This window comes from Amphiura filiformis, chromosome 10, assembly GCF_039555335.1.
Source record: "Amphiura filiformis chromosome 10, Afil_fr2py, whole genome shotgun sequence".
Lineage (NCBI taxonomy): Eukaryota > Metazoa > Echinodermata > Ophiuroidea > Amphilepidida > Amphiuridae > Amphiura > Amphiura filiformis.
Genome location: NC_092637.1, coordinates 54,053,005 through 54,123,172, shown reverse-complemented (window position 1 = coordinate 54,123,172; position 70,168 = coordinate 54,053,005). Strand labels below are relative to the sequence as shown.

At 36.7% G+C, this 70,168-nt stretch overlaps 1 protein-coding gene across 1 annotated transcript; it reads right to left on the bottom strand.

Moving 5' to 3' along the window:
* Positions 1-30,989: 30,989 nt before the first annotated feature.
* On the bottom strand, positions 30,990-69,479 carry LOC140161970 (uncharacterized). Its single transcript, XM_072185262.1, has 17 exons — positions 69,336-69,479; positions 68,435-68,560; positions 66,927-67,056; positions 65,109-65,233; positions 64,041-64,188; positions 59,644-59,825; positions 58,520-58,691; positions 54,382-54,506; positions 48,970-49,012; positions 45,866-45,984; positions 45,304-45,429; positions 43,052-43,181; positions 41,101-41,204; positions 37,878-38,025; positions 34,946-35,127; positions 33,953-34,124; positions 30,990-31,127 (listed from the first exon to the last, which is right to left on the bottom strand). The coding sequence occupies exons 1-17, from the start codon at positions 69,477-69,479 to the stop codon at positions 30,994-30,996; spliced, it is 2,310 nt and encodes a 769-aa protein (XP_072041363.1). The 3' UTR covers positions 30,990-30,993.
* Positions 69,480-70,168: the final 689 nt, after the last annotated feature.

Below are 70,168 nucleotides of genomic sequence, written 5' to 3'. Positions count from 1 at the left end.
CAAATTCTACGATCAACTCATCACTAAACGGCAACAAGGAAGTCATCATCAAGACTAAATATCTAGAAACACCACAACATAGTGAAGTGATCAAGAGTCCCTGAACAAGACCCTTTCTTACTTTAACTCTCTCAACGCGGGTGTCCATTGCAGACGACAAGTTTCAATTTTTTTCAAAAATTTCTGAACTGTACATTTTCATGACCATATTTGGAATCAGCATGAAAAATGCATTACAATGAGTACAAACAAGCTAAGTATTGGCTCAGAGGCTCTTGAGGTAGCTCGTGATATTTAAACAAAAATATCTCAAAACTTTCTATGTTGGAGCATATAGCTAGCACGCAGAGCATCAAAGTAATGAAGTAATAAAGTAAAGATGTACAAGAAATATTGTCTTACCGTTTCGGGCTTGCTTGTCCACTGAATTCGTTCCAGGTAGAAAGTGACTAGAAGCTGAGCTGCAGGGTGTTTTATACTTTTTGACAACAATTGAAAAGTAATGGTATCTAATAAACATGATAAGGTAATCAGCGATTGTTGACTTGAACTTCAACTTGACCATCTGCATCCAATCCCACGCGATGGTCAGACCATTTCTGACCCATTCCGATAAAACGTGGACAATTTTACTTTCTAAGATTTTTCTGTAGCCTCCAAACGGAACATGTCAACATTTCATTTTCTGAGAATTTGATGTAGCTAGTTGCAAAACCTGGAATATGAAAACATTTTACTTTTTGATGTAGCTGCAAAACCCGAAATATGATAAAACTTACTTTCTAAGATTTTGATGTAGCCTCCAAACCTTGAAATTTCAAAGTTTTACTTTCTGAGATTTTAATATACCTGAAAAACCCTGAACATGTCAAAAATTTACTTTTTGATATATGAGTGTAGCTAAAACTCAGTCGAAACATGTGAAAATTTTACTTTGTAATTTACTTTACAACGATCCATGCATTAATACCAACATGCACATTATTTAAAATATATACAGGGTGTCCCAAAAAACAGAGGCCCCTCATTGCGCCCTCTTTTTCTCCTATTTTAGACAGGTTGATCAAGTATATGTTGGTATGTAAAGAAGCCTTTACCCGTTATCTTTAATAAACCGAAACAATTATTTCAATCGGCTCATAACTTTTGAAGATATGCTCTTTTAAAGAAATGTATCCGTTTTTCACTCTGTCCACGGAGGATGTTTGGCTAATTCAAAGATTGAAAAGTGCATATACCATGCATGAATATAAAACATTCCTCGATGATAACTTTATAAAATAACAACTTTATTTTAGAGAATGGGCTTTACCGGTGGGCTTATGAGTTATAGATTTTGTTAAGTGTCATTAATATGGGCGAAATTGATGTGGGATGGGACTTCTTTTGCTATACTTGCAATTACTTATGTGTTTCTCGATTATTTTATGCCTTTTTGTTTTATTGTGTTTCTTTAGTTTATTGTTTCTTGCTTTCTTTTTATTGACAACATAAGTCATTTCTCTTTTTGGAATAAAAGGTAGCCCTGAAAAGGCTTGTTTAGCTTGTCTTTGGTTCTTTTGAAGTGAGTTTACTGTGCTGCTCCGCCCTCTACCTGGTTGACTCCTTGACGAATACAGGTTTCAGCCCTAGTCCTCATTGCATCAATTACGTTCCGTACAAACCTTGTGCGCCGGATACTTGCGAATACAGCAGTAATACGTTTGCAAAGAACTTGCATTTTGCCACAAATGAAGTAATCAAGTGATGTGTTGTTTTTGCAGAGACTTTTGTTACTCTTGGCTATCCCTGCCAGAGGCTCTGTGTCTTGTTCTCCTGTTTTTGCACACCGATGGAGTCTTGGATTCCTCATCATGGACTGGAGTCTTGCCTTTTATTAACTCCTATATGAAAATAACTGAGGTTAATTGCTGGTCAATTGAAAATGTTATATACTTTTAATATTGTGCAATCATTGTATGTGTTTTACTGTATGTTTAATGTTTTTTATCTGGCAAATAAAATGAAATGAAAAATGAAATGAAATGAAATGTGAGGTCTGGTGATCTTGCAGGCCACTCCACAGCATGACCCATCCCAACCACTCTGTTTGCTATCCGTGGACAGAGTGAAAAACGGGTACTTTTCTTTAAAAGGGCATATCTTCAAAAGTTGTGAACTGATTGAAATAATTGTTTTGGTTTATTAAAGCTAACAATTAAAGGTTTCTTTACATACCAAAATATATTTGATCAACTTTTCAAAAATAGGCGAAAACGAGGGCGCAATGAGGGGCCTCTTTTGGGGGGACACCCTGTACGAAAAAGAGATCTCATTTTGCTGTGTAATTTGTGGCAGAAATCATTTTAAAACTTATTTCGCCCTATACTGGAAATGCCCTTTTGACCTTTGACTCCAATTATTTATACACAACCCCTAAGCACTGTCTATACCAAATGTGTAAGTAATATCATTGTTGCCTTGTTACCTGTATGGGAGAAGGAAACCAGGACTGCCGCGCACACTGTACTGTACTTGCGGTATGTCCAGCACCTCCTGGGAGATACTGAAGGGACGCTGCAGCAAAACAAAACTGTTTCGCTTGCCCAAGATCGCAACAGTTGGAGAAAGCCGACTGATGATGATAATACATGTATAACAAAATAAAGTCTGCACAAAAAGTAACTCAGCTGTTATAAATACGCCTATAGCTTCAGAGCTAATAATTGTTTTCACAATATTTCAACATAGAGAAGGATGATTTATTTACGCGAATTTTGATACCCCATTTGTCAAATGTCGTCCAACATAACAACGCAGTAGTGCTTTTAAAGGAAAAATACCCGAATTTAAAAGTTGCTGTTGACAGCGATCAATGGTTATTATGCCAGCACTGTATAGCACGTAAAGCACGTCATTATCTTCGCGCTTTACTTCAAATCAATACAAATAGCTGCAACTTTTAAATTCGGGTATCTTTGTTTCAAAACACTTCTGTATTGTTAATACTGAACAAAACTGGACAAAGTGGGTATCAGAATGCGCGTAAAGAAATTATCCTTCTTTTTATGTTGAAATATTGTGAAAACAATTATTAGTTCTAAAGCTACAGGCGTATTTATAACAGCTGAGTTACTTTTTGTGCAGACTGATGGACTATGGCAACTATTCTTTGTTTAAATGTATCTTGCAAGGGGAATAATTTTAGAAAAGTGACATAAGTTGAGTTTCATAATTAAAAACAGACGACGGGTTTCAGATATTTTCATGACCATATTTGGAATCAGCATGAAAAAAGCATTTACATGAGTACAAACAAGCCTAGTATTGGTTCAGTGGTTCTTAAGATAGCTCTTAATATTTTTGAGAAAAAAGTTCAAAACTTAGGTCTTCAGTTATGTTCCGGGTTTTGTGGTAACGGGCCTGATTTTATCAATGATTATGAGTCGACAATAATTTGGCTCTTTCATTTAAAATACACGTTCCCCCTGTAAGCTTTGCAGTACAACTGGTCATTTTGTAAAATAAACATGCGTGTCCAAGCTTCAAAATTCTGCTACCTTAATTTGGTGATAAGCATTTTGACAGGTTAGCTGTGTTGGCATGAGTACTTTATGGCACGAATGATCTTTAATCACTGCTTTATATGATATAAATGTATGTAGGGCATTAATTTAGAAGTCATGTTGGCCAGCTAAAGATTGTAGTTTGGATAATTATGAAAACACCTTAATTCTGAATGCACATTGGTTTAGGGGTACTACACCCTGGCCAATTTTGTGCCTATTTTTGCATTTTTCTCAAAATTATAGCGCATTGGTGACAAGTAAGATATGTATATTATAGGGGCAAGGACTACAACTACTGCACTGAAAAATTCAGCAACTCAAGGCAAGTAGTTATTGATTTATTGATCAAATATTGTTTTTCCCTCATTTTTGACTGTAACTCCACAACTGTTGTCTGTGTTGAAATAAAATCTCCAGTGTAGTAGTTGTAGTCCTTGCCCCTATAATATGCATATGTTACTTGTAACCAATACGCTATAATTTTTGAGAAAAATGCAAAAATAGGCAACAAATTGGGCAGGGGTGTAGTACCCCCTTAACACCCAAGCTCTGTGAATTTCATAACTTTACACATGTTGTCTATGAACAAGACTGAATGGCAATTATGAGTGCATTTCATTGTCATGTTTTTAAGTTAGATCCATTGTTTATACTAGTGCTAGTACAGTGCCTCATTTCAAATATATAGTTTTAGTTTTGGTTTTGGTTTTGGTCACGTGGTTTCCTATTGTCCTGCCTAACCACTTGAATCATAAGATATCGAACTCATTGTTTCTACCTTTTGTTTAAAACCGAACATTTGTGTCAGTCAGTTTCGGTTTTGGTTTCAGTTTCTTATAAGTGGTGTGGATCGTAAAATTATTTGATTTGAAGTTACCTCCTCTAAGTATACAAACGAAATGTTTAAATTTCGCAGTGCAATATTCACGAGCAGAGAAGTCGAACAAAGCAGTCTACATTTGAAAGCATTGATTTAGTTTGAAAGCATTGACTTGAGACTACGAATTAGCCTAAGCTGATTTCACTGTGAAAATATATAGACCATCGAAATATTTCCACAGACATTACAATAGCCACTTGACAGATTATGACTTCATTGATATAAACACTATTATGCACAACTCTATTTATGTGCATGTCGCATGACGGAAGATCAATATCATAGAAAGCTGGTTTAAACTAACTTTTATTCATTTTATTTATTGGAGAATAGAGAGAGAGATAGAAGAGATCGCCAGGGAAAGAGGGTAGGGTTGTGTGTGTGAGGGGGGAGGGGGTAAGGGTAAGGGAGAAAGAGAAACAGAGGGGAGAGAGCATTGGAAGTGGGAAGGGAAGGAGGGGAGAGGGGGGCTCAAGAGTGGAGTGGAATAATAGGGAAGAGTCGATATCAAGTGTGGGGAGGGGGGAGGGAGGAGGTTATATATAGGTGGCGGAGGGAACATAGGTAAGAGGTATGGGTTGTGCTTTCCGGGGAATAATCTAATTCATAATCAAATCATCTACATCATCATGCATCGTTTATATTTCAGACAAATAAACAAAAACACCCCCCCACCCCTCAATATATGCACATGATTTCTACACGTAGGCCTAGGTCTCGTATATATCCATACTTTATGTCTCAACGATGTCTATGCATAACTTATCAAACGAATCTCGGAACTCGGATGTAATTTTATGGTGTCATGGAAATATGCCACCTACGGCAAAAGTCGCCCGCGTTGATCGATATCGATAATGAAAATGTTAGCACAATAGGCTATTATATACGTATGGTTATAGGCCATTATACTTTTGATATACCCTCTTGTGTCCTCCCAGTACAATAGTGTTATGATTGCATACCAGTTCATCTCCACATTTTAATCCCTTGATTTTTGGTTTCTGAACAATAGAGAAACTAAAACTATATATTTGAAATGAGGGAGTGTACCTGTGCATATGTCTTATTTTGACTTACAATGGTATTGCTTGCTACGGAACAGTGTATTGTGTAACCAAGGATGTGTGTAACTGCTGGTTCAAGTCCCTGCATAATTATAATGAGGCCATATGAATGGTATGTTACAGGTGTAGCAATGTATGTTTTGTACTTATAGTAAAAGACTTCATAGTTGAAAATAGACCAAAGATTGTTTTATGTTGATGTTGTTTTGGTAAAACCAATTAAACCATGCATAATGCTGTTCAGACCTTTCATAAATATTCATTGCATGGAAAGTTCATAATGTTAGTTGTGTATTCAAGATAACGACCTGGGATGTGTATGAAAATTAATTGCTGGTAAGCTCAACGACCTTTTAAAGAAAAGCGATTGTATGGAAATAATGTTACAAAGAGTAAGATTCCATGTGTGTATCTTCAAGTGCTGTAAGTGTTAACCATGTCCTGATGGGTCATCTTTTGAGTGTGTAATTTGTATTCTGGTATTATGTTCTTGATACATTACAGGCCATAAAGCTAGGACTAAGACTCCGAGTAAAGTTGACTACAACTACGTGTAAAGCCAGGAGTAATGTCAGGAGTTAAACCAGGAGTAAGGTCAAGTGAAGGGGTACAGGGCGTTAGTCCGACACACCGCTAGTCCGACACGCCGCTAGTCCGACACGCCGCTAGTCCGACAACACAAATTCCCTATACTTAAAGGTGCGTCAGTTCGAAAATGAAAAGCACGGCGCTAGTCCGAAAAAAAGCATGCGCTAGTCCGAAAATGAAAACTACTGCAACAGTCCGACACGCCGCTAGTCCGAAATTTAATTATGAAAACCACGCCGCTAGTCCAACAAGAATTCGGACTAGCGGCGTGGTTTACAGAAATTTTGGAAAAACACGCCGCTAGTCCGAATCTGAAAAGCACTTTTTCAGTCCGACACGCCACTAGTCCGAATCTGAAATACACTGCGCTAGTCCGAATCTGGAAAACACGGCTCTAGTCCGAAACTGAAAACCATAGCGCTAGTCCGAAACTGCAAAGCAAAGTCCTTGTCCGAAATTGAAAACCACAGCGCTAGTCCGATTCTAAAAAACACGGCTCTAATCCGAAACTGAAAACCATAGCGCTAGTCCGAAACTGAAAAGCAATGCGCTAGTCCGAAATTGAAAACCACTGCGCTAGTCCGAATCTGTAAACCACTGCGCTAGTCCGAATCTGTGAAACACTGCGCTAGTCCGAATATTCGGACCAGCGCCGTGTTTCAGATTCGGACCAGCGCAGTGGTTCTCATTTCGGACTAGCGCAGTGGTTTTCAATTTCGAACTAGCGACTAGTGGTTTTCAATTTCGGACTAGAGAAACACTGCGCTAGTCCGAATATTCGGACTAGCGCAGTGTTTCACAGATTCGGACTAGCGTAGTGGTTCACAATTTCGGACTAGCGCAGTGGTTTTCAATTTCGGACTAGCGCCATGCTATTTAGACTTAAGGGATGGGTTCTTTAAAGTAGCGTTCTCCGAAAAGTTTTTCGATAAATTCATTAATTTCTCAAAAAGTAAAAATGTCGCTCGCGTAAATACTGATATTTTAAACAGTATCCGTTTTTTAAACAAAACAACTGTCCACATTAGTTCCCAAGACTTTGATGATAACATAGATACCACATCAGACTGCATGTGACGAACAGATTTTAAACTAGAATTGACAGAACCAGCGTAGGCCCTATGAAAATGCTGTTTCGAAATAAATCGCGTTGTGATAAAAAGAGGGAATTTTGGACATCCTTTTGGCTGTTTTTTATACCAAGGAAATGCGTGACCTACACCAAACTTCTCATGTAGCCTTGACTTAATGTCCGTGGCTGTTTGATATTATTGAATTTAGACGATTTTAACTATTTACTTACATTTAACCCGATGTTTGGCCAGAGAATGTTGTATTATATTCCAAAGATGGCGACAGCTACAGACTCACTTTAAACCAGTAAAAAGGACACGTTTCTGCTCAGATGTTTCAGAGTTTGAGACCCTATATTCACGGTTTTCCTACTAGCATTCAAACCTATGACAAATTTGGCTGGTTTGCGATATGCGATTTTTCATCCTGATGTGGTAGTGATGTCAGTACAGTGAGCATTTAATTGGGCACAGCCAAATAATTAACAGCTGCTTCAACGCGCTGACGTTGACTGCCATAAGGGTGAAAAATGGTAGGCCTACATGTATCTTACTATAAATAGGGGAATGTTGTATGTTTGTGGGTGTGTCCACGCAAAAGCTCTGTCAGTTTCTATCCAAATGTCGCCAAATTCACACGGGAGATCGAGGAATATACGGGAACGTGTTTAAACTTTATTTGGTTGAAGACGGTCAAGAATTGACCTTAAAATCAGTAAAAAGGTGAGTTTTTCGGGCAAATTTGATTACGGCCTATGCCAACCACGCGTCCAAATGTCTAGCGGAAATCGCGCCGCAGGTAGCGAGTCGGCGTACACGCCACTTGACGCGAACGCAAGGTTGCGCATAGTCAACTTGCGTACACGTGGTTTATATGGTTTGTGGTACGTGGTTTACATGGTTATACGGGGCATGGTTTATGGTACGGGACATGGGATAACGGGATTATAATTCTTCCTGTTATAGTGAACCATGAACGCTCCCATTTACTCATCTAGCGGGGACCCGCGCGAAGCGCGGGTATCCCGCTAGTGACTATAAAACCTCAAACTCGCCCCTCGATAAAGGTTGGCAAATGAAGGAGGCGGCAGTTTAGTGAATATGCGAGTGCAAGCGCCGCCCTAACCGTGGAAGGTTTCCGCATACCGAATATAGGTTTATATTATGGCCTCTAGGCCTCATGGTTTATTTTTCGAAAAGAAAGCATAATCAATTGAGAAGGGAATGGATATTGCCATAATAATATCAAAGTTAATACTTGTCGTCCATAACAAGAAGGAATGCATCACGATTGTATAATATCCAGCTTTGGTATTTCATTTGATTACACTAAACATGAAGCTTTATCTTTACTAGATTTATGAAATGAACGTTTGCAGACCAGGCCTTCTACATGTAGTGAGCATCACATTAGATTGTGTTTAAAAGAAATATTTATAAAATAAATAAATAACATTAATCCATATAAGATTTATATAGCGCACCAGAGGATACAAAGCGCTGTAATTTTGCTGCTACTAGTGAATTATCAGAATCAGATATCATCAACTATGCCGATTGTAGCCGATTAGATTGTAACATCCACTTATTATCTCAGCAGTTCTCCAAAGTCCATTGGATGAAGAAAGATGTGAGCGTTATGAATTAATAAGTGTCGCCTCCTAGAAATATCCTAGATAACCAGCTTGGGTGATAAAATATTATCTAGAACCACGCATCTGTTTTTCAAGGTCTCCCTTTCATCTTTCTGACCTCAAAGAAAGGATTAAAATTATTGAATAGAGTCCATGACCTGATGCAACGCATTATTAATGAGTAGCTATTAGGGACAGTCATGCTGTTATGGTTGAGCGAGCAACGTATGACCACTACACAGGTCAATGGCCTGATTGCGATCTGGCGGGTTTTTTAAAAGCACGGTCCCTGAACTACGGTGTACCATGAGGGACATGCAAACTTAAAATAAGCCCGTGCCCGATGAAAATGCAGAGGCCTTTTACCACTACCATTGGTTAATTTAGTCCCGGTATTTTGATCCAGCTCATGAGTTAGATAATAGAAAGGATGGAATTACAACTTTTCAAATTCGTGATCGTGTTCAAGTTTGAGATGAAAAAAAAGAAGGAACATTTTTTCAACGGGGCGTCTCGCAGATACTCACACTCAGAATGGGTTTGCCGAGATAAATGCGCACAAAGCGCGTGGCAATTTGGCACTTTAATACTAAATGTTCCAAAATTGGCTGCATTTTGGGTCTAAAATAGACCAAAAGGAAGATGTAAATCGTCAATTTTATCACAACATTTCTGTCGATTGAGCAGGGTAGGGGACTGACTTGCCACCCTGCCAGTCAGTGGCGTAGATTTCTTTTTAACTTTGGGGGACTGGGGTTGGAAAATATTTCTTGAAGTAATAGTGAAGCACCTAATGATGACAAAATCAGTTTATGGTACACATGCGCGCGAACTAAACTAAACTGGTGACGTATGGTACAAAAGTGGAATAAATTCGCACGAAGCACGCTGAAATTGGAACTTCTTTAATTCTGTGGTTTATACTTAGATTAATTATACGTGGGGACGATCAATAAGTTCCCCAAACTATGGTGTATCTCGCTCATGTATGACTTTGATGACTATTACTTACGATAAATACAAATTTGTACTTTTGTCTTTCAAAACAAATATGCATTAGCGATTTTGAATACTTGATTATGTAATGACATTAGCATAAACACGAGAATAATTCTCGAGAATAATCTGGCGCGATTTTGCATCTTTGTAGACCGATAACATAGGGTTGATGCTATACTCTTTTTTTTTCTATACCATTTTTATTAAAGTTAAGGAATCATGTTGAATATCTCCGATTTTGAGCAGGGTTTTTTCACCCATTGTTCTTTGCATAATAGCAAGATTAATCGAAGACCAAAAATAACAAATGGTATCTGGTTCGAATGAGTAACTACTGATTATTAAAAAGGGAGGTCCCAGTGGTGAAATAACAAACATTTCTTTCTTAATGGACCCTTTGTTTTCAAAAAGTCATGTTTTTGTAATCAAAGTAGCACACCAAAGAGAGGCTCTGGATTGAATAAGAAATTGAATTTCGAAAGGTTTGTTTAATTTTACCATGAGACTCAGTATAGCAATTCACTCACACTGATACTGTTCCGAAAACTTGGTATAATTCATATTCTTAGCGCTTTTTTGATGAAATTTTATCTTTTTCATACATCAAAGTCATGCATGAGCGGAAATAAATAATAGTTGCGTGAAATTATTGACCGTCCCTCGTATGCCAAATTGAGGTTAGTTTGGTCAGAAACCCACTTACAGGTGCCGACCTACTTACAACGCGCCTGGCCAATTATTGTAGGCCCCATATCTTTCTATATATATGCTGGCTGCTCCGATTAAAGAATCAAATTTGGTCGTCATCCTATCAACCCAGAAAACTAAATATTGTTCAACCACCTTGGTAAACGCTCCCATACGCTCTTGTAACAATAACATAATATATTAAATGCGCCCTCTGTTGTTGTATCTATGTCAGTTTTGAAACCAACAACACTCAAATTTGCAAATAGCACATTTGAGATAAGGTGAATATATTTTTGCTACCTTCACACTTTTGGGATCTACCCAGAGGTGAACTACAGAAGTGAAAAACTAATCACGTCCCTAATAATCGTCTTCTTGAAAATGTATATTGTGTTTGTGAGCAGCGAGTGGGCTCTGAAGCGCATGATCAAGGGGCGGTCAATAAGTTTGTTGAACAAAGTACAAATTACTTGAATTAACACCCGCCAAATTCTTCGCATCTCACTTTACGTTTTAGCATGATCATTGCATAATGAATCGGTCCCTACTACCCTTGAGAACTTCCTGCCTGTAAACTGAGAGTTTGATGATTGTTCCATCAGCAAATCTGCACTGTGAAGGCTCACCAACAATGATCACAATAAATTTAAGAAATAAAGGCAATGCATTATCCTGTACACTCACATAATGTATCAGAGGCAGTAAAACGTAAATAAGGCAACGCAAAAAGAAAACCCTGATCTACGGGCCCGACCGACCCAGGTTTTGAACAAATTGGGAAATACATTTTACAAATGACTGCCGAATCAAATTTCGGAAATTTCAGGAACACTTTTTTTTGTTGATTTTCTCAAATTGCAAATTATTTTACAGATGTTGGTAATTTTTTGGTCATTTCTATAAAAAAAAAACCCGACCAGACCCTACTTGAAAGGTCCGTCCTCCCGTAGTTTTCGTCGCCTAATGGCACACCGTCATCATCCCTATATCTTCGTGTAAAAAATTGCCGTGATAGTACGATGAATCCTCACGTTTTTCAACAGCTTACGCATGGTGATTTTGTTCGAGATAGGCCGAGCGACTCAGGCTAAGCATACGATTTGAGATTCCCACAGAACCTGCCACACTGTTTCTATTCTATGTTTTTACGATTTTCGCATGATCATTATATGGCTGGCCGTAACCGCCACAACGTGGAGCTGCTACGCGTAGCTTACTTTTCGCTTCGCGGAGCTAAATTGACCAATCATGTTAGATCTTTTCATTACGCGGAGCCAGTGGATGCATCCTCGTTCCAGAGAGAGAAAACTCTTGGCCAAAATTAATGTTTACTATGGGGATTTTAAATGAATCGAATGTAAATAAACCACGACCAGTTGTACAGGATCAATACCATTGTTTGATTAGTGTATAGTCAATGTTACCTTGCATGCATGTGTCATGTGTGTGGCGTGTTTGTTTGTTTGTCTACTGTGTCAGGCCAGGATCACACACACGGTACTGATACTGTCATACTATCACGGTGATCATATTGTTGAATGTTGTTGACTTTAAAATAATCATGATGCAGTCATGTCTACAGTAGAATTCACCACGACCTTTGAAGGACTTAAACCCCATTAAAAGCTATTAAACCAAGATAACACTCATTGAAAACAGCTCAACTATGTTACATCAGATCTTCTCTGGTTATATACACACTGCACTTGTTTCTGTTTTACCTGTGCAATGAGCAATGAGCTGGTATTATAGTTTCAGTTGGGTGAACGATTATAAAGCGAACGCAAGGTAACAATACTATGTGAGCTTTTGTTTACGAAATGAGACAATAGTCTGCTTATTGCTAACCAGCGTTCTTGAAAATGAGAAGCATAATGGTTTGCAGACTTAACACGGTTTAGAAATAATTTCTTCATATTTTTTGGTGTTATCTGTCGTTTACATATCCTTGCTAAAACACAAAAGTACCAATATTTCCAAACACCTAAATTAGCTAAAAATTTAGGACATGTTACAAAACTATATTGTCTAGAATTTCAGAGAATACTTTAAATATTGGCCGGTTATTTTTTACACAGTGACGTCAACTAGGCAATGGCCTATACTTCAAACATACACTATTTGTAGAGGTCACGCGTCAATGGTGAGCGCACTGAGTATTGTGAATAGGAAAACGGACAGTAACTACAGTATGTATGGCCTACTACTAGTATATAAAGTAAATCCGAACTGGTTTGCTGAAGGTCGAATTCCGCAGGCCACGCCGCGCAAGTTGTACAAATTAGCTCCCGGCGATACACTGCAGATCGCAGAAGTGTGTGCATGGTTTACCACCACTCTGCCTGGCTATATAGTTATGTACAATACTGTATGAGTTTCTTATGAGTGCATGTCCATCTTAATAATAAGTCGGTTCGTACTTTTCATAAACTACTTTTTGAATCATAACTTTCGTGACCGAGGATATCTTGCAACTACGTGAAGCTCGTCTGGCAAATTCTTAATGAATAAATTCGCTTCACGTAATGAGTACGGTAAGTCTTACTTGATTGGTCAGTTTTACCTCCGAGTAATGAAAAACTCTAACATGGTTGGTCAATTTGGCTCCACGGAGCAAAAAGTCAGCTATGCGTAGCAGCTCCACGTTGTGGCGGTTGCGGCCTACCATATCAGTATCCCATATGATATTTCTATTGCAAGAAAATTTTATTTGTTGTCAGGTAAATCACAGGTTTTATTTTAAATACACTAACTGGAAATTAAATACACTAATTAGTGAGGACCGGTATTTTGCTGTGGATATGTTTAACTGCAATTTTGATGTAAAGATTTTGAAATCCACAGTTAAAATTTTGATATATTCAACTCTTTGAGAAATTAATTATATAAAGGAATGCATGTAAAATCCAGGTGCAATACAATGTACATTATTGACACACTATCACTCTCTTTATCTACGTCAATAATAGAACATCGATTTCAATCGAATTGAATACATTGCTTTTGTAGTTTGTAGTTGACTACTGAGCGACCTAAGCGATCGATTGCTAGCCAATCAGATAGAACTCCTTTTCTTGCGTTCGGTGAAATACCACTCGCCCGTCGTTCGGTGAAATACCACTCGCCCGTCGCTCACCAACGGAGTATTAAATTTATATTTATCGTATAGGGCGTCGACACTGTGAATGGGTGAGGCGCATTATTTAAACATTTTTACTGCGGAGGATACAATATTTGCGTGTAAAGAATAATCTACCAAAAAAACGTTGACAACGTAAAGAAATCAGCAAGTTTAAAAAAACCCACCTCGGCTCACTTTTTGAAACTTGGTCCCATTTGTAAAAGGTACTGATTTAAACTTTATCATATTTACATCAATTTAAAACATTTCCAGAAGTGTTATGTATCTTTAATGTGCAGATGCGATATTAATTTGTAAGCTTTCTGGAACGACCTGAACGGTTATTGTCTTGTTCTTGCATGATAAGCCAATATCTATTTGTGTTTTGTTTTATAATATCATGATTAATGATTGAATTAAACGAATAACAAGTAGGCTTGTTTGTAATCTTGTTGGAAACGCTGTATTCTGTTGAAATAAAATAAAAACACTGATTTGCTTGGAAAGTCAGGTTATGAAGTGCACCATAAAACGAATAAAACGAAAAATGGATGTTTGAAGTTGCCATTCTTGATTCATGACAATAAATAATTAAACAAAACTTTGTCAGTCGTTTATTTTTAAAACTTGCTCGTCACGCGTGACTGTAATGTTCAGAGGCGTACACAATGATCAATAAACATTTTAATATACTTTAATTATTCAAGGCTACGTAAATATGTAAATAATATGTAAATATGAACAACACACACCCAATGTTGACAATGCCAGAGAGACACACATAGAGTAAATCCGATTTAGGCCTACTTCATGTCGGAACTGGTAAATGCGCATATATTTAAGCCTATACTACGGAAGCGTCTAAATGCCCCAGATAATCGTGTTTTAATGTTGGTGGTTCTTTGTAGCCCTGCGGGGCAATCTACTTGGCTATCCGAATTTCGCGGTTTGTGGGTCTTTGTAGCCCTTCGGGGCAACCTAGTTGAATATTCCTATTAAGCGGCGGTAGTCGGCGATCTTTCGTGGTTTGTGGTTTTCATCAAGCCCTGCATTCTATCGGGAGCTAATTTATAGTTTAAGCATATTTCGTGGTTTGTGGATCTTTGTAGCCCTGTGGGGCAATCTAGTTGCATATCCAAATTTCGCGGTTTGTGGTTCTTTATTATAGCCCTGCAGGGCAATCTAGTTGGTATCAATATTAAGCGGCAGTTGTTGTTGATCTTTCGCGGTTTGTGGTTCTTTATAATCGAACAATCGATAGGCCTGCGGGCAATCTAATTGGATATCCCAATTTCGGGGTTTGTGGCTCTTTGTAGCCCAGCGGGGCAATATAGTTGAATATCGTGGTTTGTGGTTTTAATTTCCCTCATCAAGCCCTGCCCTCTATCGGGAGCTAGTTTATAGCCTAAGCTTGTTGGATATCCGTATTTCGTGGTTTGTGATTCTTTATAATCGATAGGCCTGCGGGTAATCTAGTCTTTCGCGGTTTGTGGTTCTTTGTAATCTTTCGTGTTTTGTGGTTTTAATTTCCCTCATCAAGTCCTGCTCTCTATCGGGAGCTAATTTGTAGTTTAAGCTTGTTGGATATCCATATTTCGTGGTTTGTGGTTCTTTGAAGCCCTGTGGGGCAATAGTTCCATATCCAAATTTCGCGGTTTGTGGTTCTTTATAGCCCTGCGGGGCATCTACTTGGATATCAATATTGAGCGGCAGTTGTTGGCGATCTTTCGCGGTTTGTGGTCTTAATTTGTTGGATATCCATATAATCGATATGCCTGCGGGCAATCTGGTTGGATATCCAAATTTCGCGGTTTGTGGTTCTTTTTAGCCCTGCGGGGCAATCTAGTTGGATACCCCTATTAAGCGGCGGTTGTCGGCGATCTTTCGCGGTTTGTGATTTTAACCTGCCCTTTAGCCCTGTGGGGAAATCTAGTTGGATATCAATATTCAGCGGCAGTTGTTGGCGATCTTTCGCGGTTTGTGATTTTCATTTATAATATTTATATCAAATATAATTTCAGTCTGAGCTGTGAACAGAGCCACTGATAAATAAATAATAAATAATAAATAAATTTCGGTGTTTTAAATGACGAAGATGCAATGATAGTCAGGCATGGTGATAGCATCTGGATGGTGAAAGTAGGCCCAAGGCCTAGGCCTAAATGTGAATAAAAAATCAAACATGTTTGTTTGATGAAAAAATAATAATATCACAATAGCAATGGATGTTCGAAATGGTGTTATTCTTGATTTACGACAATAAATTGATTAATAAAACATTTAAAAAAAAGTGGTGGGAAGTTTCGAACTTGAGCAAAAATTCATAAATGGATTAGAAGTCCATGGGCTTAACCACTTCGCCACGGGGACGTCCCGTTATTACGATGTGTGAAAGTGGAGTATTTATTAATATGAATATATGCTGTGGTCCGGAAAGAATAAAAGAATTGTGAAAAACTTGATTTTTTGGCGAATGGGGTCCAGAATTTGTATGTAGGGTATCCAGGAAAATGCCTGGGTATATTTGAAAGTGAATCTGAAAAATTAGTGCGACAGTGACAGCCATGTATGGCTGTAGCAGTGTCGAAAGATTGTGGATATCAGTATGATTAGCTATGATTTGCCACTAATTTTGGCTATGAAATACCGCGTGAAATAAAGCAAGAATGTTTGTTTATTATCAAACAATCGGATTGACTGTAAGATTCGTGTAACTTTTGAAATAAAGAGTTATTAAAATATGACACTTTGGACAGTAAATACGATTTAGCATGGTTTTAGATATATTTTGTACCCAGCGAAAAATATCATAGAACAATAGCGTTTTGTTCCGTGTAAATATAGTCTCGCGGTGCATCTGTTTATTCTTCTTTATCAGTCGTTTTTTTTAAAACTTGCTGGTCAAGCTACCGCGTGACTCTAATGCTACACCATTTATTTCTATTCTATTACCACAAAATTTAAAAGAGAAAATATCACGGCCCTAGGATTATTTTGATGCCACTAGTCGATAGAGCGCCCCCTATTTCTATTTGACATACGCCATCTTACCCCCGATATATGCTTCCTTAAAAAGTAAGAGACCAAAATACTCTCACAAAAACTGGGGACTAGTGCTTTTGACCCACATAATGGGGTCATTTTTGGGGTCCCCACTTTTAAAAAAAAAACCTCTCACCTCCATACCCTACACCCCCTCTAGATACGTGGGGACCTCCTACCTATAGCCTCCACTCTTTAAAATGGCATTTTATCACTTCTCTCGGCATACCGTAATTGTGGACTAACAAAAGTCCCCACTTTGTAAAAATGTCCCTTTATATAGTGAAAAGCTACACGTATGTCGCCACTATTACGGTTTTGACGACTTGCGCTAGCAACAACCCTGATTAGGATAAAACATGTTTTGTCTCAAAGCCCATGGCAGTTTCAAAAACGAATGCGAAATGAGTTTTTGTTTTTCAGATTTGTATTTTCTAAAAACTTTTATATAAACTAAATTTTAAATTCAGATATCATTTTCGAATGTTCAGAAGTACACAGCATAAAACTGCGGTTGATTTACACAATACAAATATCAATTGTGTTAAACCTTCCGGTGATCCCAGCACAATTAAAATTGTTTATAAATTGCTTAAAAGTGAAGGATAAGTCATTCAGATTGTCATTTGCTATTTTTGAAATGACAAATTTGGCAAAAATCGAAGAAAACAGCAGAACTGACGAAGTTGAAGCCCCATTCAAATACATGTAGCTAATTTAGATACCGTCAGTAGGCCTATTACAGATTCGTTGAAAATGTATTTTTTTCTTAAATACACAGCTTTCGGATGAACCACTCGCAGGCTATGTTAGAACATCTATGACAATGACAAAGGTACCAAAATCTGAATTTTGATGATTTTTACGATCGTCCGGATGAGCAAATTAGTGCGAGTATCGAACTAAGTAACTTTTTTATTCCAAAAATTGTCTCAGAATTTTATGATTTTACGGCAAAAAAACTATATAAAAAAGGGAAATAAAAAAATAATTTGCCGTTTCAGCTGACATGGACGCGTTAAGAAAAACGAATGCGGGCGGCGGCTTTGAGACATAACAATTTTTAAGCCTTAAGGGTATACGAGGTATCGTTGGTCGAAGCAGCCAAAAAATCGATTTTCATTATCTGAATCAATGTATTTTTGAAATATACCGTAACACTTTCATGTTTTCCAAAAGTTCATTCTACAAATCATATACTTTGAAAACTTGCTTAATTTATTGTTGTTAATGAGTTATGTACATTACGTTTTACAAAAGTGTAGTTGTTTCAGCCCTCTTTACAACATAACTCAAGAACCACAGGACCTACAAAAGTATATCTGTGATATTTGAATTCTTCTACACGTTCGCTATGAATTGAGCAATGCAATTTTTGCTAAAGCTCATTACCATTCGCAAGATGCTGCGAACTACTTTTTTTTTGGCTGCTTCGACCAACAATACGTCGTATACCCTTTCACGTCACCAACATTACAAGCATCGTTTGCGACTGGGTGTTGAGACTAGTGGATGTCCCTGAATTATGATACTGTCGCGTGACTCGGCACGTCAAGGGTACATAACACAAAACGGCTTTTTTTAGGTCTTAAAAAGTATTTTGTTATCTTTTTCACTAAAAGAAACCTTAAATTTGGACACTTTGTTATTCACTCATTTAATTTATTAAATGCATATTTGATTAAAAATAAGTAGTATTTCCATTTAAATTCTCTCCAAAAACACACAATTTTTTGAAAAAAAGAGTTAGAGCCCATGAAAAAAAAGGATCGACCTATCAACCCTCCTTTTAGCCTTAAATTGGAAATAAAAGCAGGCCTATCCTTTGCAAATTCACGTACAGTGAAAAACCTGGCGGCGTGCATGCGCTTGTTGATGTCCCTCCTCTTTTCTTCGCGTGACGTGCATTTTAAATAGATAAAGACGCGCTGAAAACGCATGGAATTGCTCCTTGTTCATGCGCTCATCATCGTAAACATCACTCAAATTTTGGCGTTTTCTTTTCAAATTAGTAGAGATCACATTCACAAGTTCTACTAAAACACGATTTTCAACACTAAAATTTTTAATATTGCACCGACTTTTCACAATTTGTTTGCAAAGTTGGGACTATAGCCGTGATAAACTTTTGCCGGAAACCGCTTCACAGGCGGATTTAGTGGTATGAACCGTGAATACGAGTGCCCCCGAACTGATTTACACCATGTCCATACTCATTGACAAAATTCCCTTAAAAGAGAATATGTCAAAGTATTTTTGGTTCCTTGGACCACCTGTAAGTGTTGTCATGGTGGGTCAAGATGTTAACCTGAAGAAAAAAAATAGGTCTTTTGGGGGAAAAAATCTATATCTTCATTATGAAAGGTCAAAATTTCCAATTGATCATCGGCTTCTCATCCCAGATACATGCAATTAAAGTACATACTCCGAGGACTATTGAATTTCAAAAATATCCATTTTTAATAATCTGTCATAAAATATGTTATTCGGACTAGCGCAGTGTCGGACTGGAGGAGTGTTTTTCAGTTTCGGACTAGCGCAGTGTTTTTCATATTCGGACTAGCGGAGTGTCGGACTGAAAAAGTGTTTTTCAGATTCGGACTAGCGGCGTGTCGGACTAGCGGCGTGTCGGACTAGCGGCGTGTCGGACTGAGCGGTGCACCCCAAGTGAAGTCTGAAACTCACATGAAGTTATGAACACTTACCAAATGAACATTAATTAGTAAGAGGTGATAATACTGAGCCATTGTGACTGTGAATATTGTCAGGTGAAAAGTTGGTTGCATTTATATTACTATACTGTATACTATCTATGATTTTCATGCTATTGCCAATCAACATCAGGGTTTAAGCAGTATTTTATTATCTGCATTTTCAACATGTTACCAAGTTGTTTTTGTTTCCCATGTTTCTAAGTTAAATAAAAGCACAGGTGACCATAGCGTTGTCACTCTGTGGAATCACTTTGCTACATTTGTACATTGTTCACCAAACTGGTTAACTTGTTACTATATGCTAACTTAACAGCTGCTCCTCGGAGTCTTCAGTATTCGTTTTTAACCATTGGTGTTCAATGTTGCATTCTCCCATTCCCTTACCATATTATAAGTGCTTTTGCAGTACATACTATATATTTTACTCTATCATATTTATTATGTTGCTTTTCTGTATCTGGTTTACATCATTAATAGTTTATTCATTCTGATATGCATGATTACCTTTATTTTGTTATACAGCCTGTCTCAAAAAAAAATGTGCAAGTGAAAAGCGCCCTCTTTGGCAATTAAAAAATACCGTTGTGACATGATGCTTACATCAACGTCAAGGGCACAGTCATAGCTCTCAAATACCGTGTGTACTGTACAATTTGCTTTTTAAAATCTCGAAATATGTTTAGTTAACAACGAAAGGGTAAAATCACAATTGTGCCACTTTTACTAGGGAATAGGGCTGTACATGCAAATCAATGATAGCTGATGTTGATGCGTCTAATGCACCCCCCTTCGGGGATCGTGCATTAGACGCAACGCAATTATCAACATCAGCGCGCGTGCATTATTTTGTCTAATTTCATTAATTTGTCAAATTTTATGAACTTGTCTAAGTTCATTAACCTATAAGTGTGCAATATTTGTTTGTCTTTTAACATGTCTTGAGTGACAAAGAGAACAGTATTTACTATGATAAAATCATTGACATGGACATATATTTAATTTTACAGCAGACGTTAAATATTTCTCTTTTAATTTGTCGTAAGTGGAAAAAGAGAATCATTATACCTGTATCATGATAAAACAGTAAAAACAGTAAAAACAATTTTGTATTGTTGTGTAATTGGTGCATTCTTTTGATTTCACGAAGGAACTCTATACAAAATTGATGCTATCGTTGATTTACATGTACAGCCCTCTTTCCTAGTAAAAGTGGCACGATTGTGATTTCACCCTTTCGTTGTTAAGTAAGCATATTTCGAGATTAAATCAAGCAAATTGAACAGAACAAACGGCATTTGAGAGCTAAGACTACGCCCTTGACGTTGATGTAAGCATTATGTAACGACGGTATTTTCTAATTGCCAAAGAGGGCGCTTTTTACTTGCAAATTTTTTTTTGAGACAGGCTGTACTTGGTTAATTTATTATGTTTCTGGTGCATCGACCCATCAGACTGGTCCGTTTGTCGATCACTTGTTTATGTGCTCATGATTTACCTCATTTAGCACTCATCTGACCTTGTCCGACTGGTTCGATGTAACTTATTTACTGTAATTTTTCTATTCCATGCTTGACCTTTGGTTGGTCAAATCATTTTTGGCTTACTTTGTCATTTTGGTTTTGCATTTTGGCATTGCGCAATTTGTTTCACCCAATTTTCATGTTCTCATTGTTTCTGAGATTTTCAGTACTATTATTTTTGCTTTACTCTATACTCCCATTTATTTATATTTTTAATTATTGTGTGTGATTTTTGGAGAGCTCTATCTAACCTCTCCGGATTTTGTACTATCCAAATCTTATTGATTTGCATTTAAGTTGTAATTTAAGTAAATCCTCATTCCTCATTTTTGTCTTTTTTATACTATTGATTAAGTGTCCCTAATTGTTTGCACTATGTCTGATTTTGTATCCTCTTTAAAATTGGACCCATTCCGTTTTGATAGTACCCTCAATACCCACTCCAATGAAACTGATGATGATTGTAATATTGATCACATAATGCAATGTAACTGTAACTATTATAACAGCTTATCTCTTAATCGGGTTCATAACCCAAATCTATTTAAGTTATCGCTGTTTCACATGAACATCCGTAGTCTCAACAAACATGCCAATGATATAATTGATTATCTATTGACATTTGATCATCATTTCAATATCTATGCCTTCACTGAAACCTGGTTTAGATCTAACTGTGATGCAGATCTCATTGATTTGGAAGGTTACACTTCTGTTAATTGTCATAGAACTGGTCAAAGAGGGGGTGGGGCTTCTCTTTTTATTGATAACAATATTGAGTTCACGATTAGAGATGATCTTACCATCAAGTGTGATAATTGCGATTCAGTCTTCATTGAAATCAATAGCCCGCGAACTCCTAATTCAATCATTGGGGTCGTTTATCGCCCAGACACAGTTAATTTGGATAGCTTCTTTTCTGATGTTGCTAGAGTCCTTGATATTATCAATAAAGAGGGCAAGATATGTTACGTAGCAGGTGATTACAATCTTGATCTACTTAAACATGGTTCTGACAATAAAGTGTCTGAATTTGTCAATCTAATATATTCTAATAATTTCTTTCCTTGCATTGATAGACCTACACGGGTTACTGAAAATAGCGCAACCCTTCTTGACAATATTTTGACCAACGATATGTCTGTTAAGATCAATTCTGGGGTCCTGGTTGTTGATATCGCTGACCATTTTGCAATTTTTACCATTACATCAAATATAAACCTCAGCAGCCATGTGAATCCTTTCACTCAAATATTTGAGAAGCGCCAATTGAAGCCTGATAATATCAAGGGTCTAAAGAATGGTATATTTTTAACTAATTGGAATGAGGTTCATAGCGAATCTAACCCTGAAATACCTTATAATATTTTTGATACTAAACTAAAAAAGTTACTGAATACCCATTGTCCGATAAAAACATCTAAAGTTAGTAAGCGCCAGACCCCTAAGAAACCTTGGGTAACACCTGGCCTAATTAAGTCAATTTTCACTAAAGATAAATTATATAAACAATACTTGGCTAAACCTAATCCTGAAAATAAACTTAAATACACAAAATTTCGCAATATACTAAATTCCCTCCTTCGCGCATCCAAGAAAAATCACTTTAGTTTTCAGCTTAATCTTCATAAGAATAACATGAAAAAGACATGGCAAACTCTCAATAATATTCTAGGTAGGAATAAAACCGCCAAACATGCAAGTTATTTTACTGATGATGATGGTAATGTAATTAAAGATCCCGATAAAATTGCTGCAAACTTTAATGATTTCTTTACTAATATAGGTCCATCTCTTGCAAGTAAAATTCCGTAAAACTCCCTTTTTCTTTCACCTTGTTCTACCCAGGAAGTTCAAACATTCTTAAGTAGATTATCCCTGAAATTCTGGATGTCATCATACATATTTTTAATAGCTCCCTATCATCAGGTATTGTTCCATCAAAATTGAAAACGGCCAAAGTGAATCCGGTTTTTAAATCTGGTGACAAACATAAATTCACCAATTATCGTCCCATTTCTATTTTACCATATATCTCTAAACTGCTCGAGAAGATCATTTATAACCGGATCCTTGACTTCATTACTGATCACAAAATTCTCAGTCCGAACCAATTTGGCTTTCGCAAAAATCATTCCACCTACATGGCTATTAATAACCTGTATGACACCATAACCACTGCAATTGACAATAAACTATGCACAGAAGGTATCTTCCTTGATTTAAGCAAGGCTTTTGACACCCTTGACCATTCCATTCTCCTTCAAAAACTTTACCACTGTGGCATTAGAGGAACTTCCAATTTGTGGATCAAAAACTATTTAAAGGATAGACAACAATTTGTCTTCAATGGGAAACATTCCTCCACTAATACCATCCATTGTGGAGTTCCACAGGGTTCGATCCTCGGTCCCTTACTTTTCCTCCTTTACATAAATGATTTGCCCAACTGCTCCTCTAAGCTTAAATTTATTTTCTTCGCATATGATACTAATATAATTTGTACCAATAAAAATCCTAATACCCTTGAAACCCTGCTAAATAAAGATCTTGAAATAATTTCTAACTGGTTTAAATTAAACAAGCTGTCATTAAATGTAAATAAAACTAATTACATGATATTTAAAAAGTAAATATAGTCGGAATCCCAACATTGACATTAAAGTTAAGATTGATAATAAACAATTAGGTCAAGTTAATACTACTAAATTCTTAGGGATCCTAATTGATGATAATTTAAGTTGGAAGTCCCACACCACTCACGTCTGTAATATCATCTCTAAATATAATGGCATCATCAGAAAAGTTAAGCAAGTTCTTCCAATTGAATCCTTGCCAACCTTATACAACTCGTTGGTTTATCCTTACTTAAACTATTGTGCAATTATCTGGGCTGATAATAATAATTCACACCGTGACTCTGTTCTCCTGTTGCAAAAGAAGCTCGTCAGAACCTGCACTAACTCACTCTGGTTAGCACATTCTGACCCACTTTTTCATCACTTAAAACATTAAAAATTCATGATTTGTACATTCTTCAAATTGTAATTTTTATGTATCAATTTTATCATTGTCTCCTTCCTAACGACCTACTTGATCAAAATTATTTTACTATCAACAGTGATGTGCATAACTACAACACTCGTCATGCAGGTGATATCCATATTGAGCAAACCAACACGTGCCTTGCATATAACATCATCAGAATCCAAGGTGCATTACTTTGGAATAATTTACCACCAATCCTGAAAAGCGCACCTTCGGTAGCTGTTTTTAAACAACACATGAAAAAACATCTCCTTGGAAAATATTTGCCAAGTGAATCGTAATTACATTCATGTTTCATTACTACTTTAAAACGGTCTCTCATTTCTTGCTATCAGGTCAGCTTTATGTCGGCACCCTAATTTTTTGGTACATTATTTAGTTTACCATCAGTTTTATATTTTCCAATTATGTATCATTTCACTCCAAATTGTGTGCCCAGTGCATGGACAGCCTTGTGGCCATAACTGCTTGCTTTCACTATCTCGTCCATAGGCACTCAGTGCACGATTTTGAGTGAAAATTGTACCGAGCGTATTTTATTTTTTGGTTAAATGTTGTATGTTGTAACTTTAGGCCGAGGGCACTGCACCTCACGCTCTGCGTTTAGCAGTGTCCTCATCCATCTCATTGACGTTTTTCATAAAAATAGTTGCTTTTTCCATTATATTATTGTATATAAAATACATCCTTATTGTATCTCATTGTATCATAATTATATTGTTGTATAATGAATGGATGAAATAAAATTGATTGATTGATTGATTGATTGATATTATTAAAATGTTTGTCAGATTTAATATTATGTGTGGAAATAAGTCATTTACGTGTTTGAGTTAGGTTGACAGGTGAACATATATTGTGTTCAAACGGGTCCATTTCATTGATTTGTGTAGCCCTAGTTCGGTCCGGGGAATTCCAAGTTAGGTGGTGGTGGCAGCATTTTACTTTATTAATTCCATCCTAGCTAAGACCCTCTGTGCGTTACAATATCTAGAATTTCAAAAAATCAAACTTATTTGTGATGCGATCAAGCAAAATCAGTCGGAACTCGGAAATATTGATTTTGAGATATAGCCACACAAAAGAAATATTTCCTTTTGTTTCCTGTTGCTTTGGAAACTCTTTAATTGACCATATCTTTGGAACTGGTTGCTCAAAGCTTTGTAAATGCTTTTTACTATCCTATAAGAAACTGAAAATTTAATATTTCCGAGTTCCGACTGATTTTGCTTGATCGCACCACATTTGATATTAGAAGGACATTATTCGTATTCAGAATGCAATTCGATATGTCTGATGTGCTCTCATCTCCCACAGATACTGTGCAAACTTTGTTTGCGAGGGCACGGTACTGATGCTTTAGCCGTGGCGGACAGGTGGTGCCGGTGTCCTGGAGTGTGATTGTTGTTTGCCCATGCTGGCTTGGCTGACCCCCGGTACAGATGTTTGGGCGATGGTTGCTGGGCCATAGATCTTCACCCGTGCCAGAGGCTGTGGTTTCTGGTCTGGTCATGGCTTTTGTTTTATTTTTCTTTAACCTTGGACACTCAATCAGTTGAAAACACAATTAATCATCTGTTCTTCCTTGAGGGCTAGGCTTCGATGGCTTCGGTGTTTCCACCAAATAGATGACTTTTTGTTCGATGGGAGAATTGTATCAGGAAAATAGCTATGGTTAATGAATAATTATAACCAAATAATAGCCAAAACCTTCACTTTCATTGACAAAAAATAATAAAAAACAACAATTAACTGTACTCTTGGAATATTGAGGTCATGATTTCTGGGGTGTCCCAGAAAAAATACCGGGTGAAGTAATTTGAATATACGAATTCTTGTTTTGGTACGCGTCATCTGCCTGTGGAAGCAAACTCTATACCCAATAACCCCCTTTTTATTAGAAATTTACAAGTACCAAATCAATATAAATATGTTTGTGAACTTTGCGCGCATTTTAAATAAATTGAACATTTTTGGATTCATTTTAGCTTTAAAGTTGCAACTGTTAAAGGTCAATGACACCCATCCAAATCTGAAAAACACCGCGCTAGTCCGAATATCAGACTAGCGCTGTGTTTCCCCAATTCAAGTTCGGACCAGCGCAGTGGTTTTCATTTTCGGACTAGCGGCGTGTCGGACTGGCAGAGTGTATTTTTAATTCGGACTAGCGGCGTGTCGGACTGGTGCAGTGCATTTCAGATTCGGACTAGCGGCGTGTCGGACTAGCGGAGTGTTGGACTAGCGGCATTACGGACTAACGCCATGTACCCGGAGTAGCTAGGGTTGATGAATAGTCAAGGAATGGCCAAAACCTTCATTTTCATTGACAAAAAAGAAAGAAAAACAATTAACTTTACTCTTGGAGTATTGAGGTCCAATTTCATGAATACAGGGTGTCCCAGAAAAAATTACCGGGTGAATGAATTTTAATAATATTTAAGTCGAGAAAAATGCATTGGGATCAACAAAGCAGCACATAGCCCATTACATTGTGCATCATATATTCAAATTTTATTTGATTCAGTTGACTGGTTGCGAAGAAATTAACGATTACATAATGCGCGCATTAATGCAATTCATTCCAAGTTTGACCAACAGGCACTTTTTCATACTCGCTCCCTCCTTCGTAAAGTTTGTGTATCTCGTATCTATGTTATAATCCGAGGGTGTTATGTTATTCATGGTTTCAATTAAGGTGAGCAACCTGAATATAACTTTTGATTTGCCTTCACATTGATACATAGTGGTTGAATTATAAGAAACTAGCTGTAAAATTAACAGCTTTAATTCTTTACGCAATAGGCCTATGTTAAATTTGTCAAAAAACCAAGAAAGACATGATTTAAAAGTGATGAGATTGCACCTTCAAAATGTTGATACTGATGTGCAATATTTTGTTTAATACCTTAAGTACCGGTCAGAGCATATTTGTTTAAACTTTAAACTTTTACATTCATTATTCCCGACAATATTTGAAGCAACATTTTGATTTCTGCAATGGGAAGCTTTCCAGCTTATGTTTATGTTATGCAATATGTTATATTTTAACTTTTCCAAGGAACATTTGAGCCAAGAATGACAATTTATTTAGGGGAATGTCATTTTCTTCGGCGGAGGGAGGGGGGGTTCATGAAAGGTCGGTGACCGGAGTCAATTTTTTATGACCCCCTATCGCGGGCTAAATTTTTACGACCCACCCCTATCTCGGGTCGAAAAATTGTATGCCCTCCCCTCTTCCGCATACACAGACTGACGACAAATTATTCATTACCGGAACAAAGGCGCGGAGCGCGCAAAAACATTATAGAAGAAAGTTAGCGGTGCACATTAAAATTCTGATCGTAAGTTTAAAGAAGGCGCGCAGAGCGCACAAAAACTTTGAATTATATAACTAAAGATTGTGCGTTTATTTTGATCGTAAGTTAAAAGAATCCGCGCGCAACGTACGCAAATTTTGTTTCACCAGCTCTTAAAAATTCTATAACCCCCCTATTTTGGGTATAAAAAAATTGTAACCTCCCTATTTTTGGGTTAAAAATTCTATGACTCCCCCGCTTCCGAAGAAAATGACAGCCCCTTATATCATGCAACATCTTGTTGAAGTCTAGAAAGATATAAATTTTGCATTACCGTTTCTTGCAAATATTCCAAAAACATTAATGTGTAAGAAAATTTCTTAGCCAGCTTTATGGCTTTTGGTAAATTAAATTCGGCTTTTGGTAAATTATTTTTACGCATGCATAACATTTGAATTAGAGAACAAGGGATCAATGATGTCAATTTGTTAACGGAGATCAGATGATAACAGCATAATAAGTAATCAAAAGAGGGCGACATACAGGGTTAGCTAACGGTGCATTGCAGTGCGGTCAACGACGATAACCGTTAAAAAATCGATATGCTGTCCTCTATAGGTAAAGGATAGATCCCTTGTTCTCTAATTCAAAAATAATGCATGCGTAAAATGAATTTAGCCAAAATCCGAATTTGGATTCGGCCATCTGCCGAATTCATAACGATATTAACAATAGCGAAAAAGATATTTTCAAGTACCGAGCATCTTCTCAAGTTTCATTTTAATATCGTGAAGTATTTTCCGATTTGAACAAAACCATTATAATGTTTTGCAAAAACAGATTGTTTGAGAAGAATTAGAAGGATTTCGCCAATCAATAAATGTGATGCGATCAAGCAAATTCAGTCGGAACTCGGAAATATTAAATTTTCAGTTTCTTATAGGATAGTAAAAAACATTTACAAAGCTGCATTTTGCAGAAAACCACATTGAAATTGAACAACCAGTTTCAAAGATATGAGCAATTAAAGAAATTTCAAAACAAAAGGAAACAAAAGGAAATAGTTCCTGTGTTTGGCTATATCTCTAAATCAATATTTCCGATTTCCGACTGATTTTGTTTGATCACATCACATAAAGTCCATTGACATGTTAACCAATAGTGTGCATTGTGGGGAATGATCTTTCTTTTAAACTTGGAATGAAGTGAATTGGTCCATGTGTTATGTAATCGCTCATTTCTTCGCAAGCAGACAATCGATTCAAATACAATTACCAAGATGTAGAATTAGATGAGCTATACGCTGCTTTTTTAATTTTTGGATTCTGATGCCCATTTCTCATCTTATTATGTCCAAATTCATTCACCCGGTAATTTTAAAAATTTAATGCAGCAGATGTCAATAAACGCAGCAGTTCTTGACTTCTTCCCCTAAAAAAAGACGTCAAGAACTGGTACAGGTATTTCCCTTATACAAATATTAGTGTGGGTGAATATATTAGTCAGGGTGAATAATAAGTCAGGGTGAATATGTTAGTCAGGGTGAATATGTTAGTCAGGGTGAATATATTAGTCAGGGTGAATAATAAGTCAGGGTGAATATGTTAGTCAGGGTGAATATGTTAGTCAGGGTGATTATATTAGTCAGGGTGAATAATAAGTCAGGGTGAATATGTTAGTCAGGGTGAATATGTTAGTCAGGGTGATTATGTTAGTCATGGTGAGTATGTTAGTCAGGGTGAATATATTAGTCAGAGTGAATTTATACACAAACTTGTCGTCTTTAATTGACATTTGCATGGAGAGGGTTAAAATAACTTGAAATAAATCGATGGAAGCAGACTATAATTTATGTAGATTTCAATGTGTTTTAATTATTTTTGATCATAATATTTGATTGATAGTCTTCCTAACTTGCTGGAAAATGATGTTAGTAAATTAACATCTATATACTTTTGACCTCTGCTTGCCGCGGCAGGAAATGATGTCAGTGACATGACATACGATATACTTTTAACCTCTGCTTGCCGCGGCGAAAATGATGTCAGTGACGCGGCAGGAAACCGACCACGCCCTTACTTACCACCACAAATCATAGATAAACTTTGACCTCTGAGTAGGGCCTATAACTTTTTGTACCCTAACACAATTAAGGTCATTAACGTACAAACATATTGAGGTTAAAGAACTGTGTCCTGATAGATGAGCATGTTTTATCCTAGGAGTGTGTATCCTAGTGTGTGTAAAAGTCATTCTATGAGTGTGCAACCATATTGGGGTTAAAGAACTTTGTCCTCATAGATGAGCATGTTTTAGATTCTAGTGTGTGTAAAGGTCACTCTATGAGTGTACAACCATATTGGGGTTAAAGAACTGTGTCCTGACAGATGAGGATGTTTAAGATCCTAGAGTGCGAATAATTATGGCAGACATGTTGGTTTTCATAGACAAATACACGAGGATACTACACATGCAATTTATCTATGATTCGTGATTTATCGTACTTATCATGTTGTTTTATGTGCCGTGCCGGTCACCCTCTATGAATCCGGGCTATGAATATCGTCACTATGGAGATCGTCGCATTTCCTGCCGAGCTGCATTGTGGTCATAGTAAAACGTATTGATCTTAAAACGATATTACGTAATTATTTTCAGCTTATAGGAATGACAATAAAATTGGTAAGGTGTAACAGGTGAATTTCGGGATATTACGGTAAACACAAAGTGCATAGCGCTCCTTTATCATGTAAAATAATTCCGGTCTTAATTCGTTTATAATCAGAAAAGATTTATAGTTGTTTTTAGGTTGTTGCAATATTTTATCGTTGTCTGGTTCTCACGCGCAAATCTGAAAATAAATTGAAAATAAGAAAAGAATAATTAGTATTAGCGGTGGTGATTGACCTATGTAGTGCTGATGTGTGTTAAATAAAATAAATAATACATTTAATGGATTTATATAACGCAAAATGCGATTCAAAGCGCTGTAATTTCGCTCCCACTGCTGAATCATCACAATCAGATCATATCAACTAAGCCGGTTGCTGCCGCACCAGACGCAAACCTATCCGCACTTAGATTGAGTCCACCCATTTTCTGTGGAGCTCCCCAAATTTCATAACCAAAAAACTAATCACCTGTTTTGGAAGCAGGAGTAAATCGCCAACAAACACAGAAAGGGGTTAAATGTCGGGTTAAGGGTATTTAAGGGTATAAAAACGTTTTGATAACATTCATAAAACATTTTTGAAAACGTGATGCAAAAACTATTCGCAAAATGTTTTACAATAACGTTTAAAAAACGTATTCATGATCTTTATATGCTGGGCGGGGATCCCGGAGAAAACCTGCGAGAGCGAGCATGGATCGGAATACACCAACTGCACATACAGTCCTTGGGCACGGCTGGGGTTTGAACCAGGGGCTCAGTGGTGCAAGGCGAGGGAACAATAGCTGCGCCAACTCAGTGTTATTCATGGCAGTGCTCATGGACTAGGTGGTGGTGCTGGTGAGTGTTACTGGTGGCGGTGGTGAGTGTTATCGGTATCTGTGGTTATGGACATGGTGGTGGTGGTGGTTGTGGTGAGGATTAATTGTGGCGGTGGACCTGGTGGCGGTGGTGAGTGTTACCGTGGTGGTGGGTATTTATGGTGATGATGATGGGTTTTAACGGCGTTGGTAGTGAGTGTTAACGGTGGTGGTGATGTGATGATGAATAACTTTTTATAGAGAACAGGTAAATACATACACGTCTACTTACTATTTGTTTTTTATTCGACGTAAAGAAGGAGGTTTGGACTGTTTCTTCCTGGGTTGGTAACTACGCCTGAAGTGGCCTCAGCTACAATGGTGTCATGGACGGCACCGGCTGATACACCTCTGGCAAGGAGTAGGGCGGATGCTCCTGTGATTATTGAAATGTTAAAAATTATCATTATTATAATTATTACTTATTATCAATACTGTCGAGTCTGGATATTATACAACGGCACTTAAACTCAGCGCTGTGTGCAAAACAACATATTGATGCAAAATATATAATATTGTATGTGGGTTTTCATATAATCAATCAAAATAATTATGGTAAGGTGCCGGGGTAAAAATTTTATCAAACTAAAATTCAATTCAATTCAATTCAATTCAACTAATTTGTCTTCATGGGTTAAGTAAAGGGTTGATATTAGAGTTTAAAGAAGCAATCAGTGGGTGAAATTTTGAAATAGGAAATCCGATTGCAGTTAGAAATTTTTGTATGCAGTAAGGACGGAACAAAGGGTCGTTTACGTCATTAAAATGAAAATGATATTTGTACTTTAATTATTGTGCTAGATCTTATAAATTGTGGGATAGGCTAGATCTTATACTTCCGTTATTGTGTTTGATGATGTGACGTAAACCTTTAATAGAGGTTATCCACTTCACTCATGTGTGACTTCTAACAAAAGGCGCCGATTCCCGTAGTATTCCTTATTCAAAACAAATCAATTCATGACTTCGGTGTTACCTGCATGACTCTTGGCGGGCTATTTTGAAACAGTCATGGTTGCACATGCAGGTACTTCTTTTGAAAGTTGTAAAACAAGGTATAGCAGTCGTTGATAGGATATGCAGCTTATAGAACACGGATAACTATATATCCTTGCTGTGGTCTCTTGTCATTGTAGATATCCCCATTGTGTTTACGGATTAAGCAGAGATCATCTACGGTTTATTCTTTTGAACACAATGGAGAGTTTGCAAAATACCGTTTCAAAATTACATGTATTTCTACGTCAACTTCATTCATTGTTCATTTATGGTGGGCCAGGCGGTATATGCCAAACAACATCGTCTTAATCCAATGGCGACGTGGAGATATCACTTTCGACCAACCATACTGCAGTCACTGTCCGTTTTCCTATACACAATACACAGTGCTCTTACCATTGACGCGTGACCTCTAAAAATAGCCTACGTTAAAAGTATGGGGATTTGCCTAGTTAACGTCGCTGTGTGAAAAATAACCGGCCAATATTAAAAGTACTCTTCTAAAGTTCTAGAAAATATAGTTTTGTAACATGTCCTAAATTTTTAGCTAATTTAGATGTTTGGAAATATGCGTACTTTGGTGTTTTAGTGTATGTTATAGGTAATAGTACATTGCCTAGTTAACGTCGCTGTGTGAAAAATAACCGGCCAATATTAAAAGTACTCTTCTAAAATTCTAGAAAATATAGTTTTGTAACATGTCCTAAATTTTTAGCTAATTTAGATGTTTGGAAATATGCGTACTTTGGTGTTTTAGGAAGGATATGTAAACGACAGATAACACCAAAAATATGAAGAAATTATTTCCAAACCGTGTTAAGTCTGCAAACTACCATGCTTCTCATTTTCAAGAACGCTGGTTGACAATAAGCACGTATTGTCTCATTTCGTAAACAAAGACCACACAGAATTGTTCTCTAGCGCTCGCTTTATAATCGTTCACCCAACTGAAACTATAATCCCAGCCCATTGCTCCATTGTACGTGTAAAGCAGAAACATATGTGGTGTGTATTTAACCAGAGAAGATATGATTTAATCAATTGAGCTGTTTTCAATGAGTGTTATCTTGGTTTAATAGCTTTTAATGGGGTTTAAGTCCTGCAAAGGTCGAGGTGAATTCTACTGTAGACATGACTGCATTCTCACTCGACTCAGTTACGCTCAATTTTACCTTTTCTCTTCTCTTTTCTCTTTTATCTTTTATCTTCTACTTTTTCTTCCCTTTACTTTTATATCCTTTCTCTTTTACTTTCCTCTTTGTTTCCCCTAAAGCGGAGTGGGGCAATTTTAACATGTTTAAGCTATTTTAGCCCAAAATGAAAGGAAATTTTGATATTTGATTGGCTAGTGCATGCGAAGCTCTCACAATTGTGCAATTTTACCCTATATTTTCCCAAAACATATTTTTATTGGTCTAACTTAAAAGATACACCAGGGAATCATTTTCATTTTTTCTTCTCTCAGGACTTGAATCAGAGCTAAGGGTAGTTTCAGCTGATCACACTAAAAATTAAAATAATAACAGATCAAACGAATCCGTATTGGAATGATTTTTATCGATTGATTATTAAACTAAACATAACGCCCACTCACATCACCCCCCCCCCACACACACCCACACACACACACCCCCCCCCACCCCACACCCACCCTCACACAGAGCCGCAGCCAGGGGTTCAGGGGTGCGACGTGCATCCCCCAAAAATTTGTAAAAGTATACAAAAAGTCCCAACATTTAAGAATTCGCGAGCGTAGGTCAAAAAATCTTCAAATTTGGGGAAGAAAGTCCACTTTTCACAAAATTGCAAACGAGGACCTCGATTTAAGATCTAACCGAGGACTTACAAACCCGTTTTTAATCGACACACCGTGGACCTCACACAAACACACCAGACAACTTACTATCCAACTGTGACCCGTCCTGTACCCCCTATGGGGGACCTATCTTATATGCATATTTGCACTATTTACGTTATCCTGGTCATAGTTTCAAACCGAGGACGTCCTCGTTTGGAGGTGTGTCCTCGTTTTATGGTGTGTATCCATATGTAGGTCCTCGTTTTGAGGCATTTACAAACGCACACACCCCACACCTCATCCACCAATATACACACAAAACACCCAACCATAAAAACAGAAATAAATATATAAATAAGTCAGTAATAAAGTATGAACGAATTAATTAAATAAAGTTACTTTACCTGAGACGTGTGGGCAAGCCATTGAAGTTCCACTGATTGTATTGCTGGCCGTGTCACTGGTATGCCATGCGCTGGTGATGCTGACTCCAGGGGCGAAGAGATCGGTGCAAGACCCGTAGCTTGAGAATGATGCTCGTGCATCATTACTATCAGTTGCTCCTACAGTAATAGCCTGAATAATTTTAAAAGAACGATTTAGAGTGGGCCTATTAAAGGATGTTTCATACCCGACGTTAAAAGTGTCATCCACATGGTAAGAGAATATGCCTAAAATTGAATCAATATAACAATAATAATAATCGATGAAGTATGATAAAAATAAAAAGTACACAATTCATATATCAAACCCATTTTTTACACGTTGAATATAAGTCGAAACTAGGCAAATCTAGTGGTAAACAAGAAGGTGATGCGAATCGAACTAGGGACCAGCCACTTCGTAACATACGACTGAAACAAAAGGGATTAAGTGTGCACGCAGGATCGCGTTTGGCAGGAGGATTTTAACTAAAGTAACAAAGACATGAAAGTATGCATTTTTGGAAAGGAAGTCATGAAAGGAACCCTATTGTATCTTTGAAAAATTTATGAAATCTATTTTTCGAAAAGTTCCAAAAAGAGCACGGGTATCCCACTAGTCCTCCACAATACTCTTGTCTAATCAGCGAGAAAAAACGAGAAATTACTGACTACGCTTATGTTTACTGTCATTATAGAATAAAATTCATGCACGTTTATTAAATTGTTTAATCGTATTTTGTCTTAATACCTTTAAATGAAATATGCTACTATTGCTATAGACCATAGATCGTGGCTAGACGCATGAACAGACGAAGTATTATTTGATGTGAGTGACCGAGGGGTGCGGATCGAGCTGCCGAACCCTTGGGTAATTATCTCACGGGATTGTAAATTTACATATCTACATTCAGCATTCAATTTTTGAGATGTTTTGATTTTTTTTTAAATGCCTGAATAAAAGTGAGCACTTACCGATGGTTCACGTGCTGGTGAGTAGTTGCAAGCATTGTCATTTGAGTTTCCTGCAGCTACGGACATAACAGCTCCTGCAGTAACAGCGGCCGCAACAGCATCATCAAGAGACTGTGTGGCACCTCCACCGAGAGACATGGATCCAACTCTCATTCCACTAGCATCGCGGACTGAGTCAACTCCTAGAATGTTGGGAGTTAATAGAACATGATGATTGGACATGTGAATTTTGATATCGAATAGGCCACGTGTTCCAAATTAGGAAATATTGCAATTGAGCTATTAGGCCTACTGTTGTGACATAAAGATTATCGCCCACATATTTCAAATGGAGCCGCCAATTCATGTAACCTCATTTGAAATGTATTGTCCCTTTGTGGACGATTAAGGTCAAGTCTTCCATAAGGGGTGTAAGGAAGTCAAATGGAATAACATAATAATGTGCCCTGTGGGAAGAGGACGAGCAATTTTGGCACGCCGTTTGGAAATCTTACGGATATAAGGCAAGTATGTCCGTATGAAGAAAAGAACAGGTTTACAGAGAAGTTCATTGAATTATGGGAAGGACGAGGAAAATTACGTCACGATTCCATAATATCTATCCCAGTCTACTCCTAATGCCAGAAAAATACGGCACTAGATCATAATGACTTTGAGATATCTGTGCATCATCACCGTAAAACATCTTCCTGATTTAGCTAAGGTAGAATTTAAAGCGCATGGCCATAGAGAATATACCCAGAATAAATCGTATACCTAAACCAGCGAAAAGGCGTGTGACGTCAGCTTTTTCGGCTGCCTTAAGTGCTCTATTAGCAACGTTTGGACAGCATCTTTTGTGGGACATGAGAGCACAACAGACATATCGAATTGCATTCTGAATACGAAGAATGTCCTTCTGATATCAAATATAATGATGTATATTCATACGTAGCGGTAAACGTAAATAGAAAGCAAAATAATACTTCTACGCTACTCAAATTTGGTACACTCATCGGAGCGCTTTCATCGGTCAACCGCGTCTTCAGCGGATGTTATTGCTCTGAAGATTGTTGTTGCTAGTGATGTAGTATACTAGAGCACCTCCGATGACGTCACAGATGTTGATGACGTCAAACAGGTAGATGTTATGGCGCCCCCTTGGTTCCAGGGAGTCAGGAGGTTTTTCCAGACAGGGTCGATGTCTAACACTTTGTCACGTTTCAGTCTGGGTCTTTTAGTTCTAATATGGATTGCTTCCAAGAGCCTACGAGGGAAGTCCTTGGATTCCCTCTCTAACACTTTTACGTACTCCCAGTCAATCTGGTGCCCTTCTTTTGCTTTCTATTGATATCAAATAATTTTGATTTTTTTTTTTAATTCGCGATATAATGCACATTTTATAGCAAATTATTAAAAATTGATATTTTTGATATTTAACAGTCCTCGAAGTAAACATTACAAATCTAATGATATGTACTTAAAGTGTATGTAGCTAAGATGAAAAGCCGACGATCACTGAATTGAAAATGTTTACCTTTCGTATTGAAGATAAAAAACACCCAGAAAATGTAGGTCTTTTTAGGAAAAAAATGTATATATCTTCAATATGAAAGGTCAACATTTTCAATTTTTTTATTGGTCGTCGGCTTTTCATCCCAGCTGATCAGGAAGGGGTCAGCATAAACAAAAATTGGTACATTGCAAGTGTATTTCAGCTGTGATGAATGGCAATTGCTGACGAAGTTTAGAAAATATCACCTCAAACCACTATAAATTTGATAACAACAGAACAATGTGGCACAAAGTCCGAAATTGTGTCCCCTACAAAGCTCAAATTCAGCCTCCTAAATCCACCACAATGTAAAGTCATGGAAAGCACATTTTCTTTCAAACAATTATTTTACGCCGTCTCCCGACACACTCCAATTTATATTTAGCCCGTGCAGTTTATGCACCCCCCCCCCAGACCAGTCTTCGAATTTTGCGATAAAATATTCCAATATAATTGTCAAGTCTGTACATATCATTAGATTTGTTAAGTTTACTTCCAGGACCGTTAAATATGAAAGTTTAGATATCAGATTTTAATCATTTCAAAAACTCAAAAAAATATTTGACATCAGAAGGACATTTTTCGTATTCAGAATGCAATTTGATATGTCTGATGTGCTCTCATGTCCCACAAAGATACTGTGCAGACGTTAATGTCTGATTCCTAAGTAGGTTTCGTCTTAGATTAGCAACAGACTATCCGGTGGAAAAGTTAACAAACAAGGATCATGCGCTATAATAATGTCCGAATATGAACAGTGTTTGTGACCAAGTGATACGACGTTGCCCTTATATACTTTCACCCTCCTCAGGTTTCTACTCGTATATTAGAAATGGCTTGCATAAGAGGTATCTATTATTGTTTGTTGGCTTACCAGTTCTCCGAACCGGTTGAAATTATTCGGAGGCAACCTTTTCCTAAAAACGTATCTGTACTTTGAGTCGGTCATACTGTCGGTACATTATCAATTTTATGCTTCCCAATCTCCTAGTCTCCTAAACATGACTAGACTAAGGCAAAAAAATTGTTTGATTGCCCTCATCCTACTGACCCTAATCTAAAAAATCCAGTAAAAAGGTGTTTTTGTTTGTTTGTTTTGGTTTTTCTTTGGTTTTACTGTGTAAAAGAATACAGATCATAATTTTGGAAATTCCAATTTTTTCCCAAAATTTTTGACATCCGTAAAAGTTTTTAAAACAGTTTGTTCACACCTCTAAACTGTTTTAAAACATGAATGAAATGGTATACAGTAGAGGGCTATGTTGTTATGCTAATTTAATAGACAAACGTGTTTTGGCTATGACCTTTAAATAAAATTAATTACCCCTTGGAAGGAATCTATGGACAATCAAAGAAATGTTTCTGGCCTAAGGCGTGTATAGGGATGAGAGTACATACCAGCAATAACATTAGTCCAGGAACCAGATCCAAAACAGCTGAGCACACGAACACTTTTCACCATAGAACCGGCTGCAATACCATAGGTTGTTCCACTGGTAGTACCACCGCAGTGAGTTCCGTGTCCGTTGCAATCTTCGCCATTATTCTGTAGTAATTAAGTATGAAAGCCCGTATGAAAGTACCAACGATTTGCAATTATTTCTGATTAATTAATTGACTGATTGATTAGTCTTGTTGGTAGACTAGTGGAGATCGCAGGCTGGTATGTAAACTATAAGCAACACTCTTGAGTCAGAGTTTTAGTATAGACCTATATAATAGGGGCAGACTCCTTATCAGGGCCGGATTTACCACGGGACCCAGTGGGCACGTGCCCAGGCCCCGGGGGGGGGCACTCAACTTAAATTTTGGTAGGGGTGTGCGGCGCGGAGCGCCGTACTTTTGGAACTGATTTTCGGGCAAAATAGGGGCTTGAAGAACTGAAATTAGGGCCAAATTATAGGCTGTTCAGCTAAAATTTCTAAATTATTTCCAAATTTGAGCTTAAAGAGCTACAATTGTAAGAGTTTGAGGCTCAAAGAACTGGAGCAGATCCAAATGTGGGGCTTAAGGAACTGCCGGAGAGCCTAAAAAAGGGACCCTTGAGCGCCGCACATACCCGTACCACCTTAACATGTGAGTGCCCCCCCCCCCCTTCCGGGGCCCAGGCCACTTCTTAGGCACTCGAATACTCAAGCAACTACCCAGCAAACACAAAAACGTTTTAAAAACGTTTTAAATAAGTTATATTTTGGCTTTTGGTTTAGGTAAAAACGTTTTAAAAACATTAAAATGTCGGGTTATAGGTCATGATAGCGTTTTAAAACGTTTTGTATGAAAACACACCACAACAATATTTTTTAATGTTTTCAAAAAATGTTATTGTAAACTATTTTTGCAAACATTTTAGCCAAATATTGTGTCAATACTTAAATAACATTATGTTAAAATATTTGAACCCAGTAAACACAGAAATGTTCTTAAAATGTTTTTTTCAAAACAGTTTAATAACATTTAAATGTCGGGTTATATAAAGGTTATGAAAACGTTTTTAAAACGTTATTGAAAATATTTTGGGCAAACATTTTTCGCAAAATATTTTTTCAACCTAAAATAACATTCTGTTTAGAATGTTTTGTATCAAGTTTTCAAGAATGTTTTTGGAATGTTATTAAAACGTTTTTATACCCTTTATATAACCCGACATTTAAACGTTTTCTGTAAAACATTTTTGTTTGCTGAGCAGTAGATTATCAAAAAATGTTTTGTAAGGTTATGAAAACGTTTTATAGTCTTAATATACCCTTTATATAACCCGACATTTAAACGTTTTCTGACAACCTTTTATAACCTTTTGCGAATGATGTCGAAAACGTTTTGTGTTTGCTGGGTAACTTGAAGCAAAAATTCTTGAAAAAACTTATGTTACAGTGGTGGGGTGGGGTGACACTTCGATTCGAAGAGCTAGGGTGAAATTATGTTGCCGTGCAGAGGGGTTAGCAATGAATAAGTCTGAGTCTGTCGATCTTATAGTCTGTCGACCCCCAAGGGTCTGTGATCTTAGTATAGCTTCTTGGTGTAAACACTTTTCATCCATCTTCTGTCGAACCGTATAGAGGTAGGTATTTATTACAGGCATTTATATGGATGGGAATATTTTTGACCTTGCTTTGGCCCAGTTGAGCCCAAATGCATCCTTTGATCTTTTTTTTGTTTTTAACACGAGAAGCGTAAAGTCGCAGATATGTCAAACCAACCCTTTTTGAATAGTGACTACGAAAGAGGAATACCTGGTGTAATTTCAGCCCGGGGGCACCCCCATATATTGCGTGTCAATAGACCCCCTTTTTGAGGCAAATCTGCTACTCAATGACCCCTTTTTCATCAGCTTACACCCAATAACTCTCTTTTTTTCAAATCTGCCACCCAATGACCACCTTTTTTCATCAGCTTTACACCAAATCTGTACATTTGTGAACAAATTTTGTAGCCATTTAGCTGCAAAATTGCTTGGAACACCCACTGAATGACCCCCCCTTTCTCGACAAAACCGATAGAACCCTATTCATGTACTCTGGTAAGTACAGGTACGTCACTTTCATATTCGAGTGCCCCCCCTCGGAATCTCGGACCCAGACTGCATGTGGCTCGATCAATCACAAACATAATATGTTAGGTTTGACAGAAACTGGCTAAGGATACTAACTTTGGTGTGGTTTTAACAAGATAAATTTTGAATTTGAACTTTTTTTTGAGCAGGGTGCATTTTGCCACCAAAGTTTGTTTTATTCTTGGAAGTCAGTTTATAATATTAAAACTAAGTTTGAACCTTAAGCATGTTAAGCCACACATTACAATTCCTCATTTCTTAGGGAAATGGTCAGACAGTAACATGAATAGGCCGTTATAGGCGTGAATTTCACCTTGAGCATATGTATTGTCTTCTAGTGCCTGGTTTTCCCCCAGGTCACTCAATACGCGCTATGTAGCTGCTGGGTTTTTTAAACACCAATAATGTGTGATTTCCTCGCATTGACGCCCTCATTCTTTTCAAATGTCTACTTTTTGCATGATTGGTATGCCTAATTGTGTACCTAAAAATACCCTGTGAATACTAAGCCTGAAGTCCTTTAATTATAGTAAAATTTAAGAGTTTTCAAACCGAGGAACCCCCCCGGGCTTTATTCGCCAATTCCCCATAGAGCTTCACATTTAAGCGGCTAACTGATTTTCTTGCAATTTACCTCATTGTTGCTGCTTAAAATGATCAGAAAACCTCCTTGACAGTTGTTACTAATATTACGTAATATTTTGGCAAAGAATAACACGGCTTTAATCACAAAACCCACGCGGGATTTTTGCTCGCTGTTTAAAGCGCTCCACAGACTCCGAGTATTGCACGTACAATATTGTATGCAACATATCTACGTTGTTTAATCTATTGCCATTCTATTTCCAGTAATGTTTAAGTTCTAACGAATGTTTGATGACGAAAAATCGATAATATGTTACATGTAATATCTAGTAGAAATATATTATCGATTTTACGTCATCAAACATTCGTTAGAACTTAAACATTACTGGAAATAGAATGGCAATAGATTAAACAACGTAGATATGTTGCATACAATATTGTACGTGCAATAAAAAGTCTGAATACTGCTTTACTCTCAATACTTACACCTGATTGATAATCCCAGTGGTAAGTTGCACGACCGCCGAAGTCTACATGGGAATGACGGAGACCAGTATCGATGATGTATACAGTTGTTCCGGAGCCGCTACCTATATGGTATGAAAGAAATATAGCTTGAGAATTTACGATTTGAACAGCAACGGTATTGCACACTTGTCAAAACTCAAGATTTCGTCAAAAAGTAACGCAGCCGTTACATTTACGCCTATAGCTATGATAGCCTCTGAACTATTAATCGTATTCACAATATTTTAACATAATTATAGAGGTGGTTTATGTATGCATATTTTGATACCCCGGTCGCACAATTTAGGTCAATATTAACAACACAGCATTATTTTTAAAGCAAAAAAAAAGCAGAATTTATAAGTTGTACTTTAAACGATCAATGGATATAAAACTCAAGCATTGTGCACTATTAGAAAAAAACGTTTTTAAGTAGGACCTAACATGGTTCTTGACTTGTCATGTATGTGGAACCTTACATGGTTCTACAAAAAACAGAAATGGGTTCTGAAAAGGTTAGAAAGAACCATTTTATACCTGAAAAGGATTCTTGAAAGGGCAGAAAGAACCATTTAGGGGTTCTTTAAATTTTCAAGAACCATTTCTCTTGAGGGTTCTACATACAGGACAGCCAAGAACCCCTTTTTCTAAGAAAAAAACCGCTATTACTGCTTTGTTGTTAATATTGTACAAAAATGGGCGTCATGGGTATCAAAATGTGTTAACATATTGTGAATCCTAGTGTATATTTCCAATGCTACATTACTTTGTTAAAGTAAGTGTGCCTTAAACATGTTGTAGATGGTCAGTGAAATCTATTCTAAATCGGTCGATCCTTTGCGATTGGAAGCGCTGACGTTCCAAAAAGACATAGGAAGCATTAGAAATGGTATCCAAATCTCAAGTCTATGCACCTTTGTTTCATAACCATGAAGGTATAGGACATTTTTTGTTTTTGCTATAGCCCCCGAATGAAATTTATTTAATTATGTTTGTACTCACTCAGGTAGCATTGTGTGTGAATTTTACATCCGGACTAGAGGCTATTCTTTTTTGGGGGCATTTTAGTGTCTAAAATGGCCCAAAATGAGGGTTTTTCAATATTGGCGTCCATTTCTAATCGTCACCCCCATAGGCTTTACATGTAAAATGAAAAGGCTCGTAAAAATTTAATAGCCTCTAGTTCGGATGTAAAATTCACACAAAATGCTTTTTGAGTGATTACAAAGATAATTAAATACTTTTCATTCGGGGGCTATGTGAATTTTTTTAAATGTATTCCTTGTATAATGACATTTCACAATAAAATGTCCATTGGAAACAAAGGTGTATGGTCATACTAAATAGAAGCCAAGCCACACATGTTATAAAATCCCTTTGCTTTAGTCAAAATGTGAAATGAGGTGAATAGATTGCCAATTTTCAAGAGGTGTTGGGGAAAACGATATCACTGTCATGACATGTTTGATACTTGTAAGAGCTCTCGGCGACGATATTAAGTTGTCGGGACAATCACGAGTTTGTCCCCCCCCCCCCCCCCTTCAAAAACCTGGCTATGCCACTGCCTTAAATATCCATGCATTATTGACCTGATCCCGGATGAAGAGACACATCATACATTTTAGAGTTTTGAAGTGATAGGTCTTTGGAAATTGACAGCATACCGGTTAAAATGGGGCCTTACGGAGCTGCGAAATAAGTGCCCCCATACACACCCTCACCCACCCACACCCTGGGGACTTGATGTGGTAGGTTATGAGTAATATTACTATTGAGGAAACCAATAGTGTTGAATGGGAAATGGAAACTTTGCACACTGGCAATGAGTTTGTTTAAATTAAATTAAATTTGTTTTGTTACTTTAACGTCTAGAGGATTATAGAGGATTATGTATTCAAAACCAAGGTGGTTTATTAGTTTTGTTACTTACGTGGTGCAGTGTAGGTGTTATCAAGAGGGAGGTTGCGCTGATCAGAACGGTCAAGACCCCATGAGGCGACTGCCTGGGTGTAGGCAATACCATCTTCTTCAACATAGGCGACACCATCAAGGGCAAGCAGCTATAGAGTCAAATTAAAAGACAAATGTCAATGTTAATGAGCAGTGAGGTAGCTTAAGTATATTAATGACTTTGTACAAACTTGAAGTATATACCGCCTACGGGGATGTCTGGGACGAAAATATGGCAGCTTACTGTTACATCGTCGATAACAGATCCCGCAAACACAAAACATTTTACAGAAAACGTACCCTATTCTATTATTACCCCCTATCAATTTCGTGCCATATGGCACGAAATGGCTTAATATGCATGTAAAAAAATTATTTACACAAATAAAGTCTTATCTTTGGAACAGTTTTGATAATTTATCAATTCTCTATCCACAAAACACCTTTTTTCCTAATATAACTACCATTAACACATCATAAAGTGGTTTAAAATGTTGGAAACCTGCATATTTTAACCATTTTTAGGCCAAATTTTGCCCTAAAATTAGCCCAAAAATGTCCATAAACTTTATATAGTCCAGAGTAACTCGGATTTCTTTTTATTATATGTAGAAATACGGAAGTGTATTTAAAACTGCATAAAAATGCCACATTAATGTACTCATACACTTCAAAAATGTAAATCAAAATATTTTTTTCATTATATTTGGCTATGAGCTTATTAATTATTCATGAGCTAATTTGCATAAAATTTACATAATTAAATATTAATCTTGTTTTTCTTAAAGCTTAAAGTCCAAGCTTGTCAATGGTATGCCAGTTATTGGTTTTTACCCAACCAATAACACTGCAACACAGTAGTTAATATGATACCTCCACACCACTCAAATATACCACTTTTGTGGGGGTAATAGAATACATTTTCATAGCATTTAGAAAATATTTTTGAAAAATTGATATTACACATTTTAGCACAATGTAATTCAGTTTTGACAAAGTGTTTTGCAAAAACGTTTGCCAAACATTTTGACACTATTTTTTAAATATTGATGTAGTTTTGGGTATTCGGCACTCTGCCGTGTTCATAACGATATAATCCGACATTTAAATGTTAGAGAGAGAAAGCGTTTTGATCAAAACCAAAACGCACGTGCATAAAGTTTCAAAAACATTTTGGTGTTTGCTGGTATAACGCCGTCTTAAAGTAAAAAAGACTATAGGCTTATCTGTTTTACAATAACCAATTTCCCTTCCTAGTCCCCTACATATTTGCGATTTATTCCGTACATACTGCAGTTACTGTCCGTTTTCCTATACACAATACACAGTGCTCATTCCCATTGACGCGTGACCTCTATAAATAGCCCTACGTTAAAAGTATGGGGATAAGACTAGTTAACGTCGCTGTGTGAACAATAACCGGCCAATATTAAAAGTACTCTTCTAACGTTCTAGAAAATATAGTTTTTAACATGTCCTAAATTTTAGCTAATTTAGATGTTTGGAAATATTCGTACTTTGGTGTTTTAGTTAATGTTATAGGTAATAGTACATTGCCTAGTTAACGTCGCTGTGTGAAAAATAACCGGCCAATATTAAAAGTACTCTTCTAAAATTCTAGACAATATAGTTTTGTAACATGTCCTAAATTTTTAGCTAATTTAGGTGTTTGGAGAGGGTCGCACTTTTGTGTTTTAGGAAGGATATGTAAACGACAGATAACACCAAAAATATGAAGAAATTATTTCCAAACCGTGTTAAGTCAACAATCATTATGTTGCTCATTTTCAAGAATGCTGGTTTACAAAAAGCAGACCATTGTCTCATTTCGTGAACAAAGGTACACATACCATTGTTTCCTTTCGTTTCCTTTATAATCGGTTACCCAACTGAAGCTATAATACCAGCTTTATTGCGATATCGCACATGAAAACAGACACTTGTGCACAACCAGAGAAGATCCGATTTAATCAGTTGAGCTGTTTCAATGAGTGTTATCTTGGTTTAATAGCTTTTAATGCGGTTAAGTCCTGCAAAGGTCGAGATGAATTCTACTGTAGACATGACTGCATCATGATTCAGTACATGATGAAGATTTAATAGGAGAGAAGATCGAGATTCAGGTTTCTGCGCACGTACTACAATAACCAATTGCCCGATCTAGTGCCCTACATGTTTGCGATTTATGGGTGTAGATCGAGATTCAGATTCCTGCATCTGTTTTAGACTTACCCTGTCAACAAGGAAGTCAGGGATATTCACGGCTAGGCCATTGATGGAACTGTATTTGTATTTTACGACTGCATTCAGCTTAGAGAATCCCGCTGAAGAAATAAACTTGTCTTGATTCACACCTTCCTGTATGGGAGATATAAAAAAAAATCGTTTATTTTTATATAATTGAATAAACGCAGTGGTATATTACTAAATCAGAAGAATTTGTTAATTTTAACAGTACTTTTAATGATCGCTTACCGGGTACAGTGAAAGTGCTTCCGGTAAGCAATCAAATTTAAGTAGTGTTGAAGTTAAATAATTATTCTAATTCAATTTATTTATTTTTATTTCAATCTTATTTACGTTACTGAACATGTAACATACTTGGACCACAAAGGATTCTTACAAAACAAAAAACAAAGACAACACTGCCAAATCGTGTTTGCACTTTTGTTGGCTTTAATTAACGCAATCGCTAAGGCGACGAAAAAAAAACCCGTTTCTGAAAATCCTCTTTTTTTAATTAAAATTTGTCATCATCGCATACGAATATCATATTAAAATCACAATACTGTACCTGAAGACGGATGATGTAGGATCCTGGAACCCTCTCCGCTGCTTTTTGGAGCCTGGCTCCCATGGCTACAGCCACTACGGCGAGAAGAATGAGTACTCTCATGATTGGTCCTGTTTGTTCTGTACGCAATAAAAGAGATTACATGATTGGCTACAAGAAGGCTACATGTGGTTTATTGAGCCAATCAGCAACGTGGTACGAATCAGATGTACAGCTGAGGATTGAGTTTCAATATTTAGCAGCTGTATTATGATTGGACACTCAGATTAATATATCGCATAAATTAAACCAATCACAGACGCTGTATGAGAGGTAGTAGTTCTTGTGGGTTAAACATTTTTGTATTGCATCGTAACCGGATAGCGATTGGTTACTCGAATGAACATATCGCATAATTCGCCAATCACAGGCGTGTATAAAGGTAGTAGTTCTCTTGTGTTAACTTTTTCTATTGTATCGTAACCGGATAGCGATTGGTTACTCAGATGAACATATCGCATAATTCGCCAATCAGAAACGTTGTAAGAAAGACACTAATTCAGTGAAGGTGTTAGGAAAGGATTTAACATAAAGTATTTATATAAAGCATGACAAGTTTTGAAATATTTTCTCAAAATATCAGGAGCTATATTAAGATCCACTGAACCAATACTAGCCTAGTTTGAACTCATTTTAATGCATTTTTCATGCTGATTCCAAATATGGTCATTAAAATTTACAATTCTGAAATATTTGAACTAAAAATAAAATTGAACCTTGTCGTCTGCACTCGGCACCCTCGGACAGATAGTTAAAATATTAATATTAATGTTTAATTACACTTCATTATCATTACCCATCTATTGTCTTTAGTATTACAGTTCTTCACACGCTGACATGTATAACTTTTCGATAAATATTAATCGAGCTAATAAAGCGTCTTTACTTGTATTAACTTACCACATTTAACACCACATATGATATCATTTAGGTTTGAATTAGGCATGTAGACTAGTATGTATAAAAACGATACATTGATTATAATTATCATTATCTATCATTTAAAAATGTTGAGATAATCTCACATAATTTCTATAAAATTCAAGTTTAACAATGATATCATGATCTATAGTATCAAAGGCTTTCAATAAGCATTCGACTCTGCAGCTAAATGTCATAATCACACGAATTGTACATTTTCATGACCCTATTTGGAATCAGCATGAATCAGTATTGGTTCAGTGGTTCTTGAGATAGCCTATACGGCCATCGCCAACACACAACGTGCATATCTAAGTCACATATTGTACATATTACACTTTCGTACGGCGCCGTTTCATCACATGCTGTTACGGATGCGAGACTCAGTGCACTTCCGCAAGGACGACAGCCTTACAGTGCACAATTGAACTACACATCTGGTTAATATTAGTACATTTAAACAGCACCGGGGCGGATTGAGAAAGTCATGAATAAGCCCTACTCTTTTCGACACTGACTGCGAGCTGCATTACTACAGATATGGCTCTTTGTACACAGGATCGGCAGTTTAACGTCACCTCCGAAGGACGGAGTGCTTTTAAGATTCATTTACCAAATTCGGAATGTACCATGGAAACGCTGACAACACGTGACCTTATGAACCAAAGACGAAAACATGTAGGGTCGGTTTATCGAAGCTTGGCTAGTGGTCAGGCTTCCTAAGCCAGAAGGCTAGCCCTACCAAGTGGATCCATTTTATCGATTTATCTCTCTAGGTGATGTACAATGTGAAATTGTAAGCACCGGTATAGGACTAATTGGGCTCAAGCCTGCTGGCTTAGGAAGCCTGGCCACTAGCTATGCTTCGAGAAACCGGCCCGTAGACTACCAAACCATTAATATGACACGCTCTTTTCTATAATGCGGAGATCGAATATTAATGCTCTGCGCATGCTTCAACAGAAAAAGTCCAAGCTTTATGATATTTTATCAAGATATCAAGAACTATCTTAAGAATCACTGAACCAATACTAGGCTTGTTTGTACTCATTTCAATGCTAATTCTAAATTTGGTCATGAAAATTTACATTCTGAAATTGTTCAGTTTAAACAAAAATTGACATTGTCGTCTGCGTTCGACACCTCATCAAGATTAAACGACCAGTGATTGGTAGCTATAGTAGATACATAACAATAAAGTAATGAAGTTTTACACAAGGCTTGCAGAACACAAATCATAAACTGAAAAAGTTATTGCCAAAATTTTTATTAAAAATTCACAAATCGAACATCGCAGAGTATGTAGCACCTCTAAATCACGTAATTGGGTGGGAAGAGCCTCAGATCATAGACCACGAAGCAGAAAAAGCAACTCATTGGCTGAAAGTAGCAATCTGGATTAGAAGTAGTTTGCATGCACAAAGACGAGGGGACGTACAAACTGGACAAAATCGACGATCAACTCATCAATAAACGGCAACAAGGAAGTTTGGAATCAGCATCAAGACTAAACATCTAGACACACCACAACTGAGTGATCAAGATCAAGATTCTAATATAGGAATTGAAGTATTACTTGGATCTGAAAAAGAACCTTTCTTACTTTCACTCTCTCCGTGCGGGTGCCCACTGCAGACGACAAGTTTCATTTTTTTTTAATTCAAACATTCCAGAATTATACATTTTCATGACCACATTTGGAATCAGCATGAAAAAATGCATTACAATGAGTACAAGCAAGCTTAGTATTGACTCAAAGGCTATTGAGGTAGCTTTTGATGTTTTGTGTTGAAGCCTATTATGGCTCTAGCACACAGATCATTAAAGTAACAAAGTAATATAGTAAAGGAGATACAAGAAGTATTGTATTGCCTTTCCGTTTCGACTGCAGATGACAAGTTTCAATTTGTTTTTAATTTAAAAAATTTCAGAATTGTAAATTTTCATGACCATAATTGGAATCAGCATGATGATGCATTCAAATGAGTACAAACAAGCCTAGTATTCGTTCAGTAGTTCTTACGATAATTTGAAAAAACATCTCAAAACTTTGACCATTTATGTTGAGGCCAATGGCCAGCACGCACAGCATAATTGAAGTAATGAAGTAATGAAGTAAAGATGTACAAGAAGTATTGTCTTACCGTTTCGGGCTTGTCCACTGAATTCGTTCCAGGTAGAAAGTGACTAGAAGCTGAACTGCAGGGTGTTTTATACTTTTTGACACCAATTGAAAAGTAATGACATATAATAAACATGATAAGGTTATCAGCGATGATTGACTTGATAATGAACATGAACATGACTTGAACTTGAACATGTGCATCTAATCCCACACGATATGCAAATGATTTCTGACCCATTCCTACAAAACGTGGAACATGACAAAATTTTAGTCGCTAAGATTTTGATGTAACCTCAAAACCCGAACACGTCAAAATTTTATTTTGAGATATTTTGATGTAGCTAGTTGCAAATCCTAGAATGTGTAAATATTTTACTTTTTGATGTAGCTGCAAAACTCGAAATATGTTAAAATTTACTTTCTAAGATTTTGATGTAGCTTCCAAACCCGGAACATCAAAATTTTACTTTCTGAGATTTTGATGTAGCATCCTGCAAGGCCCGGAATATGTCAAAATGAGAAAGAGATCTTATTTTGCTGTGTAATTTGTGGCCGAAATCAATTTAAAATGTAGGCTATGTATATATTGGAAATGCCCTTTTAAATGACCTTTGACCTTGAGAGGAATACATTGGTGTGTTTTTCAACAAGATTAGGATGGCCCTGGATTCCTTATATCATAGTATACATTGTGGTTAAATAGATTATAAATTGCAATTAGTCCCAAGTGAAATTTGCTTTGCTTTAACTTTTAGGAAAGTGACATAAGTTGAGCATATCATAACTAAAAACAGACGACGGGTTTCAAATATTTTTTAGAAATTCAAAAATTTCAGAATTGTACATTTTTATGACCATATTTGGAATCAGCATGAAAAATGCATGAAGATGAGTACAAACAAGCCTAGTATTGAGAAAATACCTCAAAACTTAAAGACCATTGTCTCCCAGTAGGTCTTCAATTGTGTTCCGGGTTTTGTGGTAACGGGTCTGATTTTATCATTAATTATGAGTCGCCAATAATTGGGCTATTTTATTTAAAATACACGTTCCCCCTGTGGATTTCACCGCCGTCTTAATTAATGCTCTGCGTGCTATGCATATAGATTTCAACATAAGAAGTTGAAGATATTGGGATATTTTCTCAAAATCTCAAATATCTCATGAACCACTGAACCAAAACTAGGCATGTTTGTACTCATTTTAATATATTTTTCCTACGATCGCGTGCGTGTTCGATTTGTACCTGGCGCACTCCCTTATATTGGTACGCGTCATGTGTGTCTGTTAATAGATCCCCTTTTGGAGGCAAATTCTATACCCAATAACCACCTTTTTATTAGAAATTTACAAGTACCAAATCGATATGTAAATGTTTGTGAACTTTGCGAACATTTTAAATAAATTTAACATTTTTTTAAAGGTCAATGACACTCAATGTTTAGTGTTTTCACACTGAATGGCCCCCATGACCCCCCATTTAATTGGAACCCACACTGATTGACCCCATTTTTCGATAACAAATCCTACACCGCCAATTGACCCATTTGAAAATTCTGACCTTTCGTGTTGAAGATACACATTTTTTCCTAACAAACAGACCTAATTTTTTAGGTCTTTTGGGGAAAATGAATACCTTTAATACGAAAGGTCACAATTTTCAAATGATCGTCGGCTTTCCTCCCAGCTACTTTCACTTTAAATAAATATCATTAGATTTATAAATTTTTCTTCGAGGACTGTTAAAGGAGGATTTCGTGATCCTAGCATCCTCTTTTTATGACATTTTTCAGTAGATATCCACGAAAAAAGCTTATTTCCAAAATTTCAGTTGATTCCGATTTTGCGTTTGCATGATGCATGATTATGTGTATTACACTGCTCCATAGACAATGTGTTGTAATTTCGTTCTGGTGCACCAGAACGAAATTCAAATTTAACGATATTTTTGCTAAACGAATTAATCTGCAAGAAATATTTGGTACATAAACATTATGTAGCCAGAGGTATTCAGTGGTGTAAAAATCTCAACTTTATTTGGGAAAAGTGGGGGGATGAGGCTGTGGATCACGAAATGCCCCTTTAAATGCCAAATCTATTTCTAATAATTTGCCATAAAGTTTGTATGATATAAAAAATAATGTACAAACTTTGCTATCCGAGCCCTTAAAGGCCCATTCAGTGAATTGCTCATCTGGACGATCGTAAAAATCATCGAAATTCAACTTTTGGTACCTTTGTCATTGTCATAGATGTACTAATATAGCCTGCTATTTAAGACAACATAAAGCATTTTACATGAATCTGTAATTTATATACTGACAGCATATATATTAGCTGCATGTATTTTGAATGGGGCTTCAACGTCAATACTGCTGTTTTCTTCGTTTTTGGCCAAATGTTTCATTTCAAAAATACCAAATTGATTTAAGCAATTTATAAACAATTTTATTTTTTTTACACTTGCGCTGGGATCATTGAATGGGTCTTTAAATAATAATTTCGTTGTCAACGTGACTTTTGCCGACCCGACGTTCATATTTCTGTTTGTTTGCGAGGGCACGGTACTGGTGCATTGGCTGTGATGTTAGGGGTCGACAGGTGGTGCCGGTGGCCTGGAGTGTGATTGCTTTTTGCCCATGGTGGCTTGGCTGACCCCCGGTGCAGATGTTTGGGCGATGGTTGCTGGGCCATAGGTCTTCTCCCGTGCTGTGTTGGAGGCTGTGGTTTCTGGTCTGGCTTCGGTGTTTCCGACAAATGTATGAGTATTTTCGATGGGAGGATTGTATCATAAAGTCTAATAGGGGTAGCTATGGTAAATGAATAGTCAACGAATGGCCAAAACATTTCAATTCAATTTCATTGACCAAAAAATGAAAAACAATTAACTGTACTTTGGTGTATTGAGGTCATGACTTCTGCCCAATTTCTTGAATATAATTATATCTGTTTTAGCAAATATCCCATGCAGCAGATATCAATAAACGCAACAGTGCTTGTTTATCTTTCTTGACTTCTAACCCTAAACAAGACGTCAAGAACTGGTAAAGGTATTTCCCTCTGTGGCTATTACAATTATTAGTCAGGCTGAATATATTAGTCAGGGTGATTATGTTAGTCAGGGTGAATATATTAGTCATGGGTGATCATGTTAGTCAGGGTGAATATATTAGTCAGGGTGATTATGTTAGTCAGGGTGAATATATTAGTCAGGGTGATTATGTTAGTCAGGCTGAATATATTAGTCAGGGTGATTATGTTAGTCAGGGTGAATATATTAGTCAGGGTGATTATCTTAGTCAGGGTGAATATATTAGTCAGGGTGATTATCTTAGTCAGGGTGAATATATTAGTCAGGGTGATTATGTTAGTCAGGGTGAATATATTAGTCAGGGTGATTATCTTAGTCAGGGTGAATATATTAGTCATGGGGAATATATACACAAACTTCGAAATTGGTTGTCTGTAATTGACACCCGCATGGAGGGGATTAAAATAACTTTTAAATTTGAAATAAATCGATGGAAACAGACTTATTTAGATTTCAATGTGTTTTAATTTATTTGGATCATAATATCTGATTGATAGTCTTCCTAACTCGCTGGAAAATGATGTCAGTGACTCAACATCTATATACTTTTGACCACGGTAAGAAATGATGTCAGTAACTCAAAATCTATAATATTTTTGACCTCTGCTTGCCGTGGCAGGAAATGATGTCAGTGACTTGACATAGTATAATACTTTTGACCTCTGCTTGCCGCGGCAGGAAAGCGACCACGCCCTCTACGAGCCAAAATTGGCTCATTATATCAGTGGCAGGGTTCAATGACATCCATTCACAAATCATAGATAAAATTTGACCTTAGAGTATACATTTTTGTACCCCGACAAAATTAAGGTAACTTGGTGAACGTACAACCATATTGAGGTTAAAGAACTGTGTCCTGATAGATAAACATGTATTATCCTAGGAGTGTGTATCCTAGTGTGTAAAGGTCATTCTATAAGTGTGCAACCATATTGGGGTTAAGAACTGTGTCCAGACAGATGAGCATATTTTAGATCCCATAGTGAGAATAATTATGGCAGACATGTTGGTTTTCATAGAAACAAACGCAGGGATAGTATACATGCAATCTACGATTTCGTAATCTATCGTGCTTTAAGTTGTTTTCATTCTGTGCCATGCCGGTCACCTTGTTTGATATTACGTAAATATTTTCAGCTTATAGGAATGACAATAAAATTGATAGGATGTAACAGGTGAATTTGGGGATATTACGGTAAACACAAAGCGTTATTAACAGCGCTCCTTAATCATGTAAAATAATTACAGTCTGAATTCATTTACAATCCGAAAAGATTTAAAGTTGTTTTTAGGTTGTTGCAATATTTTATCGTCGTCTGGTTCTCATACGCAAATCTGAAATTAAATGAGAATAAGAAAAGAGTATTAATGGTGGTGGTGGACCTGTGCAGGTGAGTGTTACGGCTGATGTAAATATCCTTATTCACTTTTCCTGCGAAAATCAGCAAAGTCCATTGTACACTTGCATATAAATATCCTTACAAATAAAATCCTCACACGAAATGATGCTGCTTTCTCCAATCACTTATCTTCTTGCGCTGCTTTCTCCAAAAAAATATATCTCCTTGCACTGCTTTTTCCAAAATTGGTTTCTTTCACACTTTCTCCAGGAAACAGGCTTCTTTAACACTGCTCCGCTGTATTTAACATATGTGTTGTTTTAAAATACCAGCAAGACTCCAGCAAGTCGACAGAAAAACTTTAATCCTTTGATGAGGAGGACACATTTGCGTACTCATAAATCTTATTCGTTGCTGTATTAAAATAGCTCAATTATTGGCTATATAAACTGGTTAAAATGTACTTCTTTTTTGAAGCACGAAGACCAACACACACATGTCATGTATGTGGTTTTACGTTCTCCCATGACATTCTGTGAAAACAAACTCCAAATCTTCACCTTTTATACACACAATCTATTAGTAGACCATTCTGTCACATTTACTGGGGAATTTCCAAAATTATGTCCATTTCACAATCTGTTATCAGGGATTCCCCTGATGGTGCAACTATGCACTGAACATTGAGTAATAGGGAAAATCCCCTATGATATTAATAACTCTGATTCAATTTGTTTACAGCTTGTAAACAAAGTCAAATAATTAAATCAAATTATTCAGGGCACATCCCAAGGTGGTGAGTGTTATCGGTAATGGTGGTGATTGTTATTGGTGGGGTGAGTGTTAACGGTGGTGGTGGTGAGTGTTAACGGTGGTGGTGAGTGTTAACGGTGGTGGTGGACCTGGTGGTGGTGGTGTGATGATGAATAACTTATTTATTATTACTTTTGTTTACAGGTAAATACATACATGTCTACTTACTATTTCTTTTTTAACCGACGTAAAGAAGGAGGTTTGGACTCTCTCTTCCTGGGTTGCCAACTACGCCTGGAGTGGCATTAGATATAATGGTGTTATGGACGGCACCGGGTGATACACCAGTTTGAAGGAGGATGGCGGCTGCTCCTGTGATTATTGAAATGTTGGAAATTATCATTATTATAATTACATATTATTCATACTGTCTGTATATTATACAACGGCAATTAAACCCATCGCTGTTTGTAAAACCACATATACTGTTGCAAAATATTTAATATTGCGTATGCAAATTTACATGCATTCCAAAGTATGTGGCTTTGTATATAATCAGAAATACTTTTGTAAATTAAAGTACGGTGCCGGGTAAATATTTTAACAACCTAAAACTCAATTGAAGCCATTCGTTGACCATCTCCCACTATTCTTGTAAATATTGTTAGTGTATGGGTGTCCAAAACGGAAGCTAAAAGAACCATTTGTTTATTCACATAGTAGGTGCATGTCACCCCCCCAACCCCCGTGTAGAGGTTTCCTGGAGGGACCCCTTTCGATACTGGTTTGAAGTAAAATACGGGGATGGTCAATAAGTTCCCGCAACTATGGTGTATCTCCGCTCATGCATGACTTTGATGACTGTTACTTACGATAAATAAACGTTTGTACCTTTGCCTTTCAAAACAAAGATGCATTAGCGATTTTGAATACTTGATTATGTAATGACATTAGCATAAACACAATAGCGTATGGACAGTGCCTGATTTATGGTTAAAAGTAGTCAAGAAAATCTCGCGCCATATTGATGTATTGTTACATAATTCCAAATATCGCGAGAATAAAATCATGGAATCTGGCGCGGTTTTGCAACTTTGTAGACTGATTACATCGGGTTGATGCTATACTCTTTTTAGACCTATACCCCGGGGACCTATACCATTTTATTAAAGATAAGGAATCATGTTGAATATCTCCAATATTGAGTAGGCTTTATCGCACATTGTTCTTTACATAATAAGAGATAGCAAGGATTAATTGAACAAAATTTAACAAATGGTACCTGGTTCGAATGGGTAACTACTGATTATTAAAAAGAGAGGTCCCAGTGGTGAAATCACAAACATTTCTTTCTTAATGATCCCCTTGTTTTAAAAAAAAATCATGCTTGTGTAATCAATGTAGCACATCATGGAGAGGCTCTGGATTGAATAAGAAATTTGAATTTCGAACGGTTTGTTATTTGTTTAATTTCCCTCGTTTAGTTGCTGAGCAGGCGTTAACGAGTATTTTCGTAGAAGTAGAAGTAGAAGTTCACCATGAGACTTAGTATAGCAATTCACTCACACTGCTACTATTCCACAAACCTTGTATAAGTCATATTTTTAGTCCTTTTTTGATGAAATTTTCTCTTTTTCATACATTTTTGGTACATTTAATCATACACATCATTAACGCATGCACATATTTCTATTTTAATTGTAACAATTTCTATTGTCCAGACTATGATCTTTCATACCATACCAATAATCATATTTGTTTTTGTTTCATTTTGGAGATATTTTTCATACATTTTTGGTACATTTAATCATACACATCATTAACGCATGCACATATTTCTATTTTAATTGTAACAATTTCTATTGTCCAGACTATGATCTTTCATACCATACCAATAATCATATTTGTTTTTGTTTCATTTTGGAGATATTTTTGATTCTTGTTTCTACCTTGTATGCTCTTCTCTTTTCACACCATTTTTGTTTGTCATCTATTTTCGATGAAGTTCAAAGACGGTCCCTTTTCTCCTCTGTTGATGGATACATTTCTTCTTTCACAATTATCAATTGAATATACTCAGATTACCATGATTACCTCATACCAAAAACTGCTTCTTTTTATTACACGTTCCTCAACTACAATTCAAATTTCCCGCCAATGTTGACAATTGAATACATGAATACAAAAACCACCCAAGTCCATGGGAAGTGATTTTGAGAGAAAAACCTGTGTATCATTTTATTTCCTTCAGTTAGATTTACCTGGTCAATATGGTAAGTTTTACGTGCAAATGAGTGGATTAACCTGTATTAAGTATGACGATTAGCATTTCAGGGACTTCGTGGGGTTCATTTTAAATTTTGGACTTGGGTGGTTTTTTGAATCATATACAAAGACTACAATGTTAGAATGAGATTACCACTAGTAAGATAATACAAAATAAAGCACACAGGTATGTATAATGTTGATAAGCATTCTGCAATGTAATATAAACCACACACTTTCCTTTATTAAACCCATTTTTATTTCAAAAGTCACTCTCTAGCAATGAATGTGTTACAAGTGGACTTTTATACATACTGGATTTCAATCAATGTGTTACAAGCCTCAAATCATGGAATTGGATGATTCTTTCATACATGCTATTTTTCACATGCCCAATAGACACGGAGGATGAATTTGTGTTGTTCTTTCATACATATGACAGGCCTATGTATAGCAACAATTTCCCATGCTTAACTCAATTTGGCCAAAGTATGGACTTGGGTGGCTTTTGTATTCATACATATAGCAATGAATGTATGGAAATGAGATTACGTAAGTAAAGGTACTATAATACTAATTGTAGTGTGTTAACACTAATTGTAGTGTGTTTTGAAAGACAAAGGTACAAACTTGTATTTATCGTAAGTAACAGTCATCAATGTCATGCATGAGCGGAGATAAATAATAGTTGCGGGATATTATTGACCGTCCCTCGTATACTAGTGGGACCAGATTTCTATAAAAACATACCCCTAACGGGACTAGTTTTCGCAGTGATTTTCGGTGAAAGTGTTCCCAATAATGATCAAGTGTACAAATACGGAAGTCAAGAAGTCATTTTGATTTTATCTTTTTATCAAAAATTCCAAAAGATAATTGACGTGGGCATGAAATCAGAACATTAATTGATACCCCTTTGAAGACGATGAGTGGTGAATTTTATATCCTAACGGGACTAGAAGAGGACTAGAAAAACGGATCGAGCCAGAATCCAAGACCCCCCCTCTCCCAGCAAAAAACCTTAAATCAGGCAATAGAAATGAACTGATTTGTCTTAATGGGTTAAGTAAATGGGTGATAGAAGACTTTGAAAAAAGCAATCAGTGGTTGGAATTTTTTTAGTTAAACCCGGGACTTCCGATTTCAGTTAGAAATGTTTCTTATGTAGTAAGGACGGTACAAAGGGTTGCTTACGATATTATGAAATATGATATTTGTACTTTAATTAGGATTTGTAAATGGTGGGCGGCGTGACAATGATCCTCAACGAATTGATTATTATCCGACCACATCATTATTAACATATATAATTCCAGTTAATTAGTCTCGACCTTTTGGTATGGACTCAGTTAAGAGCAATTTTACCCTTTCCCTTCTCAATTTTCTCCCCTTTCCTTTACTTTTATCTCCTTTCTCTTTTCCGAGCTTTTCTCCCTGTCTTTTTCTTTCCTCTTTGTTTTCCCTGAAGGGGTGGGGCGATTCCGATCATTGCACCCCCTGTATCCGGGCCTGGGCTCAAACCGTGCTAATGAAGGGGTGACTTCATGCTCTATAGTAAACGGAGGAAGCAATAACATTGAGACTAGCATATTTTGGTCCGGTTTTACTGGGACAACTGCGCGGGAAGCGCGAGAAAAACTGTAAATTTCAAACTATTTTAGCCAAAAATGAAAGTGATGTTTGATATTCGGTTGGCTAGTGCATGCGAAGCGCGCAAAATTGTGCAATGTTACCCTATATTGTCTTATACATATTTTATCGTCTAATTTAAAAGATGCACATGGGGAATTCTTTTCATATTTCTTCTCTTAGAACTTCAATCAGAGCTGAAGGTAGTTTTAGCTAAATCTCAAACGAATCCGTATTGGAATGATTTTAACATCGACTGTACATGGACACCTATTTTTGAACTACAAGTTGATCATGCTTTGTGTTAGATTCATTCCTCATTTCTACAAACTTAAAATGACGCAAGAAACGTTAGTTGCGCCCACTCACCCCCCCCCCCCACACACACACACCCCATCCACCCCTATACACAGAAAACACCCTACCATAGATAAATAGATAAATAAGTCAATTATGAAGTATGAACGATTGACGAATGAAATAAAATTTACCTGAGACGTGTGGGCAAGCCATTGAAGTTCCGCTGATTGTATTGCTAGCCGTGTCACTGGTGTGCCATGCACTGGTGATGCTGACTCCAGGGGCGAAGAGATCGGTGCAAGACCCGTAGTTGGAGAATGATGCTCGTGTATCATCACTATCAGTTGCTCCTACAGTAATAGCCTGAATAATTTCAAAAGAAAGATTTAGAGTACTATAAATCCCACAAGCCTTTGCGAATACACATGAGAACTCGTCATTTTACGTCACGCCGACTTGCAATGCACACTAACGATGTTCGCTAAACGATGTGCGCATCGGTCTGACGCGTACTGACGTCAAATGACGACATCTCAGGTGTACTCGCAAAGGCTTATGGGATTTAACAAAAAGGTCAATTGACAGCAAACACAAAAATGTTTTTAAAACATTTTAAATAAGTTATATTTTGGGTTTTGGTTTAGGTAAAAACGTTTAAATAACATTAAATGTCGGATTATATGAAGGTCATGAAAATGTTTAAAAACGTTTTGTATGAAAACACACTAAAATGTTATTGAAAACACACTAAAATGTTATTGTAAACACTTTTTGAAAACATTGTTTGCCAAATATTATGTTAACACTTAAATAACATTATGTTAACATATTTGCGGTAGTTTATCATAAGACGTGTTTCAAAGTTATGAAGACGTTTTATACCCTTTATATACCCTTTATATAACCCGACATTTAAACGTTTTCTGACAATCGTTTATAACCTTTTGCGAATGATGTTGAAAACGTTTGTGTTTGCTGGGACGTCAGACGTAACCTAGTCTTTTGAATAAACCTTTCGAATAAAGTCTTTTGAATAAATCTCAGATTGAGTATTATAAATATAATTATCAATGAAGTATGATAAACAAACAATTTTGACATCATTGCCAACAATTTCAGTGTAGTTGGTTGAAATGAAATCGAGCAAAATTATGGACAGCCAATTGCTTAATTTCAAACATCAAAAACGTAGCCAATTGGCTACCTTTTCAGATGTAAGACAAAAGGCAGCCAATTGGCTACCTTTCAGACATGAAAAAGGCAGCCAATTGACAGCCAAAAAGCCCGAGGAAAAAAGAAAAAGGTGAGCCCTCACCGATGGTTCACGTGCTGGTGAGTAGTTGCAAGCATTGGCGTTGGAGTTTCCACCTGCTACTGACATAACAGCTCCTGCAGCAACAGCGGCCGCAACGGCATCATCAAGAGACTGTGTGGCACCTCCACCGAGAGACATGGATCCAACTCTCATTCCACTAGCATCGGCGACTGAGTCAACTCCTAAAATGTTGGAGTTAATAGAATAGAATAGAATAGAGTTAATGTGAATGTTAATATCGAATAGGTCACGTGTTCCAAATTAGTGAATATTGTAATTGAGCTATTAGGCCTATTATATAGTTGTGACATTTCAAATGGAGCCGCTAATTTAAGTAACCTCATTTGAAATGTATACTCCCTGTGTGGAAGATTAGGGTTACGTCTTCCATAGGGGGTGTATGGAATTCAAATTGAATAACCTACTAATAATTAACATCTTACCCTCTGGGTAGGGGCTGATAGCTATTTCGGTCAAATACCCCCCAATATCCGGGGGCAGTGAGTTGAGGCACTTGCATAACTGAGAAGAAATGACGTATACATGATAGACTGTTTCAAATAACTTTTAATAGTCTAGTTTGCAGCATAGCTGTCTTATTATTTACAGGGTGAGGGACGGGGAAGCACAAGATTTGTTGACATTAACCGCCACTGGTGAATCTTAACAGATAAGTGTATAGTGATTTCATATCAGGTAGGCCTACATGTAGTTGCTTGTGTAATAATTTATGATCAAGCACAACTGCATTCTTGTTCATTTTATAGTATATCATGTAAATAGAAACCTACAAGTATATGAATATCCATTCTTTTTTTTTTCATACGGATATAAGGCAAGTTGTGTCCGTATGAACACAAAACGGGTTTCCAGAGAGGTTCATTGAATTATGGGAAGGGTGAGTGAAATTACGTCACGATTACATAATATGAATCCCAGGTCTACTCCCTATTCCAGAAAAATAAAGCACTAGCTTTTTTGTTGTTGGTTTGTTTGTTTTTGTTTGTTTGTTTGTTGTTGGTTTTTTTGGGTTTTTTTTGGGGGGGGGTTGTTTTGTGTTTTTTTCGTTTTTTTCCTTGTTGTTGTTTGTTTGTTTTTTATTTGTTTTTTGATTAAATAATATTGTCCTGATTTGCCAAATGTAATATAGCCAAATCCTAATCCTTTGGTATGTTCTAACTGGCGATTTTCTGGAATAGGGAGTATAGGCGCCATATTGAAGAGGGTGAGAGTTCATTGGGGAAATTTTAAAGGTTTAGAATGGATAGGTCATAATACTGGCACTTCACGGGTTGTAATACTGGAAGCTAAACAAAATTTGATTAAATTATCCGCAATTCCCGAATACTGAATATACCTACAGGTTACAAAACATTCTATATTTAATCTAGATCATATGAGGATAACTTGTGAGATATCTGCGCATCATTACCGTAAAACATCTTCCTGAGTTTAAAGCGCATGGCCAATGGTGGTCTTAGATTAGCCAAAGACTATCCGTTGGAAACGTTAACAAACAGGCCCATGCGTTATAATTATTAAATGTCCGAATATGAACATTGTTTGTGACCAAGTGATACGACATTGCCAATGCCACATTTACTTTCATCCTCCAGAAGTTTCTATACTAGGATTGGCTTGCATAAGAGGTGCATATTATTGTCTGTTGGCTTGCGAGCTTTCCGAACCGGTTGAAATTATTCGGAGGCAACAATTTCCTACAAACGTGTCTGCACTTTAAGTCGGTCATACTGTCGGTACATTTTCAATTTTGTACTTCCCAGTCTCCTAAACAAGACTAGGCTAAGGTAACAAAATCACCATAATTTTCACGTAGAACATGAGTTACACATTTTCTATGGGATTGAAGTACATTTTTCATGGCCAAAAGGGGGGGGGGCTGAAAATAATTGTAGGTCCAAAATGAGCATTTTTCTTCTTGCATCGCCCCCCCCTCATTACAAGTGTTTGTGAACGATCCCTAATTAGGCAAACATGGTTTGGATATGACCTTTAAAAAAGTTTTTAATTAAAACAAGAAATGTCTTTAAAAAAGACAACGCCATGGCTGAAGTTCATGTTTCATAATTTTACATTGACAAGTACTTGGAATGCTAGTAATTTTTGTGTGTGGCACATGCACAATTAACCGGGTGGGAAATATCGTTACAACCAATGACATACAAGGAAATTCTCAAGAATTTTCATGTTGAAAGCTAAATTGAAAAATGTGTGCTATATAGGTCTACATGTAATTCATACTTGTAACAAAGGGATCGATGGAAATCACATTTCGTAACAATCCAACACTCTATATTCAGACGACCTTAAGAATGTTTGCTACCCAAGGTGATCATAACCAATCCATGACAATCCAAATATCTATTATGAGTAACTGTTAACTTTGATATGACCTTGATGGTTTTGATGCTTAATTGTGATTACGTTTTATGACACGACTTTGAACATTCTGACAATCCAACAGTCGACCTCAGTTGACCAATTTTGGCGCAGAATTGTCAGTGATCGACAATCTGACAATCTATACTTAATTCACCTCGGATGACTTTGACCTGACCTTCAACATTTCGCGCTTACACCCATCATGTCAACAATTTAAACTCTTACAACTTCCTGTCAACTCTCTAATTCATAACTATAAACTTCTGTCTGTTTGCCTTTTCTGTCTTTTACCATTTAGTAGACTACCGTTTTTTTAATTAAATAGCTAGAACTGAAACAAGAAGCGTCTTTAAAAAGACACAGTTCACAGAGTAGGTGTAGTAATTTGTTCTAACTTTCCATTTTCGTATCTAATCTACTCTGCAATGATCTTTCAATAAATTAGTGATTTGAGGCATAATGATACCAACATCCTGACTCTTGCTTATATAACTCGCCAGCAAGAAACTCTTTGAAATACAAGCTTTCAAATCAACATCACTATCATAGGCCTATTCAATTATACCATGCAGATATAGCCTTAGCCCAATAATTATTAGGGTTCCAATTAAGATAAGCAAAAATTACTGGGTAGATAACAGGAACTAAGTTTTTGAGTTGGCAGTGTGCTAAAGTAGAGTTTAATGTCAAATATTATAGGTCCTGTATGTTTAATATATTAATTATTTCATTTATAGCATTTTAAATAATCACAGAGTATTATCGGTTTACAATACATATACTTTGAACAGTACGGCCCAACCTGCATGGGGCCCAATCGCAAACATACACGACAGGATTTGGCTGTGAATGAAACTATGTGCACTAGATTACTTTCTTATTATAAAATCTGTTTCAGAGTATAATACATGTACCAAAAAACTCAGGTACTTGGATGGACATAAAATAATGTGGTATAACTAACTATATATGTAGTGAACTTTGGTCACTGGGAATTCATTGTCACTTGGTAAATATGGGAAACACAATTGGACAAGTGTTAACTCAAAAGAAAATATCCTATTTTGGTCAAAATTTAACCAATTTGAATACTAGTATGTTGAGTGTCAATCTGGACCGAATATGAGAAATACGTCAGATTTCGTTGATTATAGCAAATTTCATCCATAAACAAAAAACTTATCCAACACATTTCATATCTACCTAAACTCTTGAACAACCTCATCCTTTTTCTGAAAATAACCACATTTTGAAGGTCATCACAAGAAAGTCATGCATTATGCAAAATGAAGCCATTTCCTTTTGCCAACTTGGTAAAATGCATACTTGTAGCCCAATCTCGTACATTATAGCACCCAGTTTTGGTTTGTGGTTTCGAAATATTACAATTAAACATTAGTCCTTTCAAATATGAAACGCTAAAACCCAAATCTAGAACAATGAATTATTATATTTATAAAGATATAGCAAACTTTTTATAGCAGAGATTGGATCCAAGATAAATTACACCTAAATTAAGTGTCAATTCAGGGTTAACCCTGGGACTACTGAGCCATATTTTGTAACACGAACTACAAAGAGGGGGGTGTTGCGACCCCCCTAATTTTCAATTATAAACATCATATACCGTTGTATTTGGTACTAATGTATAGCTCCTAACAAGTAAGAAGTCAGTAGCTCTTGAAATAATTTCACATTTGATGACCGGTCCTACCCACGGCTAAGGTGCTGGGTTGAAATTTTTATCACCAAAATGAGCGCAAAGGATGTATCTACGATTAGCTTAGGTCGTTTGGGCGTAAACGCGTGCATTTTTTTTATGACGGATAAAAAATCTTAGGGTACAACCTCCAACCTCCCCCCCTTCGTAGTTTTATTGTTAACCCCGCCATGACGGGAAAAATCCGACCGACCCTATACCCTTTGGAAGGGATCTATGGGCAATCAAAGATTTTTTTCTGACCTAAGCCGTGTATAGGGATGAGAGTACATACCAGCAATAACATTAGTCCAGGAACCAGATCCAAAACAGCTGAGTACACGAACACTTCGAACCTGAGTATCGGATGCAATACCATAGCTCATTCCACTGGTACTACCACCGCAGTGAGTTCCGTGTCCGTTGCAATCTTCGCCTCCATTCTGTAGTAAATAAGTATGAAAGTACAAACGATTTTCAATTATTTCTGATTAATTAATTGACTGACTGATGAGTCTTGTTGGTTAGACTAGGGTAGACCACAGGCTGCTATGTAGACCACAAGCCACAATCTCCAGTCAGAGCTTTAAGGGCAGACTCCTGATCAGGGATTTACCACAGGGCCGAATGGATATGAAAATCCGAATGGATTCTTGAAAAAACTTATGTTGGGGTGGGGGTGTGACACTTCGATCCGAAGAGCTAGTGGTAAATTATGTTGCCGTGTAGAGGGGTTAGCCAAAAGTAAATTTGAGCCTGTCGATTTTAATACAGACCCCATAGGGTCTGTGATCTTAGTATAGCTTTTTGGTGTAAAAACTTTTCATCCATCATCTATCGAACCGTATAGAGGTGGGTATTAATTACAGGCATTTGAATGGAGTAAGTATGGATGGGAATAGTTTGACCTTGCTTTGGCCCAGTTGAGCCCAAAATGCAACCTTTGACCTTTTTTGATTTTAACACGAGAAACGTAAAGTCGCAAATATGTCAAACCAAACCTGTTTGAATAGTGACTACGGTAGATGAATACCTGGTGTAATCTCGGGCCCAGGCTGCATGTGGCTCAACCGCAGAAGTATATATGTTAGCTTTGACAGAAACTGGCTAAGGAATACTGACTTTGTTGTGATTTTAACAAGATCATTTTTGAATTTGACCCCTGTATGACCTTTAACTCTTTTCTGAGCAGGGTGCATTTTGTTATCAAATTTTGTTCTGTTCTTAAAATGATCAGAAAACCTGCTTGACAGTTGTTACTAATATTACGTTACATTTTTTGGCAAAGAATAACAAAATTAATATTTGACCGAAAGCATATATTACGGCTTTAATCACAAAACTCGCGCGGGATTTTCCTTACTGTTTTACTGTCAATACTTACACCTGATTGATAATCCCAGTGGTAAGCTGCACGACCGCCGAAGTCTACATGGGAATGACGGAGACCAGTATCAATGATGTATACAGTTACTCCGTTGCCGCCATCTATATGGACGTTATGAGAAAAATAACGTACGTTGGAATTAGTATAATTGTAGCTTGAGAGTTTGCGATTTGCAGCAACGGCATTGTACACTAACTTGTCCAAACTAAAGACTTCACAAGAACATCACGCAGGCATTACATATGCGCCTACCGCCATGATAGTTTCAGAACAAAATCGTATTCACAATATTTTAACATAGTTATAGAGGTGGTTTATGTATGCGTATTTTGATACCGGTCGCACAATTTCGTTCAAAATTAACAACACAGCAGTATTTTTAAAGAAACAAAAAACCGAATTTATATGTTGCACTTATAATGATCAATGGATATACAACGCAAGGATATAAAAACCGCCATTTCTGCTTTGTTGTTATAATATTTAACAAAATTGGGCGACATGGGTATCAAAATGTGCGTACATAAACCACCTTTCATTTTATGTTAATATTGTGAATGCAAACACGTGCCTAAACATGTTGGAGATGCTGTCATAAAATCTATTTGTTTTTGCTCAAATGTGGCCTATACCAGTATAAATGAAACGAGGTGAATAGATTGCCAATTTTCAAGAGGTGGTGGGGTAGGAGGCTATCACTGTCATGACATGTTTAATGTCAATAGAAGAGCTCTCGTTGATGATATCAAGTTTTTGTCGACACATTCACAAGTTTGTGCCTGCATTGTTGACCAGATTCGGAGTAATGTCACTAATCGCTGTAGAAGTAGCGATGTAAAACGATTAATTACCATAGCGATAGGTGAAAACAATTATTGAATATATTGCTCTGCACTAGAATAGTCGTCTTAGGGTATTTAAATAAAGGCACTTAATTTAATGCCCACGTGACCAGATGGGCGCTGACATTACAGCTTCTAGACAGGATGTCTGGAAAAGTGACCTTTGGCATAGCGGGTGGTCTTCATGTGTATTTCAATTGGAAACGCGGGATGCATGTCCAAATGTTCTAGCAATTTTTTTTATTTGTTTCCAACTTTGTAGTATTATTGTAAGAGTTTCCGTTGATAACTTTTTTCCGTCGTTAAAAAGTTTTTAAATTTAGTTCTTGAAAACATACTAAAAAGGCAGACTCCCCCAAAGTGTAATTTTAAAACTTGCCTTATGCATTTTCAGCAATTTTGATGATATTTGTCTGAAAAATTCCTATCTCTTAGCATTGTAGCACATCTACTGATCACTTGGTGGGCTCGGGAATATCGATTTTGAGATATAACTAAACAAAGGAAGTATTTCCTTTTGTTTTCTCTTGTTTTGGAAACTCTTTAATTTCTCATATCTTTGGAACTGATTGTCCAATTTCAACGGGGTTTTCTGCAAAATGCAGCTTTGTAAATGACTTTTAATATCTAATAAGAAACTGAAAATTTAATATTTAACGAGTTCCGACTGATTTTGCTTGATCGCATCACATATGAGTGCACACGTGCATAGACATGGCAGGGGATGAGTGTAGAATACTTATAGTACAGGGCAATACATTCAAAATTTGTTTCCACCTATCACTTTTGTTATTAATCCTGTTACATCACAACTTCTATGGTGATTTGGGAACCAGTCGAATGTTTATTGAATGGGAATGGAAACTTTGCACACTGGCAATGTGTTTGCTTTAATTAAGTTGTCTTCTCACGTCTCTGTGCCTTTATTATATTATTTGCTTTTCTTACTTACGTGTTGGATTATAGCTGTTGTCAAGAGGGAGATTTCGTTGATCAACACGGTCAAGACCCCAAGAGGCGACTTGCTGGGTGTAGGCAATACCATCTTCTTCAACGTACTCGACACCATCAAGGGCAAGCAGCTTTAGAATCAAAGACGGATGTCAATGTTGATGAGGTATCTTATGCATATTGATGAATTTGTATAAACATGAAGTATATAACGCTACATAGATTTCTGTGACGAAAATATTTCAGCTTACATCATCGATAACACATCCAGCAAACACAAAACGTTTTACAGAAAACGTTTAAATGTCGGGTTATATCATCGGCCGTATCACATACTGATGTATTTGCAAAATACGGATTTCGAGAAAATCGAATTCGAAATTTCTATTTGCTGCATGATCTTGATTAAAACATTATTAGCAATTAAAACCTGGTTAAGAGTAATGCAAATATACCATATTTGCAATGTAATTCACTTTTAACTCTCAGAGCATAACTTATTCTGCAAACAAATCAATATTAAATAAAGTATGTCGTGCAAATATGTTACTATGTGAAAAAGTCCCGCAAATACGTCACTATGTGAAACGGCAATTCTTTAAATTACAGATACGACATACTGGGCTTGCGCAGTATAGGTGATCGATCGCCAAATACGTCGTTACGTAATACAGACATTTGAAGGGTTTTCAAATACGACATAATTAAATTAGTTAATATCGTGCTAATTAAGCCACTTTGAGGCATGGTTTTTGGTGAATATATAGAGTAGAACATAACAAACTAATATGCCAATTTTCTCAAAAATGTTAAAAATGTCGAATACGTCACTTTGTGATGCGGCCGACGATATAAAGGGTATACAACGTTTTCATAACATTTTAAAAACATTTTGGAAAAATTGATATTAAACATTTTAACACAATGTAATTAAATGTTGCTTGGAAAAACAGTGGCATGATCGACGGGAATTATATAAATGAACATAATTTAAACCAGGTTCGCAGTCGCAAATAATAAAGGAGATAATCAGAAAAATCGAACCCAGGACCTCAGGGTTAAATATTTTGCAAAAACGTTTGCCAATTATGCAACAACATTTTGACATTATTTTTAAAATATTGATGTAGTGATTTTTATATATAAAAATGTTTTCATGACCTTTATATAATCCGACCTGACATTTAATTGTTACCATGTGTATAACATTTCAAAAAAACGTTTGCTGGTGTAACATCTTCTTAAAATTAAAAAAGACAGTAGGTTTATCTGTTTTGCAATAACCTCGAACCCGATCTAGCGCCCTACATATTTACGATATTTTCCGTATTCATTACGTGATAAATATTTATGGGAGTGGATCGGGAATGAGGTTCCTGCACACGCACTGTAATAACCAAGTTCCCGATCTACTGCCCTACATATTTGCGATTTACTCCGTATTCATTACGTGATAAAGATTTAGGTGAGTAGATCGAGATTCAAGTTCCTGCATCGTTTTGCTCTTACCCTGTCAACAAGGAAGTCGGGGATATTCAAGGCTAGGCCATTGATGGAACTGTATTTGTATTTTACGACTGCATCCAGCTTAGAGAATCCCACCGAAGAAACAAACTTGTCTTGATTCACACCTTCCTGCATTGGAGATAAAAAAAATCAATTTATTTGTATAAAATTGAATACTCATACGCAGTGGTATACACTACATTAGTAGGGTTTTTTTTAAACTTCATCACTACTTAAATTTGATCGCCAACCAGGTACAGTTGGTTCTATGAAGGCGCTCACGGTAAGCGAACAAATTAAAGTAGTTTTGACGTTACACAATTCTTCTAATTTATTTTATTTTATTTTTATTTCAATCTCATTGAGAAGCAAAGCCGCGTAAAATATCTTGTTTGTACTTTTGTTGGCCTTATTTAAGGTAATAATCGTAAAGGCGACAAAAAAAACCCTGTTCTACGTACCGACCCGACATGAACATGAAAAGGGGGAGTACAAGTTTATAGGTAATTAAAAGTCTTCATCAAAACTGAGAATTTAGAACAAGAAGAAAGCTCATATTTTTCTCATTAAATTACTCCAGTGAAATTTAACGCCGCGCAATATTTTTCGTTTAAATGGTGTGACCAAAAACGTAGTGATTTGTAGTAACCACGTCCGAACTTCCGGAATTATGTGACTATCCTATGAGACATTTTATACACCTTTTTGCTTCCCATATCAAAACATCTTGAGCAATACAACTCAATATTTGGAAACATATAGATAAGATAGATATCAGAACATGACAAATCGGACCACGCCTCTTTAACTTTAGTATATTACAACATTAATAAAACCTTATTTTTTAAGTTGAAATTTGTCATCATCACATACGAATATCATAATTCTATGCAGCATATTTTACCTGAAGACGGATGATGTAGGATCCTGGAACCCTCTCATCTGCTTTCTGGAACCTAGCTCCCATGGCTACAACCACTACGGCGAGAAAAATGAGTACTCTCATGATTGGTCCTGTTTGTTCTGTGCGCAATAGAAGAGATGACATGGTTGGCTACAAGAAGGCTAGATATGATATAAACATCTCAAAAAAAGTAACTAACTCCCCTTAAATAGCCATTATTCAAAATCGGGCTATTGTATTACAAATCTGTAAAACGTGTTGGAAGCAGCATTTATTTCTGCGCATTTTGACACCTCATTTGATACGATAGCCCAGAAAACAATAAAACACCGGTCAATTTAATTCAGTGAGGTCCAGAATTGAAAGTTGCACTTACAACAATACAAAAACACTCATATACCATTACACACATTGTCGTATTTTTCAGTTTTAAACTCATGTGATTTAATGGCTTTTACAAATGTCTCTTGTAACTGTTGTTGTAATGTTCACTTTCATATCAGTTAATATCGGGTGTGGCTTCCTTCTGCCTGAAAAACTGCCAAGCACCTCTGCCTCACATTGTTTACAAGACGTCTGATGCGTCCCTGGTCTATTGCTGCCCATTCCCGTCTCAGAATTTGTACCAGTCCAATCAAATCAAAGTTGTTGTTGGCTTGATCCTCTTGTCTACCTGGTACTTTAAATGTCCCCACAAATGCTCCAACTGGTTCAGGTCTGGAGATTTGGCAGGCCGTAACATACATGCCTTCTTGAACCAGAAACTGGTTGGTTATCCTAGCCCTATGTGGAGTTGCATTATTGTCCATCAAGATGAAGTCTCTTGTAACCTT

Excerpts from the sequence above, each read along its gene's own strand:
- LOC140161970 (XM_072185262.1), bottom strand. The coding sequence starts at position 69,479 with ATGTCATCTCTTCTATTGCGCACAGAACAAACAGGACCAATCATGAGA. Across the intron at positions 65,234-66,926 it reads CAACAGCTATAATCCAACAC|ATGGCGGCAACGGAGTAACT; the intron begins GTAAGTAAGAAA and ends ACGTCCATATAG. Across the intron at positions 58,692-59,643 it reads CACCAGCACGTGAACCATCG|GCTATTACTGTAGGAGCAAC; the intron begins GTGAGGGCTCAC and ends GAAATTATTCAG.